The following is a 72,089-nucleotide window of genomic DNA, read 5'->3' on the forward strand; positions in this document are numbered from 1 at the left end:
TCGGGGGTTTTTCTTCCTTACTAATTGTCGAATCTGAACTCAAATAATCTTCATCCTTATCTATAGGGGATGACTTGTTCTTCTTCTTCTTTCTTTTCTACTTGGCAGTCTTTTCATTCTCTGGTTCTGCAGTAACCATCAAGGTCTTTTGCTCTTCTTGCTCCCTCATGAATCGCTCCATGAACAAACGGAACATATGATAACTTTCTGGCTCGATTGCTGGGAGGCCAAGTGTTTCTAGCTGGAGTTCAGAAGATGATGACTCATTCTGAGGAGCCTGCTTAGCTTGTGATCTAGTTTCAACCATCTTGTTGGCTTTCAAGTATTCACCTTATGACACAAGAAAATAGAGTTATTGAACAAAAATAATGACAAAATGAAGGTTCATATCACATTAAAAGTTTCAAAGTTACACCAAAGAAAACACCAACAAAGATGATGATGACTGAAGACGACATAAGGAGTACAAAGTTTGACAATATAAACTTTTTAGGGAATGATGGATGGTAGTCGATTGGCATCCTATCACTCGGCATATTCCTTCTTTACCACTGGGTCTGCAAACCAAGTGTAAGATATCTGTACCTTTCATTCTTGTCGGGCTACTGCAAACACTACCACCCATTGAGGAGAACTGAGGTCGAATTCAGGAATTGCTCCAACTGGTGTATGCATGGAAACCATCTTTTCCTTTGAGAGAACTGTCTCATGCATCTATCAACACAATAATCAATTATGAAATAGAGGCCCAAGAGTGTAGTACGCCTATGAGGATGGTGAGTGTAATAAGGTGGGCCCTGACGACAGACACAATAGTCCCAAATGATCTCATTTCCATCTAACTGCTCAATCAAACGGTGGTGTTGTTCTAGAATTGTCAATGCTCCATCAGTGTTTCTGAATAGGCTGGCTTGGGGTCTCGCATGCTTTAGAAACCACAATTGCAAATTATATGTGCATCCTTCTATGAAGTCAATATCTCCAACGGTTTAATGGTGAGTCCTTGGTAAAGGAAGGCTAAGGTTGTCATTGCTACTGACAAGTGTCGGGTCCCACTATGCCCCCAAACCCAAAAAAATTGGGCAATACGAACATCTAGGAGGTCAGTTCCATTGGTGAAAAGGGTCACTCCTACTGTGCAAAACATCATGCAATGTTTAATTCTTCTTATGACTTTCTGAGGTAAAGTGGAAGGTTCAACAAAGGCTCCAAATTCTTCATACAAATTTTTCAGGTTGATGCTTTGGTTTTCATTGTTTTCTACTAAAGGCCAAGTTTTTCATCAAGTAAAGTCAGCAATGAGGTCATTCACATTGACCTTGGTTGGTTCATAAGGAATTGTTTTTCTAATAAATCATTTGGGTTACAAGTTAGGGTAGGAAGGTCTAATATTTCGGCAAATTCATCTAGTAATATTGTCATTTCTCCTCATAAAAACTAAAAAGAGGAGGTTCTTGGGTTCCAACGCTCGGTGATTGCATGTACCAAATTTCCATCAACTGACAGCATTCCTACAGCTGCCACTATCTCTAGCCCACATTCTTCAAAGTAAGGACACATTCGAGAGAATGTGGGATGCCAAAACCGATACCATTCAGGAGCCAAAGGTTTAGACTCAAGAGAGATGTAAGTGGACCGTTCGAGTCCTTCCCAAGGAGGATATGATCATAAGGGAATGTGACGTCACGTTGAAAAGAATACATCTTTAATTATGACTCTAAAGGATGAATATTGAATTAGTAAAAAGTTTGACTAGATTGACCAAGACAACCTGAGGTAGAGATATGCATGAGGTTGTAAAACATCACACAAGGTTTTATGCATATCCATATGTCGTCTGAAATAATTTTCGTAGAAAATGAATATGGGTACCTAATTGAGATAATTTTGTGTCACGATGGTCCAATGTCAAGTTATGCTTATATACCTTAGTCAAATGGCTTAGTACTAGCATAGATTCTACTTTAGGCAAGTAAGAGTAAGGTTCATCAACTTCTTCTTAATCGCTCATTGATATACCACAAATTACCACTCTTGGTACTAACGAGGGGGCTTTCCCGCCCAAGGTGTGTCTAGTTGTAAGGTTTAGTCTTGTACTACCACCTAAGACCAAGCCGACAACACGATGACCGGGACAAATAGATATAAGGAATTATGAAATATGAGAAATCATGCAAAGTCTCTAATACAATGTTGCCTAAGATGATGATTATAATAAATAGAAGAGCGAACATTGTCTTCAAACAACTCTTAAATTGAGAACGGTTATATTTGATCCTAGATCTAAGTGAACATGATTGATCCTTCTCAATTAGTCTTATATGCAAGAAATCAAATACAATCACCAAGAAATGTAATGAAACGCCAATGGGGTTAAAGGCTAAAGTAGGGACATGCTTTATCATTGGCAATAGAGGATATTCAAGTTATTGGAAAATGCATCAATTATAATCATAGACAAACGATGACGGGTCCCATCACGGTCGCAATCTATTTGCATCCCAAAATTTTCATTGGTTTTGGAGTGCTCCAAAAAATTGAGTTTTGTTTTGAAATAAGAAAGGAAAGGGACTCGCCCGTCAGTACAAGGATTGATCATTCCTGGTGCCTTCACCGGGAGTAATCAATCCAAAAGCTATGTTAATCATTGATGCATTTTATTTTAACTTAAATATCATTTTGATTCTATATGCAGTGTAGAAAATATTGAAAGTTTGATATTTCAAACTTTTGAGAATATTCTTGAAGAGTTGCTTGAAAATGTGAAATGTTTTGAGGAAAAAGTAGAATTAGTAAATATAATTTGAAAAACTTGTGAAATCATTTTGAAACAACTTTAGGGTTTTCTTAAGACTTTAAGTAGGTTTGAGATTTTGCTTTAATTCGGTTACCACTTAGTTATTACTTCATCTCATCTTGCTTAAGTTCTTTTGTATATGTGCTTATGATAATAAGTGAAATAAAGTGGGTGAGAATGCATAGTTGCATTTATCCTATATGATTGAAAGAATGTAAAACATTCCTACCACAACATTCATCTAAGGTCATTCCTACCACAACATACATATAAGATTTTGTTGCTATAATTATGGTATATAAGAATGAAAAGTTTTTGAAAAATGATAAAAATTGTAGACCATAAAACATGATTCTAATATTGGGTCATTACTTGGTTTGTGGTATTAATGAAGTTGGTAAATAGAAAGATCGTGAGAGGAGAATGTTAAAAGAATGTAAGTGATAAAACAATCTTATGAACAGAATGTGAGAGAGATAAAGAAAGACATGCATATATGTGTACATACCATCACATATACACATATATGAAAGTTTAAGAGAAAAAAATGTATTAATTTGAAGAGAAAAAGACATGTTTTAGAGGAAAAGAAAAATATATGTACGTATATATGGATATGTATAAGAAATTTTGTAAGTGGACATATTTGTCTTCAAAAGAGGAAATAGAGCACATATGCATACACATTCATGCATATATGAAAATTCATAAAATGGAAAGTGAAAGCACAGAGAGAGAAAGATGGGGGGATCATCATGTGTGCATGGATATATATGTATATACATACGTGCCTTCACAAGATTATAAATCAATAAATAACTTAAGATTACCAACTTCAAGTTTAATGTAGGCTGGATGGGAGTTTGGACCCATGCAAGAGTCTAAGCTAAGTCCCTAAGACCGTATTAAGAGGTTAGTTTTGAAAATGTTTTGAAAACTATGATTTATAAATAAACATAGAATGTTAATACTTAGTTGTTATAAAGGATATATTTATTTCACTGTTGGGTATAAAAGAAAACAAACAATATAACGAGGCACTCATTAGGGTTCCTCAATACAAACAACTTGAAAGGAGAGCATGATATAACTATGAAATGAAGGATCATCTCATCTTTCCATGCTTCTGGTGCACTTGAGCATAGCCTCTTGTCTCTAGGAAGAGTCTGAGTGCTATCTCTTTTGGCCATGTGGAGATAAAGATGAGAAGAAAATGAAGAAAGGAAGATAACACTACGTTCAATAAAAGAGAAAACATGATTCAATCATGAAATAAAAGATTATCTCATCTTTTCATGCTCCCAGTACACTTGAGCATAGCCTCTTGTCTCTAAAAAAGAGGTTGAAGGTTATCTCATTTGGCTATGAAGAGATGAAGATGAGAGGAGAAAATGAAAACAACAACAAGACTATATTCAAGAAAAAGAAATAGCAAGAACATATTAATGAAGAGAAAGAACAATAACAACAAGAATACTTGAAAGAACATTATTTAATCATAAAATCAAATATCATCTAATCTTCTCATGCTTCTGGTGCACTTGAGCATAGCTTATTGTCTCTAAAAATAGCTTATTGTCTCTAAAAAGATGTTGAGTGTTACTATGTTCAAGAAAAATAAATAACATAATAATAATAACATATTAATGAAGAGAAAGAATAACAACAACTTGAAAGAGAGAAATGAGAGATGATGATTACATACCTCTAATGAGAAATGACCTAAGAAAGATCAACACCTTCACTTGAAGATCCCCTTTAAGTGAAGCTCCAAGATGATGCTTCCAAGAGGGTTGTAGCTAGCTTTAAGTTGGAGAGAAAAATGGAGAGAGGAAAAAAGAGAGATAGAGAGCTCAAGAGAAACTTAAGTCTTGAAGTATGAATATACAGAGTTTCTCTCAAGGGTTAATCTTGCCCAAGAGGGGAGAAGTGGATGGTATTTATAGAGGATTTTGAAGCTAAAACCCAAATTTGAATTTTTTTTTTTAATTTCACCCTATTTTCATCCGAATTTCACATAAATTTGAATTATTTTGAAAAAAAAATGGTTTGAAAATGTGTGTGAATAGCTACTAGGCTTATAAATTTCTTTTTAAATGACTTGGGCATTTGTCCACTTAAAAGACTAAAATCTTCCTCTAAAAGGAAGTTTTTTTGTCAAAAGGAGGGACAAATGGGTCTTACTCACTAAAAATATCAAAATCGTCTTTTAAAAGAAGGTTCCTTATAAAAATGAAAGGCAAATGGGTCTTAACCACCAAAAAAACCAAAATCACCTTATAAAAGGAGGTTCTTTGTTAAAACGAATGGCAAATAGGTCTTGCCCACCAAAAAGACCAAAATCACCTTTTAAAATGAGGTTTTTTTTTATCAAAATGAAGGGCAAATGAGTCTTGTTCACCAAAAAGACCAAAATTGCTTTCTAAAGTGAGGTTTTTTTTGTCAAAATGAGGGGCAAATAGGTCTGAAATACTTGATTTGGATTTGAACTTGGATTTTGGATCAACGAGTTAGATTTTGGGCTTGAAAAAATTTGGGGTGATACAGTCCTATTACAGTACTTCAAGATTTGGAAGAATTTACAGCCTCAAAGGTTACGGCTGGTTTTAGCCGCAGCATTCCTATGGCCTCTCATAGCATGCACCTTGGTATAATGCATTCCATCTTGACAGTAGAAGGAATCTGCACCATTCAAGTAAATGGTGACTCTAGCTATCCATAATTACTATGACATCTAACAATGACGTTTATCTAATGCATATGGATGGTTGAGAGAAAAACATGAAAGAAAAAAAGATAGGAACTAATATTACATGAAGAAAACGTCCATCATCATTTTCTCCTTGTTTTTCTCTTAACCGTTCATCATGCTAAATTGGACAGTCCTGGTTAAATGGTTGGGTGATTCTAAAACAAATAGATGAATACCCATTACATTTTTCTCTTAACCTTCTATCATGTTAGATTGGATCGCCTTTGTTAGTCGGTTAGGTAACTCTAAAAAAATAGAATCACCATTCAATCTATATATGTATATATATCGCATTTATTCAGGCTACCAAATAATAATATAATATCACCCAGTCATTTTCTTTTTATTGTTTCATTCTCAACTAATAATTCATTTATTCATAGATAATTTAAATCTATCAATATTAGAACATTTGAAGCAAGTGTCACCAAATTGATCTTGGTGACTCTGCGTGTACCAACTTACATTGGGAAGTCGACATCTCTATTTCAAATTGATTATTCGGAACCCAACAAAGAATCAAGATTTTTAATATGCATAATCCTGCATATTTTCACTTTCCTTTCCCCCTTTGATGTAAGAAAACAAAAACTTTCAGCCATTTGTTGTCCATGGGCTTCTAGTTTGATTTTGCAATTGATTTTGCAATTTACGTTGGTTGATTGACAGTACGTCTGTCTCTTCACCTACCTGTTTGTTACCCTTTAACATTAAGCCTTGTTTGATTGAGTAGAGAGTAGATGAACGTCAGAGCCGAACTCAACTTCATTTAAAGGAAGGCTGAAGGTTCTTTAGTTGACTAAATAGAGAGAAAGTGAAGCCTCTTTAGTTTACTAGAGTTTCTGTGAATAGTTGGAAACATGTCAATGCATTACCAGTCCAAATTAACTTATGGGGCCCTTATTGTACGCTTCTTTTTCTTTATGGTAGAGAAAGAGTCAAATCAAAATTTTCTTTTGGGAGATGAATTATGTTGTAATTTAGTCTATCAAGATTGTTGGCTGATCAGGAATGAGAAAAATCAAGTTTTTTCAGAGTTGTTCACTGTTGTTGGCTAGAGTTTATGTGATTAGTTGGACAGACAAACAGGGCAACGCGTTCATTGTCCACACTAAAGTTGATATGGGCGCTTATTGCGTGCTTCTCTCGTCCCCAAAATCTCTCTCTCTATCTCTCTCTCCCCGAAGAATTATTTTTCATCTGATTTATCAAGACTGTTGGCTGATGAGGAATCTAAATCAAGATACCAACGTGGCTAAGATTTTTTGGTGAACAGCTACTTGAGAAAATATGGAGAGAGTTGATTTCATGGGAATTAGCAATGGTGGTGAAGAATATCTGTTGTCATAGGAGACTAGAACGCTCTTAGATGGCCCCGTGACAAAACGGGTAAGCACAAGATCGAATGCCGAAACTTGCTATGGTCGATCTTGCTAGATTCTCAAGTGAAGATGAGTTATTTGTTGTTGATGATCCGACCATTCTTAAGCGAAGATGAATTATTAGTTGTTGATGATAGAGTTTCCAAATGACGTAAAGTTTTCAAATGATGCAAATCTGGTGGTCACATCTAGTGATACGCTTCTATTCATGAGCCTAAAATCGTGAAGCCTAAAATCGTGCTACCAAATGAGAAAGTAAAGCATCAACTTTGCAATGCATCACCAATAGGTAATGAAACATGTAACTGATCTCTCAAACGATAAGAAAGAGTTTACAGAGACCGTGGACATAGGTTTTAACAAATCAACCACGTTCAGATTTATTTCTTGTGTTGTCTTCCTTTTATTTAACAAATAAGAGAAGCAGCAACAAGAAGTTCGGATACATGATTCCACAACTTAGCAATCAGGCATGCTTTTCATGTTGAGTTTTTACGTCATCAGTAACTGGATTATGATGCCGGCATGAGCTGCCGGAAGGAGGGCCTTGGCTTGAACAGTACTTGGAGTCCATTCTTCATGTAAAGAGTGGTAGTCAATTTGGGCTTCACCGGATGGTCCTTGACGACGCAAACAGAGTACCTCAACAGAAGGGAAGCAGCCACCATTTTCATCTGGTTGTATGCAAATTTCTTCCCCAAGCACAGTCTTGGGCCTGCGTTGAACACAGCATACTTGAACTGGCTTTCACTCACGAACTGCCCTTCTTTGATCCATCTCTCCGGTTTGAACTCCCCACAATCCTTTCCCCATATTGATTCCATCCTGCCCATTGAGTATATGGAATAGAAAATCCTTGCACTTTTCTTTATTCTGTTACCGTCTGGGAACACATCATCTGCCAGTGCCTCCTTGAATTCTATGGGAACAGAAGGATACAGTCTCAGAGACTCTGACAGTGCGGCATGCAAGTACTCCATCCTCTTCAGTTCATTTGGTGTGAAAACTATATTGTCATTGGTGCCCATCTGGCCGAGATTGAGTTCATCTCTTTGCTTTAGAACACTGTGTATCTCATCAAGAATCCTCGTTTCTACGTTTGGGTTTTTGTGGAGGAGCCAAAAGAACCATGCCAATGCGACGGAACTGGTGTCACGGCCGGCTAGAATGAAGCTTATACAGAAATCTTTCAAGAATTTGTCTGTATAGAGAGGATTATGGACCTCCATGAGAACTGATAGGAGGTCAGAGCGGTGGCTTAGACCGCCGAGTTTCTTCGACTCGATTCGTCGCGCCAACACCGTCTTCTCCGCGAATTCGTGGACTTCCTTAACTGCTTCTGCGAGCTGCTTCTCTGAGCCGATCTGAAAATACCTCATTGCCTTCCAAACAAGGGGCGGAACTGTGAACCTGAAATTCATGATTACCAAGATAGTTAAGAAACTACTCTGAGAATTAGCAGCAAGGATCCATATAAAATTGAACTGTCTGCTTTGAAATGGAGTTGCAAGGTCTACGGAGCAATACAAGAAGTGATCAAGAACAAGTGTTTTGAACAAATAAAATTTTACCATTTAAAATTTTAAGAAATTCTACCCCTATAAAGTTCTGAAAATTGTTGTTGGGCCCAGAGAATAATTTCTAGGTTTACCCCGACCTCTCGTTCACTTTCTTTATTAAAACATTATTATATGAAAACCTTTTATAAACATCGTTACTACTGCATTGATCGGCACTGTAAATTCGATTAGAAATACCGACTGTAGAGTTGAATTAGCGTAAGTTAATTAAGTATTTCATCAATAAAATGGTCCTAAACCTCCCCTCACGCATGCATGGGCACGCATACACACATATGCAAAATGGCAACAGTGTGACCTGAAAGAGGTGTTCTCAGTGGCGCGCTCGAAGGCACGAGCAAAAGGAACCTCAGGGAGGTCGACGGCAAGGCATCTGGTGTCGACGCCTAACGCGGCGATGCATATGTTATCAAACGTGAAGCGCAGGAACACGTCCTGCAGGTCCACGCTCCGGCCGTCCCTGCTGAGCTTCTCCGCCAACTTGATGAGCTTCTTGTGCGTCAGTTCCTCGATTGTCTTGGCCGAGTACTCCACGAACCTCGCCGAATGCATCTCTCCGCTCGCCGCCCTCCTCTGCACCTTCCACATCTCGTCGTCGGCGTTAAAGATGCCGTCGCCGAGCAGCTCGGAGAACCTCTCCCTGTAGTACTTCCCCTTGGGGTAGTTCTTGAAGTTGGTCTTCAGCATGTATTCTACGTTGGCAGTGTCGGCAGTGACAAGACCGAATGCACCAGTCTTCCATATGCCAGTGTAGGGGAAGGTTCCACCGGCTTGAACGAGGACCCTAGTGACGTATTCAAACACTTCATGCAAGTGAAGGATGAGGGCAGGGTAGCTACCCAGCACAGGCCAGTGCATGACGCCCTTGGACGTCAGCCTGTTCTTGACAGTGCTAAAAATAAAGAGGCCAACCAGAGAGATGGCAATGTCTGACAGAGCTATACTCTTCAGGGCCTCCATTGAGACTTCCATCCATGGAGCTTCTCCCATTGCCAGCAAGCAGTTTGTGAGCAGATGCTTTTGCTTTCGCTTGGTGGTGCTTGCACTCAAAAATCTGCAGACTCTGCCGATAAATAGAGAGGAAGTGAAAGAGATCGAGCACACCTGTTTTGTTGACTAGAGTTTATGTGATTAGTTGGAAACAGGTCAATGCCGATAAATTATTGGGCCCTTACTGTACACTCCGCCTCTTTCTTTGAGTGATGCTACAGACAGAGTCAAAACAAAATTTTCTTTATGGGAGATGAATTATTTTGTAATTTGATCCATCTGATCAGCAATCGAAATAAAGACTAAAAAATGGCTACCTTTTGCGCTCTTATAGGACGCCCCCACCAGCTGATCATTGGCAGTTGGCTGGCGCCGACCCAAAAAGAAAACAAGATAGGGGTTAAGATATTTTGGAAATTATCTAAAAAAAATATTTGTTTTAGTTTTTTAATTTTTTTAGGTTTTTTTTTGTTCCTACAAAAGGTTTTTTTAATTAATCAATGGGCATTTTTATTGTCATATTGGCGCACGAAAATTTCTTAAAAGTTTACTATTATTGATTTGCTTGTGTCTGTGTGGAGAACCCTTCAGCAAGGGTGCTTTGTGCTTTTTCTTGATGATCAATAACTTGATTTTTTAAACTACCGACAAATTTTTCAAAACTTTTTGATTTATCACTGTATGGCTCTCCATTATGGAGAGCAATAGCAATTAGTGACCTCTTTCCTGAAACTATAGATCAGTGGTCCTACATTTTGTCATATATTGTGAGCTGACAACTCACTAGGATATATACGGTCTTTTAGAAAAGTTGACCACTAAGGTTTTGCCACCTTGGTCAGGCCAAAAATGCTATGTTTGGTTGCCTTACAACTTAGATCTGATGTGTAACAACTCGAAAGTTTAGTCACTAATCTAAGATTTTGAAGAATCTTGAAAAACTTATGAAAATGAGTTATTAAGTAGTTGGATGTCATAGTTGCTAACCTTTTTGGAGTTATAATCGAAGTTGCTAGGGGCAAGTTGAGATCTTTCAAACCAAGTCATGACATGATATGATTTTAAGATCTAAAATATGGGGTTTTTGTATCAAGGGTTTTTTCATCATATGCTTGAAAGGAAAAGGGGTGAAAGTGGTGGTATGAATGAAAACATAGGGAAGGAAGAGATAAAACAATCGGAAAGAGGAACCACACGATATTTTATGTGGTTCGACCACCATGATAGCAACACCAATTGCCCTGTTGAATGCCTTCTACTAAGAGTGGAATCGAGTTCTGTACGTTGCCCCCATGTGTGTAACAAGCATATGCTGGATGTAAACCCTACTACTAATATGCACATATATTTTCATGCTCAAACATTGCATATGCATGTATGTCAGCTAACAAATAGGTATGAAATAACAAAATAAGTATGCGATAATATTTATGAGATAACAAAAAATTTATTAAATAATGAGATAAAGACGGATGTATGAGATAAAGTTAAACATAAATATGTGAGATAATATTTATGGGATAATAAAATACTTGGATGTATAAGATAACGTTAAACATAAATATGTGAGATAATATTTATGGGATAATAAAATACTTATGAAATAATGAAATTATAGACGAATATATGAGATAATGCCAAACATAAGTATCAGGTAATGTTTATGAGAAAATAAAATATTTACGAGATAATGTTATGGGAAACAAAAAAATGAAAACGTTTTTTTTATTGTAAAGGAATATATTGGTTATAACGATATGAATATACAAACTAACAATTATTGAACCCCCAAGTTTTTTTTTTGTGGTTTTCTTTTTTTTGTCTTTATAAGAAGCTTTTTTTGTATTAATCATGAATATTTTTTGTTATTATTAAAATGGTGCATGAAATTTCACACAAGGACTGTATATATAACCAGCTTCCGTCATGATCCCAATAAAAGTGGCGCTAAGAAACACATGTTGTGCATTAAAAACTGTGCACCATGCACCGCACGTAACCAAGTATGGTTCTGATGGCCGGAGCTGTTTAGTGGGTCATATATATCGCTGGTGATCAGACACGATGGACCCGCAAACCATAGATGTCGATCTTAATTTCTTCCGTCTGCCTACGTGTTTCTTTCAAATCAGTATAGGCAGGTCTTACACCAAATTAAGTGTATGTGGCTCATTAAACGTCATGTCCGGACAGTGTAAACAAAGCTTATTTGCGTTTAAAAGTCGAAAATTGAATTGAATTAGCCAAACTGCAGATTCGGTTTAATCGGATAATTCAGCAATTCACCTTTAAATCAGTTATAAATCGTTACAAATTATCATTATATGCATTTAGAGAATATATATATATATATATATATATATCTATATATATATATATATATATATATAATTCCTTTAAACATATTTGCCGATCAATTGATGAATCGAAGCAATTTCCCGGCATCGATTTTTGGTAGGTATGTGTGCGAATTGCCAACATATTACCTACACTTGCTTCTACTTTCGATGTAAATAGATCCAACTCAACTTCCATAGAAACCCAATATTCATAATCACTCATCTTGGGTCTGGGTTAAATTAAATAAAAATTTACATATAAATGTTTAAAAAATTTATGTGTCCTGTCAAAATTTTAAAACCATTATTCAATCTCCTCATGAAAAATTTCCAACTTCACCCTTATATAGGCCCTGGAGACAGAGATAGTAGCCTCAGGCCCTCACTTGGAACCCAAAAATATATAATTATTAAAAAACTAGTAGTTTGGAACAAGAGGTCATGGGATGTCTTTCCTCAAGTTTCAAAGGAGGGTATATCGATCCCGACGTTGTAGTACATTTGTCTTATGCATTATTATTTACCATTTCAAACACTCTCTAAAATTTAGAGTTTAAAGTTTTAAAAAGTAAAAACCGCCCTGAGAAAAGGAGCTTTTTCTTTTCGCCAATTTATCCTTCACCTACCAACAGATCGTTAGAATAGTGGCTGCATTATTGATATTAAGCCATGCCTCGTCCCAATAATCAGAGATGCAAATAAATGGGTCAAAGTGGTAGCTTACAATGTCTACCAAATAACATAAAGCTCTAGAGCAGAATTCTATGGTACTAATCTGTACCACCTTGATCAAAATAGCAAGGGGCTGATCACGCCAAAAATGAATTTGTCAAAGTGCAATTCCAGGAAAAGTTTGAACTTGGTTGCCTTAAGTGGAGAATCAATTAAACCCGTGAAAAGCAAAACCTAAAGATATAAACAAGGTCCTCTTCTTTGTTGGAAAACCACTAAAAAAAAAAAAAGGAAGAAAACGAAACTTTACTGACAGGCAGAACCCATCAGTATAGAGTACAAAGCCGTCAATATAAGGATCACTGACGGATATAGCATTCCATAAGTGTGGAGACTGTCAGTGACACTCTTACTGACGCTAAAAAAAAACGACGTTAGTACGACTCAAATACAAGAACGGGAAGAAGCCGCCGGTAAAATTTTTCGATCTGTACTTACGGCTTGACTGTTAGTAAATTCAAAACATTTATCGACGGACAATAGCTGTCACTGTATTTCTTATACTGACGTCAGCATACCCATCTGTAAACAGTGCAATTTTGCAGACTGCATTGTACCGTCAGTAATATTGACGAAAATTAAAACGTAATTGTGTGAAAAAAGGTATCGCACCTACTAATCTGTATGTGAGAGAATTCATAAATACGGTCACATAATAGCGTGTGCATGTAGACCACCTACCTATATGAACTCACATAAACTAGATGTCTTGAAAGAGGCGCATACGGCATGAAAGTGAATTTGGAATTAATATCACAGCCACATCTCTCACTTAAACCGTTCAATGAGTGTGCAGAGATTGGTCCTTCTCTCCATTAGTTGTTACATACGGTCCATTGATGATGTAGAGGCGGAGTGCTCATTAATTTTCATGAGACACCAATATGTACTGAATTATAAATATATAAATGAGCATTTTTTGTTGACATGTGTGGGCAATTGCCCATACATACGGTGCCGAGACCTGCCTCTGCCCCTGGATGACGTTTTTACTATTGAAAACCTTTTAGAGGACCAACTTTATTTTACTTCCACTACATCGGTTCTTATATATGGGCAGGAAAGCTTTTCCTGCTTGAGAACTCAGCATATTGAAGCAAAATAAACCCTTCATGTTTCGCCTGGGTTTGAACTCGTGACATCCTATCATTTGCACTAATCAAATGAATTCAATAAGTTGCTACCAAACATACGATTTGATTCTCATGATAACATCACTCCTTGCGCGAGCTAAAGTAGTAAGTAAATATATAATGTACCATTTGCTATGTGCATACATACCTGTTGTGTTAAAACTGTGTTAAGTAACTGAAGTTAATGTTTTACGATGTCAGGTAATTACATAGAAAGACTGATGTAGCCGTGTTTCTCAGGAACATTTTGGCGATCGACCATACTGCTTCAAATTCAGTGATTGAACTTATGTTTAGTTTGGAGTACGCAGGACAAACTATATGAATATGACCAAATGTGTTCAACCATATAGCAGTTGACTCACTTGACATGTTTTCTTATATATAAACAATAAAATTAATGGCTTTAGTTAAACGAAATCGAACAATGACTTTTACAAAATTTTTGAACCTTAGTATCACATGATTTATGTGGCTATTTTTCTTACAACTAAAAAAAAATGCGTAGGAGCTTGATTTATCGACTATAGGGCTTGGGAAAAAGTAGCCTTTTAAAGGGGCCAAACCGTCAGTTGCGTTTACTCTTGACAGTTTCTGTCAGAATAATATTGGTCAAACGTTATTGACCTCATGAACCGTTCCGCACGTATTGCCAAACATTTCTGAAATGGTGAAAAGACCTGTTACACAGCAGGGATGAAACCAGAAATTTTTTTCATGGAGTACTAAGTATATAGGTAACAAATTTTCATGGGCCTACTCTATATAATTAAGCGGATCCAAGTTCACCTAAGTTTCAACACAAAATTAAAGTTTGAAAGAGTGAGCTCCATGGGGCGCATACGCGTGTCTCCGCCCATGTCACACATGCATGAGAGGTCACATGTGTTATATACATTAATTGACTCTAAGGAATTAGGAGACAGATATGGTTTTAATTGAGTGTAGGGTTTTGTGATATATATATATATATAGAACCAGATCTGTCTCCTAATTCCTTAGAGTCAATTGATGTCTACTTATTCGTTCAATCTCACCTCATGCATTTGTTGTCAGACAATTGAAGTCTATCAATAGAATGGAAGCAAGTCACCAAATTGGTCATATATAAAATTATGTGTTATTGTATCAACTTGCACCAAATTGGCCGTGTGTATATATATATATATATATATGAAATTAAAATCGTGTCTAAGTCAGCCCACAAAACCCTACACTCAATTAAAACCATATCTGTCTCCCAATTCCTTAGTCAATTAATGTCTATTTATTGGTTCAATCTCACCTCATGCATTTGTTGCTAGAAAATTGAAGTCTGTCAATAGAATGGAAGCAATAGTCACCAAATTGGTCATCTATAAAATTATATGTTATTGTATCAACTTGCACCAAATTGGTCATATATAAAATTATGTGTTATTGTATCAACCTGCATTTGGGAGACGACCGCAAGATTTTGTCCGCATAATGTAAGATGTCAAAACTTTCTAGTGATGAAAAATTATATCCATGAACTTCTTGTTTGTTCATTAATATTGCAACTTATGGTGGTCATTGACATACTGTCGTTGGTCTCTCTTCATCTAGCCCTTTAATAGTGTATTGTATTTTCTGTGGGGAGAAAGAGACATAGACTTGGCAACACGTCTTGTTTGATTGAATAGAGAAAGTAGCTGGGCTTCAGAGCAAACTCAGCTTCATTCAATGCAAGCAGTTGTGGAGCCAGGCAACTGTGGTTAACTGCTTGCACCAGCCCATAGAATTTGTTTTATTTATGTATAAAGACTTTTTTGTTTTTTTGTAAGCATATCAATGCTTCTTAAAATTTAAAATTTAAAGTAACAGTACCCCATAATGAGAAATTTCTAGCTCCACCAGTGAGTGCAAGACTAATAAAGGTTCTCACTTGGCCATTCAATGGGCAGGACATATTATTGCATCCGCTGTTTGATATTTTAGAATTCCATCCACAAGAAGAAGGCATAAATGCACTTCCTCATCTCTTACCGTTTGTTACATTGCTGCCTGGATCAATCTTTGGTGCCGGAACTCAATCCAGGTCATGACACGCTGTCCAAGAGCACAAGTCAGATTAGTCATCAGCACATAGAAATTCAATTCCGCCTACCACACCTTATCTGATTCTGAGCAAGGGCAGAGCCAGTAAATTTTCATTGGCGCTGTTGGAAAGTTGGGGATTTATTACTCGAAAAAAAAAAAAAAACTTTTATAGAGAAGGAAAAGTTGGGAACTATGCACCAAGATCACTAATTAATATACACAACAATAAGAAGTCCTATTGGCATGCCAATCAGTCCAACAATGAGATTATTGGCAACGACCTTTACTCCAGTGGACAGCTAAGCCTGGCCTTTGCCATTTACAGCGTTGGCATTGAGTATCTACCAGGACGAGAACCGTTGCCAAATAGTCTTTTAAGATTGCTTCTCTCTATCATGAACTATGGGCAGTTACAGGCGGAACCAGTAAAATTTTATATAACGAGGATGAGATGACATCGGCCTTAACGTACAATCTCATCGCCTCATGCATTTTCCTTATCTTCATCGATTTATATAATCAGGGTGGTTTCCCCAAGTAAAATGGAAAAATAAAAAAACATAATGATGATGGACATAGACACTAAAACCCAGTATTGAATGAATTGAGTTAGCATCTTGTTCCGAAGGGCATATCTCAAACAGGCCCTCTTGGGGTGCATTGGAGGCATGTTTCCAGTTCGTCCCCATAGGGGGTTATGCTCCTATACTGTAAGGGGGTGGGTCTCACATGCAAGTTGAAGCATACGAAAATTGCGCTGACATAGCTCTCGACCCTGTGGGTATGGAAAAAAAGGAGGGCTCGGGATCGGGCTCCGCCTGGGCGGTATGATAACACTCTTGCTCACCCGGAATCGTGTTGCATCTTGAGTTCTAGGTTCACCTGCGATAAGCTACACCCAGTTATGTTCCCTAATAGAGGGAATGGTTATTCTCTCCAACTTCCATCCATGTGATATAGTTCTTGGTGGTGAAGGAATGTGAATGTAAGCACGATCAACACTGACAAAAACAAGATTTTCATCATTAAGTTGGTACTGTTTTGTCAAGAGTGGTAGTTGAATGTAGTTTTCAGTCTCTGTGTCCAGCGTCATTCCCTGATCAAGCCCTTGTATACCAGCAACATTGGAGCTTCTATCGAGGTAAGTTGTCTGCCCCACTTCCATAATCTACGCCTAGACATGTAGTTTTAATACGAATTGGATTGTCAGTTCTAATTTATTTGGTGGGGTAGGAAATCTTGCTTTCTTGACTCACATTTGCATGATTGAACTGACTACAATAAAGACGTGATAAAAAGCTTCAGAATCAAACAAAAGACACAAGATCTATGATAATGTCCATTTTTGGATTGACCAATGAGGGATTATGCATCTTACCCCGGTCCAAATTCAGTTGTCCCGATTCCCAGATCCGGTTAGTTGAGAATGAGGTTTGGATGTCACGTTCTAGATACTGGATGCAAGTCCAGTTAATTTTGGATCAGGCAGGTATCTAGTTTGTAAACTCAGGACCTGTTAAGGATCTGATCCAGTTTAATTGAATATGACTTATAAGGTTATGGTCTTACAAATCAAGATTTTTAAAGATGGACCAACGCAATATATAGTGTACCAGTTCCTTTCTTTAATTTGGAACAGATTTATTTCTTCAGAAAATGTTTCACTCTTCCTTGAAACGGGTTCATCTCATTTTTAGACCAGCCCTTGGTTTCTTTGTCCAGTTCAAAAAAGTTTAGGACTGGTTCTCCGAAATTTCTAACTGGCTCATAAAGGTTTCGAACCAATTCAAGAGGTTTCAAACTAGTTCATATAGTTGTGGAAGCCGATTCATATGTAGTTGTTAGTGATTCAAGGGGTTCTAAATAAGTTCAGTCCCTTTTAGACCGGTTCAAAAGGTTTTATAACTGGTTCACCCCATTTTCAGGACGATTCATTCTTTATGTGACTCGCTTGAAGGCTTAGAACAGTTGTTAAAGTTGTTTAAGTCCAACTAAGGGCATGGTTACCAATTGATGGGAACTTTGGATTAGCCCCGTCAAGCTCAGTGTCATTTCAGAGCATTTTTTGGGCAACAGAAAGATATTTCAGCCTTCATAGTCTTTTCACTTTGTTGATGTTGCAACAAAACTTATGACCAGAAGTTAGGATGGAGCCAGAAACTTCCGGCCAAGGGTCACTAGTAATAAGTTTTTAAATTTTTATGGGGTATCCATATGTAAATACAAAAAAAAAAAATTGTATGAAGGTATCAATATGGAGATAAGCACTTTTTGTGGTTCTGTGTTGGCAATTGCCCACACATGCCTCCGCCCCTGATCCTACTTTCTATGTTACCAGTTCTAGAAGAAATGCAAAAAATATCACTTCAAAATCCTTCACTGGTCAGAGTGTCTGCCTCAAACTAAGCAGACAAAACTAGCATCATACCAACTTGAAAGGTGAAATTTGGCAGCCGAAGAAGCTAATCCATACCCTTTCTTTACTTGCACAAGTACTCAGATAAGCCCTTACTTTCACGGCTATTTCATGCTATCAGGTGATTCCATATTTTTTGATGACCACAAGGGCTTCCGAGACACGAACTCCTAACATATTAAGACTTTTAGCTAGATTAGATCTGCATGACACTGCTTCAAAGGAGCAGAACAGATCAGCATTTTCCCCAAAGCAAGAAGCAAGGGCATGTACACTACAGGTCATTGTTTTGACGACAGAGGTCATTAGTGACTAAATGATAGCTACGGCCATGGATACTACTGTAACAGCCTCAAGGTGATATGATGAGAACAGTGACAAACGCAACGACTCATTTTCTGCAATTTATTAGATTTTGTTTTCCAACTTCAGTTTTTTTAGACATTTGAGTCACTTCATCATGCCAGTCAGGTCATGTACACGGTTTCTTCCATTTATTTATGGTATACTAATTTTTCAGAGAAGAGTTGAAGATGCATTTACCTTTTTTATATTATGATGAAGGACATCCGCACAATTCTCGATCCCTTTGCCTAATGCATCACTTTAACGAGTCAACAATTTATTACCGCATTTCAATAAGGCACCGAGGAATAACTAAAACAAGCCTCTCGTTTATGCCTCTATACTCTGTAGCTTTTAATATCTTATAATCGCAGTCCCTCCAAATTTTTTCGTCTATTGGAAATCCTGACCAATTTGAAATCTGATCTCAAGCTGCCAAGACCTTTCTGTGGCCAAGCGTTGCCTCCATCTCAAGAGCAGAGGCGAAAGTCCTTAAATTTGAGCAGTATGACTTTAGTATCTTCCTACGGAATCTGGCTTTTACAAGGATGTTTTACGCCCTAGTTCCGGCCAAACTCAGATGATGCAGAAACTTGGCCAAATTTACCGGCGTATCCCAACACATTCCACCTGTGAAACCAACTAATAGTAGAGAAGCCAAACTTTGTCAAAGCAACAAAGTCGTCGGAGCACCTACACTAATAAGAATATACAGAAAAACGTCATCTTCTGTAAAGATGTAAGATCTGTTAAAATATATGAATGCAAAAGTTAGTGTTAGAACAGATCTATTGGACTGTACAAACAGACAAACACGATTGACGTGGTAAAACTACAATTAACATATACATGTGAAAGATGGCAAACGGTTACGAGCTGACTAAGCATCATGAAATATCTACATTTTGCTGGCGACTGATACTGCACGTGCATAATAGTATAATCTCCAAAGTGTAACATGATCCTGTTTAACGGCCAACAAGAACAGTGAGAAAATTACCTTAGAGGATGAACTCAACACGAACAGAAATTACCTCGCCATCTAGTTCAATGTGGATCTTCTCATTACATTTACTGGCTGACGGATTTCTTTTGCCTAAGATTTCAACTACACGGTCAAGAGCTTCCGCTGGCAGCTCTTCAATGAGCCCCCTAAGTTTTACCTTCTCAACATGTGTCATTGACCTGTTAGGCCCATTCGAGACATCAACTTATGGTTTTTATAACATAGTCCATAGGTGGTTCACAATCTATTAAATTCATGGATCTGAATGGCACGAGAGAATACTTTCAAGCCAGAAAAATGCATTAGCACTTGTCAACAACACAAAATTTTAAATGGTAGTAAAGTGATTGAAGCAACAAACGTAAAATATAGTATAAGCACAATGTATTATAATACATCCAAAACAAGTCTAATCCTTGTTCCATGAATGGTTGCATATACCAAGATGAAAGAACATGGTAGCCCACCCAAGTTCAGCTCTGTTGCATATTATAAACTGCATTGTCAACTGGAAAGAACAGTCCCTTTCTCAAGATTAAAATGGGTTGGTAGGATCCAACAGCTGACCCAGAACCAGATCCATTTAGTCAGAGCTGGTATGGCAAAACAGTTGAGATTATAATCAGATTATAATCAGATTATAATCAGACTTTATAGTTCAGATTATAATCTTACCCCTGTAGGATCCTGATTCAATTTCAAAATTGTCCAAATTTGAACCTAAACCATTACATTCCTACCCCTCTTCAAGACCTGGTTATAGTCAGTTATTTTCAAAACTCTACAGGAACCTGCTCACTTGATGTAATAGGAAAATATATGAGTTGATTCCTATTAAATGGAGCAATTACAGCTCATCCATCTAGAACCAATGAAAGTGGGCAACTCCACCAATTGGACTCAATATACTTGAACTTTATAGATTAAATTTTTAGCATTTATTTGGAAAATCCGTCTCAAATGTCAAATTTGCAGTATTTTTACATTTTTCATAACAATAAAAATCAATATGGACAATGAACTCTTTATGTATATTCTCAAATGTGAACCCTTAGCTTTCTATGTTCTAATATATCAATGTTAACTATCAACAAGACACGACTTATTAAATAAACCATAGACCAAATGCATAATATCTGGTTCACAATGCACATACACACTAAAGAGGTTGCCAAACAATATCCCTATCCAGACAGGATATAATTATAACATGGGTGCTGCACTCTCCCTATCTCTCTAATGATACATGTACATAAGTTGTTGTAAGCATCTTATGATACATAGCGTAACTATGGGCAAAATCATTATGGTACACCCTTTTTTATAACGAGGGTACTCGAGACCCATTTTCTTGATTGGATTTTAAAAAGTCATCTTACTTCATTTCTTCACACTCTTAGGTGTTGAGCGAAGGGGAAAACTTGTTGCTTTAAGAGAGAAAACATCAATATGAAGGAAGATTTGTGCATGATAGATCCATTTGTGGTTGAAGAAAAGAGGTTTCCTGTTTCTTTTACAAAACTTATAAAATCTCTCATTTTCACCATAGATTTCTATTGTTTTCAGAAGATACTATAAATGCCTATTTTTTGTGAAGATTGCCATATGTTTTCTATTGTTCGAAGATATGACTTTAAAAAATCCCGCATGACAATGGTGCACAAGTGTGAGGAAAATTATCCATTGAAATTCATTTGCAAGTATTGTAATTAATTGACAAACAATGAGTAGATGATTTTGATTATTTTCATTTGTTACTTGCATTCATCAATTTCATCTTGTGATGTATTAGAAGTAAAACTTTTTTAATGTGTTATTACTTATGACCTTATAATTATGTTAAATTGATGGATGTTCGTTCCTATAAGACTATATTTATGTCTGACATTATTCTTTATGGAAAAACATATTTTCTTGATTTTTATGAGTTTTCCTATTTTTCTCTATTTTTTATTTATTTTAACTGTTTAACATTAAAAAAATAAATTTACGAGACATTTATGATACGCTATGATGTGGCATATCTATTGGCCCAACCAATACAAGTTATGTTACACACTTTACAACATTATATATATATATATATATATGAATGTCCCTTTTTTAATAGCAAATAAAGAAACATAATTCAGAAATATTGCATAGCAAAAGCAGCAATAAGCTGCCAATGAGACTAAGCAAATGAGGTTGTGAGCTTGTGCATGCATCTGTCTCTCGCTGTATGTGTGTGAGGAAGGGTCCAAGAATGGATTGGTTTTTGTAACCCTGAGGAATGGGTCTAATAATGGGATTGGTCCTTCTCTGTCTCTCACCTATTTTTCCTCTCTACCTCTTTCTTTTTAGTTGGTCCTTTTCAAAACAATCCTCTCCACCTTATGGTCGGTAGACCCCAAGGAGAGAGAGACTTGAAAACCCAGTTCCTCTTTTGGACCGGTTTTACTCATTTTCCATATCTATATATAGACAACCATGCCCCACCCACACCCAAATTTCTTCAAAAATGACAGTGACAGCATGCACCAACATCACATAAATTGTAACTCATATTAATGGATGTGAATATTTGCCATTGCTCTGAAATTACTTAAAACATGTAAGAAGAAAAAAAAAGGTTCTCTACCTGCTTTTAGATACCAAAACATCAAGGAACTCATCAAGCTGCAGCTCCATATGTTTCAGCTGAAAGAACAAGAACAAATGTCATCAAACCACCAACTTATCAAGAAATTCAACGTCCAATATCAGAGACTGCATCCAGGAACATATCATTGGATAACTTGGTAATACAGCTGAAGCTTTCAAGTCTTTAAGGAAATGCAGATACTCAAACATGTATGAAACATGTGCATAGATGTAGAACATGTGTATTCATGCCAAGGATGTCAACCCATCAGTTGATAATGCCATAAGAGACATGTACATACTCCATCTCTGTGTATATGCCCTCATACGTGCTATGCATGTGCTTCTGCATGTGTTCATATAAGTATGTGCACATATGCATACTTGTATGCATGCCAAAATACTGTACCAAAGAATGAATGCAGTAGTCCATCGTCAAGTAGATTTTAACATATATACACGTTGTTAGCTTGGCATGGCCTTTTCACCAAAGAACTCAGATTTCAAGAAAATTTCCATTTTAGTTAGACTTGGTGCAATTGCATGTTTTCTGGATTTAGAGAATCTTCTCTATCTTCTACCGATAGGTACAGATGTTGCATTTTTTTCAGAAACACATTTTTTCTGGAAGAAATCTGAAACAAATTCAACGACTTATTGTTGCATTCTGTACACATTTATTCTGTTTTCTCTTTTCGATGTTAATATCATGGATTTTTATCATCATTAAACCATTATTTTTATCATTTAATCTAGTTTCTTTGTGTCCTTTGATTAGTTGCTCACTTTTTTTTTAACCCAACTTTTATGAATTTTCTTTTCATTTTCCAAAACATTGTCAACATCTTCCCGTGAAAAACTCTGAAAAATACTGAAGGAGAACCTCATTTTTAAATATAGCCACAAATGTCGTTCTCGAGTTTTTATTGGCAAGGTTTTTCTTGGATATTTTCGTTGCTTTTTTCAGAAAAAACGTCCCAAATTTTTTAAAAAATTAAAAAAAATCAAAATATTAGGTAAAAATAAAATAATCAGAAACTAATAAGAAGACATAAAGGATATCTTGTTAAAATGATAAACTGATAAATAAAACAGTGAAACAAAAGTTGAAGAAGATGAAAAAATAAATGAAAAGGAAAAAAATGAACACACAATAAATGCATTTTTAACATTTCTTTTAAACATCAAGTATTTTTCCCTTTTTTTCATTTTTTATTTTTCGTTAATATCACGATATTTGTGGCTATGTTTTTTAAAAAAAAAGAATCATATTTGTGGCTATGCTTCTAGCCTTCTATCTAGTCGTGAATGTAACATAGGAACCGTATCTAATTTGCATGATTCAATTACTTAATTCTTTAGGTAGCATTTAGGTAACACCTTGAAAAAATCATTTTTGTCAACACCTGATTTTGTAAAAACTATTATTTTAAAGAGTTTCTGAGAAAGTACTTTATATGTTTGGATGGGCATGATAAAACCAGGTTTTGAGTGAATAAGCTGCTGAAAACGCCTTTTCCAATGTGCCCAAACATGCCCAAAATGTTGTTCTGGAGGCAAAAAGGTGTTTTTCCTCTGTTGAAATAAGAATGTTTATGGAAAAACCAAGGAAAGTTCATTAGGATGATGCTTTGATGGTGGTTAAATATCTGAAATCGTCGCCTGGCAAAGGCCTTTTGTTCACAAAAGGCAAGACTCTGGAAGTGGAAGCCTATAGTGATGCTGACTATGCTGGCTCAATCGAGGACAGAAAATCTACCACAGGATTTTGTGTATTTGTGGGAGGCAACCTCATATCATGGAGAAGTAAAAAGCAAGGCGTGGTGTCAAGATCTAGTGCAGAATCTGAATACAGAGCTATGGCTCAAACTACAACAGAAATGACTTGGGCTAGATCCATGCTATCTAGCCTAAGTGTATCGATTCCACTTCCCATGAAGATGTATTGTGACAATCGTGCAGCCACATACATTGCTAATAATCCAGTTTTCCATGAGAGAACTTAACATATTGAGGTTGACTGTCATTTCATTCGGGATCTCGTTCAAGGAGGAACCATTGCCACTATTCATGTCTCTTCAGAAGACCAAGCTGCAGATGTCTTCACCAAAGCTCTCCCTATTGGTCATTTCTCTAAATGTTGTGACAAGCTGAGCATGTTTAATATGTATGCTCCAGCTTGAGGGGGAGTGTTGAAATAAGAATGTTTATGTTTCTAGGTGGCTCCTTGTAATATTAAAGAGTTATAAGACCTCTTTAATATTTTCTTTATTTTAGATTAATGTAATCTGTAAATCTTCTTTCTACCCTAATCTCTTTATAATAGAGATTAGGGTTAGAGAATAATCTAAGTTCTTTTCTTCTCAACTCTCACGTCTTCAACCCTCTCTCTCTCTCTCCACGTTTCAAGGCTGCAACATCCTCCAATACCATCATTTTTGGGCATGAATCCAGGCATGCCATTATTCAACTTAATAGTGGCATGATCTTCAGATGCTAAGGTCTCAAAACATTACTGAATTCCCTGAACAAACACAGACTAAACAGCAGAACAACCAAGTAGAGACAATATATTATGATTTATTGAGCCTTACAACTAAAAATCCAAAAAACATTTTTGTGAAGCACCTTTGCAGAGAATTTGACAGACTGGCTTTTGGTTGCTTCTTCAGACTGCAAACAACCATCTCAAGTCAATGACAGACAATGATGTTTATCTTGGGGACAAAAAAGAAACATAGTTTCAAGCTTTCATGACTAAAAAACAGATAAAGAACACATGCATGCCACCATATGCCAGTCGTAGGTCAAAGGACAATATCCTTCTAAAGATGTTTCACTTACATAGTCCACACAATCCATGGATGGAATACACAAATATGTCAACTAAATGAATGGATGAAAAAAACAAATGTGCAACATATGGAAGACAAAACACAAATTCAGAACATCATTGAAAATGATAAAACCACCTCCGATGAATGTAACTGATCCTGGATACAGGTTTATCTCATCCACTGTATCATATTGAAAACAATACCTAACAAAATAGAACATATGTTTAACACATAAAACATCACAAGTTCGTAAAAACTCATAGGATGCAATAAAGATAAGCGGCATCCATTTTGTAGAATTGTGCACAGATATGTTTGCTACACAACTACATCACAAGGCATGAACGAAGAGCATGTGTGGAATCGTGTGAACTTACATAGTGTTCGCACAAAATTCATACCAAGTAAGCATTAATAGGCGAAGATGACTATGAACCTGTGTCACATAGCAGGCGCACAGGCAAGAAGCAGTTTAAAAAAAAATCTCACACACTCCCACTCACATGCACATAGAAACATAAATCCACAGCCACAACTACAGGACACACAATGCATAGACCAACATAGCATGTAGAGATTCTAAAATATGAGCAAACTGATGTTATTTAGAGAAAAAACGTCATTGAGGTGAGGCAAAGCAAACTGTAAGGCTTGAAGTATTGTAGCATAAGCTTCAAAAGTTCACCAAATAAAATATATTGTATAATGGAAAACATGAAACTAAAAGTTCATAAATCCAATAAGCATATAACTTGATGTATGTACAAGCTGTATCAAAATCTACCCTGGAAAAACTCTCCGGGTAAAATATGGGTTTTACATTTGTAAATTTCTCAGTATAAAAATTTACCCCGTGAACATGCCACAGGATAAAATTGGGTTAACATCTTGAGGCAAATCTCTTGAGAAGCCTCTAGAGGTCTGTCGTACGTTGCCGACAAACTCTGTAATATAAAGCAATACAGACAAGGTCAACCAAACTTATGACAAACTAGAGTTGTCTGCAAACAGCACAAAAAAGGTTCTGCATATGTACATATCACATGCACACATTAATGCATAACAAACAGTTTGTTCTCATTGCATAGCAACTGGAAAAAGTTAAAAAGTAGACCACACATGCACACACATGCACTTGCATATGCATGCCCTCCAGCCCGTACACACACAAACACACATGTATATACAGTTTGACTTTGAATATCTGAATTCAAAAAAAAAAAAACCTCAATTCAATGAGAATCTTGTTGCATTATGGTGGGACAGGACAGACTTAATCCGTTTGTCGAGTATGCTGAACTCATAAAATTCTTTGATCGTCTGCCTCCAATATTTCATTAAAAAAATTAGATAACAAACACAAACTTAACAAACATAAACTCATAAGTACTTGTTTCAGATATTGAAGAACAATCAAATAGAGAGAGACAAAGAGAGAGCTGCCAGGTGAAAGTTTCTTTAAAATCTCTGGTGAGTGGTGGTAGTAGCTGCTGCCTGCTAAAAGTTAGGAAGCTCTGAAATCCAGGAGAAGAAGAAGACATCGGATACTAGGTTTTCTTTTCTCATTTTTTCTGCAATATTTTTAACATTAAAATCATTGGCCTCAACTTGTAACTTCATTTGCACTTGTGCACCACCTCCTCCTACCTGATGTGCACTGTGCACATTGCCTCAACGCACACGTTTTATGCCATAAAGTGTACATTTCATACTCTTCTGCCTCATCAGTAGCCCTTTAGTGCCTTTTATATGCTTTGAACAATAATCGTACACTTCACACTCTGAAGCAAGTAACACTGGCACGGAAATATTAGCATCAACATGCACCAGCACAAACTGTCTGATCCATGTGATCTGATGGCTCAGAAACAAACATACGTAGAGTAGCTTTTTGAAAAATACAATGGTCGTTAAATTGTTAAGCAGGCAGCCATCTAGACATGTGCCCATATATGAGCCATCTCATCAAATATTGATCAGACAGCTCATAGTGCTTACATTTCACAAATAAATGAAACGTTAATTAACATTCTATAGAAAAGTTGAGAATTGAAAGGCTTAACAAGAAAGGGACAACACAAAAACCGAAATAACAATAAATGCCTTATAATCTCTAAAAAAGACAAAAAACTGAACTTGGTCAAATTTAATTGAGTCCAAAGACTAGTAGTCTAGTCAACAGAAGGTATATGGTTCATTAATTGCATCTCACAGGGCTTTGACTATTTCTGAGCCATGTCCATATCCTGAAACATCAGTATGCTTGTAGGTGCCTTTTAGACATGTCCTTTAGCAACAATTTGTGTCAAAACTTCAGTGTGGACAGTTAAAGTTTGCAAAAGAACAAGAAAAAAAGTAATGCAGCGTAGAAATGGATACTGTGTGGCAGCAGTACTCAAGAACAAACAATTTGCCAAGGCCATATAGGAAATAAATTTAATAGGAGTACAATTGCCAGAGATAGCACAAAAATGGTTATCATTGGAGGATTTTATACCTCTAACAATTGCCACCAGATCAGACAGGTTGACCAAGCACAATTAACCAAAAGGCAGTACATAAACAAAAAGGTTAACAGTGACTCATATTTTTTGTCTCAAGTGAATAACACTAAAGATCAGTTCAGATTGCTTAAACATTAGTTTAAGAATACCAACATAACCATTAGCTTTCACAATTATGTCATCATAACAAAACAGAAAATTTTAGGATGTATCCATCTACGGACCTGTTGGGGTGATTGTTGACCAGATGTCTTGACTGATATGTTATCAGCCAGTGGCATAGCCCTGCCCTTTTTATAAGCAGGTTCATTATCATTATCCACTAAAGGCAAAGGGGATGCTGGTGCATTATCGTCCGATTCTGGGCTGGTCGATATCAACTCAACGAAATTCTCCACTATCTGCTTCAGATAAAAATCCACCACAGTGAATAATTTGTCATGGAATATGCCAAGTCTTAAATGTACAAGGTCGGAAATAAAGGCTGTCAAAGTTTCCAATCAGTGCCATATGCGTACACATTGTACACAAACAGACATAAGCTCATGCACAATATGCATCCACGCATCTCATGAGATACATTCATTCTATTACAAAAAGTAGTCCAATTTAGAATTGTCTTTTGTATACCATTCACAGATAAATAAAATGCAAATTTACAAAACGTTTAGGTATTTTCAAAGTGATAGTTTGGATAAAGCAAAGAAGCAAGTGAGAAGTTGTGATAGTAGCAGGGTAAAAGTAGTGATGATGGCAGCAGCAACAGCAGCAGCACAGTGGTCGTGATCCTATGGCGGCAATGATGGCATGAGCGATCAAGTTCAAGTTCTGGCCATGATGGTCATGGCAGCAGTAGTAAGGAAGTGGTGGTGGCAACTAGCAAGGAAGTGATAAGCTGGTAAAACTTAGAGAACATAAAAAACCAGTTTAGATATTCATAAATATTATAAAACCTCGCAATCAGGGGGAAATACGAAGCTTGTGAAAATTGTACGCTAAACTTGTCACCAAAATGTTTGAAACATCGCACAAGTTATAATACAGTTAAAATTCTTCAGAAATTATATAACAAACCATAGCCACAAATATCGTTCTCATGTTTTTATCGGCGAGGATTTTCTAGGCTATTTATCGGCAAAGTTGTTTTCTTGGGAAAATCTCGGAGTTTCTTAAAAAGATAAAAAAAAATCAAAATGTTAGGTAAAAATACAAGAAAAGAAAAACTAATAAGTATTGTATTGCACTTAGGAGGTCATGTTAAATACCTAAAACAAGAGAAATAAAACAATGAAATAAAAATTGAAAAAATAGAAACAGAAAATGAAGTACAAAATCACGAAAAAAAAAGCGTTAATATCGCAATAAGTCCATTTTTAAAGATTTTTTCAATATATCACGATATTTTCCCATTTTTATCATTTTCCTTATTTATTTCGTTAATAACACAATATTTTCGAAAATATCGACATATTTGTGGCTATGCAACAAACTCCGAAACTTCTCAATTCAAGCGCAGAAATCACAAAATAAACAATTAGGAGAACAAAACATCAAATGTATGAAAACCAAGAAGAGTAAGCAACTGAAGACATCACAACTAACAAAAGCTATTCAATCATCCTAACGAATGAGAAGACAAATGAACTGGTCACATCTCTCTCTCTCTCTCTCTCTCTCTCTCTCTCTCTTATATATATATATATATATGGGCACATGTGATCATTGAACCATGCCCTCCCCTCTTTTTCCTCTCCTGTCCCCTCACGTCAACCACACTCGTTGGACTGTAGGTTTAGCATCCGAAATGGCAATGAACCAAGAGATAGGGGAATTATTAGGCCACATTGGTTGCTCACCATTTTCAAGTTGGTCAGTATTTGATTTTGCACGTCTCATTCCCCAATATGAGATATGTGGATATAGAAGCCTTAAGATTGACAAAAGAGAGGAAGATTAGCATGAAACTAAAATTGAAGGCTCTCGTCGCCCACATTCGTCGAGGGGCAAATCGGTAATCAGAAGATAGTTTTTGTGTTTTTTCTTTTCATTTTTTCGTATTCTTCCGCGGCGAGCGGGAGGGCTTTGCTGCATGTTTCGACCGCGATGCGCATAAGTGAATTGTCTTCGCATCTCCTAGCGGGTGCGATCATTCCAGCAGTAACGCACCGGATCCCATCAGAACTCCAAAGTTAAGCGTGCTTGGGCGAGAGTATCATTGCCATTTCCTCTCCTGTCCCCTCACGTCAGCCACACTCCTTGGACTATAGGTTTAGCATCCGAAATGGCAATGAACCAAGAGATAGGGGAATTATTAGGCCACATTGGTTGCTCACCATTTTCAAGTTGGTCAGTATTTGATTTTGCACGTCTCATTCCCCAATATGAGATATGTGGATATAGAAGCCTTCAGATTGACAAAAGAGAGGAAGATTAGCATGAAACTAAAATTGAAGGCTCTCACTTCTCGGTTCTTCCATCATCCAACAGCATTTCATTGGATGAGTTTGTGTCATCATGACCTCATTGATCTTGTCAAACCAAAATATACCAAATGAAAGGAACTATTTCATACGAGTTATCAAACATTTCAAGATGATCAGATTCTTTAAAAATTAAGAGATCAACATATCAGCATACCCTTAGACTCTCTAGACAATAAAAAATAATTGACAAAGGCTAGCTGAACTTAACATTACATGAGAAAATGATTGATGTAGTTACCTCTTCCACTTCTTTGTTCAAGACAAAGACACATTCTTGAAGAACTGTCTTTAACATCTCCTTATCAAAATCAGACAAGTTTTCTCCCAATTCAGAAGACAACACATCAGAGTCATAATCAGCATCAGTTTCCACACTTTGATTAACATATCCTTCAACGTCACTGAATTCAACTGCACCAGGAGAAATTTCAGCACGTGGCTGGCAATGTCCAGAAGGAAGGAGAAGTGAGGGTTCATTCGGCACAAACAGATCCTGAATTCTTTGCTTGTAGTAGCCAATAAAATCTGGTCCTGCTTCGTTCATCTTTGTCCCAAGCTAGTAGATCATTCACCTCTGAAATATTTTAGGGAAGAGATAGTCCCACTGTGTTCAGGAATGGGAAAATAAGCACCACCTTTTAATTTATGCTTCTTGTACAACAAATGCATAAGCAATTCAAGTCCAATCAAATATGAAGTCTTGAAGTCTTGAAGATGTTAAGCCCAATACACGTTCACAAAATTCAGTTGTCACGAAACTTGGACATGACTACTACATATCGAAGGGATTAAATGCCACAACAGAAAGCTTCAGTAATTAGTGATGGATACACATTTTCAAGTATCCTTGACACTAACTCAACATGTAAACACTCTTATTCCTTTCATATTATATTATATCAGTAATTATATGGAAATTATTTTTCTCTTCCGTGGAAGTAGACTGTCACCGAACCACATAAACTTTTATATTTTAGTGTATGACTGCTTCAGTCGGCACTCTTTTTTGTGCCAATTATTGGTATACTGATTAAATTCTATTAAACAGAAGCACGGGTGTATTCAGTTTAATAGCAGCAGCTAAAATTTTCTATAGACACAGAAAGCGAAATAACATTGAATTATTCACAAAATGTGGCATCCCATCAAGAAATTTCCCATATGAAAGATGCATATTGAATTTCAAGATGAAACATTAACATGCACGTCAAAGCTGACATAATGAACTAATTTCTTCCTGATTGTGTAATTTAATTTGACACTATTCCACCTAGGGCACATAGACATGTATATCGAATCAGGTGGCGGCATGGATACAAGTCATATGCAGGACAACCTTCCAAAAACAATATATGAGCCATGCGAGAGTGTGTGTACCCCAACTCCAGGGGTTCATGTTGGCCAGTGGACAGCTTATCAAAGCCAATGGTTTGACTGGACGGCCATAATGGGTTGTCCACTTTTTCCTTTCGTCTTTTTTCCTTCTGGCCATTCCCTGTTCCCAACTCTCGCTCCCCCTCTCGCACTCCCCTTTGTCCCCTTCCTCCCTTGCCATGGCTTCCCCCTGCCCTTTGACTGCTGCGCCCACCCCTCGCCAGTGGCTGGCACCAGCTAGCAAAAGGCTGCATCCATGGGAGGGCAGAGGAAGCCCATGGCAAGGGAGAAAGAAGGGGGCAAACGGAAGTGGGAGAAGGCCACCGGGGGAGAGTGAATGGATAAGGGAAAAATGTGGACAGCCCATTAGAGTCCCCCGATCAAACCATTGGGATATCCTAATGGGCTGTCCAATGGCCAGTGTGAACCCTGGATTCATGGTCCACATTCTCTCTCTCTCTCTCTCTCTCTCTCTCTCTCTCTCTCTCTCTCTCTATATATATATATATATATATATATATATATATATATATATGTGTGTGTGTGTGTGTGTGTGTGTGTGTGTGTGCAGGATTTGTGGTTTTTTTCATCCGGGTTTGGACAAAGAAATCCTTCGGCCTCTCACAACACACCACCTGATGCATTGCATTGGACAGTGTACTTAATCCATTGTCACAAATATCGTCCTCTGCTTTTGAACGACGAGATTTTTCTCAGGTTTTTTCTTTCGGGGGGGATCTTGGAAAAAAGCTTGGAAAACTTTAAAAAATAAAAAAATAGGTATAAATGAAATAAATCAAAAACTAATAGGAACATAAATAAAACTATATAAAAGTGATAAAAGGAATGTTTTAATGATGATAAAAATGATGAAAAATATTTTAATTTAAGTTTAAATTTGAATCCATGATAATATTAATGCTAAAAAATAGAGAAATGACAAAATCAGGAAAAAATGACAAAAAATGCAATAATAACGCGATAAATATATTTTCCCATTTTTTTCAAAATATCATGATTTTTTTTTCATTTTTCTTATTTTTCATGTTAATATTGTGATATCTGTGACACTGATTTAATCATACCAGCCAAAATGCATCATATCAAGCGGCCGTGAATGGATGAAGCACTGGATGGCCAAAATACATACATACATACATATACATACACACATACATACATACATACACACACACACACACACACAAACACACACATATATATATAGATTAGATGTTAGATAGCTAACATTTAAAAATTCTTCACTAAAAGAACCCTAAATTGTAGCTAAAGTCAATCAATATAAACCATTGTCACACCATATAGTATATACCATTGCTAATGCCAATGTAGTAACTGTTTTTAGCAACAAATTTTACATCGAATCACCCATGTTTGTGTTTCAACATGCTTGCGTATATCCTTTTTGAAAAAAAAACCTGTTTTATACGTCAAAAATAGGTTAGCCAAAATAAACTTTTTTGAAAAAGATGTCATAACGAAAAACAAATGCAAAAAAAATGCACTTTTTTGTGCTTTTTGGGCATTTTCTCACATTCTTTATTTCTACATTTTTTTGAATTTTTTGCATATCATTTTTATGATTTATTTTTTAAAAAACTTTGCTGAGATTTTCCCAAGAATTTCAACTTTGCCATATTATACCCAAAAAAAAATCTTGCCGTTTAAAACCCATATACGATATTTGTAACAATGGTATTAAGGGTAGTTTAGTCAAGTGCACACTTAAAATGATCAATTTTGGCCTGGCTCGGCCTAGTGCACCAGACGCATGGTGTTTGAGATGAACCAGCACCACGTTGACATGGGTGTGGCAGTTGTTTATACACACCCATGTGGCACAAATCAGATAGTGTGGGTGGCCTGTTCATTCTCAAATCATAAACTTTTCCAATTGACAACCACTGCCCTACTGGGCATGAGGCCAGCAGTGGGACATGACGCTTAGCCAGTCTTTCCCAGTGATCAGCCACATCAATAATGAAGGTTACCCAAGAAGCACTAGCAAAAGCAAAGTGTTAGGGCTTTGCTTGTTGGGTCATTTTTGGTTGTAGTACCTACTCACTCAATTTAAGAAAGGACTTTAAAAAGTTTGCTTTCTTTCTTTCTTTCTTTCTTTCTTTCTTTCTTTCTTCTTCTTCCTCTTCTTCTTCTTCTTCTTCTTCTTCTTCTTCTTCTTCTTCTTACCACTTTTTGGCCAGGCTAACCCTCCGTAAGTGGCAGTCGCTTCTGTTTCTTGACTTGTTCACTTTTTGCTTGCCACAGGAATACTTTTATATTGTATATAACTTTTTAATGACAAGGGACTATTCAATATTGTATGTTTTGTAACTTTTAATGATAATTTGGAAGGAATTTTTTTTTTTCTTTGAGGAAACCTTTTAGTTTCCTTGCTACCATCATAATTAGTTTACTTCTCATGGTAGTGCACATGTTTTCTTTTGCTTAAAGACTATGTATTTTAAATTTTTTCCTATATGAACGAGAAAAAAGGAAAGACTTACTTTGTCTCCATAAAAAGAGGCCTCTTCATGGTTAAAAATATGCCCAAGGTTGTCCCTAGTCCCTAGGCTGGGCAGATCGCCTAGGCTGGTGGTTCTCAGGCCATGTGCCATTTGAAAATGCCTAGGCCAATGCCCAAAAAACCTAGGGTCACAAGTTTTTTCCTTTTTTCCATTGACAACTATTGTGTTTCCTTTTCCCTTCCTTTTCTTCTTTTTTACCTTTTTGTGTTCATCTTCCCTTTTGTGTTCTTGAGGTTGTATGCATATATGCAGGTCTCACTAATTTTGGCTTTCCCAGTAAAGCATGATCAGTGATAAAACATGCTTTTGCCAATGTACCAATCTGAATTTTTCTTCCAAAAATTTGGTTAAATAAAAATTTTACCTTGAAGAGAAAAGACATTCCAGTCTAAATCAAAATTGCTTTAGCAGTCTAAACACAAAAATACACCAGCACAAGATAAGTCAAATATAAGTGATTATAGAAATGACACAAATGGTAGTGATAACAATTATAGATTTTTGCAATGAAAATACTTAATGATCATAGTATCATACTAATACTGACCAGATACACTAGTGTCTATGGTGAGAAACTAAATTCAATGGAAGTGATGATGTTATAGTGCCAATGCTAGTAGAGATGATGGCTATTGTAAAACAACATAACTGATACATTAGTAATAGCAACAATGAATATGATAATCAATGAAGATGTATCATAATAGAGCATGATAATCAAGTTTTGCTAATGGCAATAGTCAAAATCTATGAAGATTGACATAGGCACGTTGTGACAAGGTTAACCACAAAAGAAGCAATCAAACAAGGCTGCTAATACTAACAAGCGTGCCAGGACCTCGTTGATCACAAACTGACAGAAAAAAAATTATCACCCAATGGTTCCTAAAAGGCTAAAACAGCTCATCATATCTCAACCAGAAAATCACATAATGATAACGTCTGCTTCCCAGTTTTATTATGAAGATGTATCACATTCCGTGAAGCACCCGAAAATTCTTGAGTAATTTCTTTTCTAAATTAATTAACATAAAAAAATATCAATACAAAATGAGCTAGTTGATGCTAGTGGAGCCAACGACAAAAAAGGAAAATGTAATGAAAGTGGAATTAACTGCAATCATAGTGTAACATCCCAACTTTAGGGAATGGCTAGGAAACAGTCATTAAGAATTTGTATTATATAGAATGACAGATGGTTATACATACCTTCATCCTACACCAGCTTGTGCCCTAGTTGGTAGTGCATGTTTGTTTGCATGAGCAACGTGGCCGTGGTATGGTTTTACTGCAACTTTGTCTCACTCTTTCTTTCAGTAAACAAATGCGAGTTATAAGTACAGTGTTTTCAACCTACTGGATCAAGCCAACAAGGGGACTAGTTTCTGCTTGAAAGTTGAAATTCAGCGTGACTCAGTTTTGATTTTGTCGAAACTCAGTTTGGCTTCGCTTTACCTGGTCTGAAACTCGTTTGACTGCGTGCAATCTGGTGATAGACTTTGTATTTTGTAACCAACAAAGTTCTGGTTACCAACTACTTAAATTTTTATGTGAATCTTCTAACCTATTTGAATTATTAAATTTGCATATTGCAAATGAACACTTAAAGCTGATTACTTCAGGTATGGTTATTGATTTATTTCAATTTTTAGAGCATTGGGCCCCTTACTTTAGTTTTAGATAATAGATACATACCTGTTGATATTTTTAAATTTTAACTATTAAGTAGTCTTAAATGTTGAATATGGCTACTGGTTTCATAATAAAGAAATGATGCAGATACTCTCTCTCTCTCTCTCTCTCTCTCTCTCTCTCTCTCTCTCTCTCTCTCAATCTCCACCACCACCGCGCCGCCGCTTCTCTTAATAAGAAATAAGGTGCACCTAAGCACAAAATACAGGATTACAATATGTGAAATAATAATTTGTGAATTTACTGCTTGTTTTATATATAGAGAGACACACATGGCCAGTACCCACACCCAAGTGTTCTTAAAATGTTCCACACAGTTGACTGCACTTGTCATGGCTGCTACCCTAATTTGGTAAGTTGGCAGTTGACAGAAAAAACACAAAAATAGGGGAACAAACAACAACGGGGGAAAAATCTAAAGAACCCTAAGAAGAGAATGGAAAAAACACTTACGTCACTGGCCGACATCTGTCGCCGATCGCCGCCGGCCAGCAAAGCTCTCCACTGCATCCATTGTTGGAGATATGTTGTATGAAGGTAAGGAAGAAGGAGAAAGAGGCGTCAAGCTATGTCACATGGGTGCGGGTATGGGTACGGCGATTTTGAAAATTATGAGTATGCAGGTACGGCAAATTTTTAAATTCTCAAAAATGATCAAATGAAAAAAAAAACATTAAAAATCTCAAAATTAAGGAAAAATGAGAGGAAGATATAGAATCTTATTGGAAAGAAAATATAAAAAAGGGGAAAAATAAAAAATTAGAGAAAAAATTAAGTTTGAAAATATAATTTTAAAAGTTTTACAATGTAGCCATACCCATACCAGTGTCACTGTACCCACGTACCTAACATGGGTACTTGGGCAAAACAGGCGTACCCGTGTCACACAGTTTGTACCCGTGTCACACAGTTTGTCATTGTTAGAGAGTTGGATAAATCTTTGTCTAGATTTTTGGCTTGCTCCACAAGTGAGCATGTTCTAGTAGTTATACTACACCTACAAGTTCATCTGTTTCCCGTTCTCTCTGATTTGAAATCAATCTCACACTGTGCCATCTGTTTTTTATATTTATGTTACTTTTTTTGCTGATTTCATATATATAATTATGTTTGAACTGCTGTGTTTTTCTGGCTTCATTTACATTAACCTGTTTTGCTGGTTTCATTTATATTTTGCTGGCTTCATTTATGTTCACATGTTACGACTTCACATGTTACGACTGGGTAGTTTGGATCAGTTTTGGGTGAGAACCAATCGAAACCACAAAAAAGACATTGTCTTAGTTTATTTATGTTTTTTTATGAGATTATATGCAGGAACTATGAAAGGAACATTGTCGTGATGATATCAATTTTGTTTTTTGGAATTAAAAATATATAATTATCATCGTTGTACCGCTGTACCCAGATTGGCGAAAATGTTGTATTCGTATCCGCTTCCCCGTACCCATACCCATACCTATGTGACATAGGTTGGCACAGAACCATGCCTGCACCTGCAGGCCGGCAGGCAGCAACCAGTGCCGGTGCAACGTAGCAAGCTCTTGGAGAGTCCACGTGACAAAGAACCACAAACATTTCCCCAACAAATCACCTATTTACAACTAATTTTCAGTTTGAAGACCTCCCAATGAGAACAACGTGTACCTTATACAGGCATTAGTAGGTCGGTAATCAGGTGTGTTGCCATCATCAGGAGTTCCATAATCTGAGGCTTTTTCTTCAGTAGAAAGAAACCTTTCCACCTGCACAAAATATTCAACTAGGTAAAAAGAATAGAAGTAACTGTATAATTTCGTCAAGGAAAACACAGACTGGAAACTTAAAACCATAACAAAGAAACCCTGAAAGGCCACTACAACTTCAGTGCATTTGCTCAACAAGGCAAGACGTGCACATCAACAAAGACTAAATATTGAGTTATTTGTGTTGATCTTTTGGAAAAGTGATCTTTTATTTCAACTTTTCATCATGTGATATTCAACCTATGCAATATAGATGACATCCTCTTGTCCATTGTAGTTATCATGAAAAAAGTAAATAATTGGTAATATAAACGACATGCATTACGATATTGTGAAAAACAAATATCCACTATTATTTCAGTACTCTTTCAACTAACAGGGGCATTGTCAAGTGTTCGTGAAGCTAGATTGTCTGGCTAGCAAGTAGGATTGCTCAAGAGGAAGGAGACACAACTGTTTAAACACTGAAGAACTTGTCACCATCTCAATAACCGGACGATTGTGACAAACAGAAAAAGGGGGAAAAATTCTTGAACAAGCCACCGAACTGATTTCGAAGACCTTAATGGGTTTGTAAAACGTGAACAACCAGCCCAAATCGGAAATCATAGAGGACGTTAGCAGATTTTCAGAACGTGGGCCAGAAATGTGAAGAATGGAACCCCTTTACGAGGCATTCATACATAACAACGAAAGCAAAGTTCAGGAGGTTTTGAGAAAAAAAAAAAAGAAACACGAAAGCAATGTTCAATCTTGAATCCAGGTCAACGAACAACTGAGAAAGCATTTACAGGATGACATCCAACATCAATCAAAACCCCGACTTGGTTGGACATCCATGGAACATCAAAACACTGAAGCCAATAAATCGTCGGTCGCCGGTAGAGCAGGGTAGGAAAAGAGCATCGATCATGGAAGGCTGTCGGATTTCACACGGTTGGGGTCCGGGGAGGAAGGACTTACCTTGACAACGCAGTCCCGGTGGCGGGATACGTCTGCCCGGGCGTGCAGTCGTGCAAGATGTTGGGGAAGGAATGAGGGAAATGAGAGAGAGAGTGTGTGTGTTACCCGTCATGTATTAAGAAGCTTAAAAAAAAAAAAAGTGAGGTGTTTAAAATTCATGTCAATATGTGGGTCGATTATGAAATTTTTTTTAATAATTTAAAAGCGTGTTTGAATGCACAGGAAAGAAAAAGAAATAAAAGAAAAGCAAATAAATTTTTAATATAATTTTAATTTCTCTTTATTTTTTTTGTCTTTTCCTTTTCTCTTTTATCCATTCATTTCCTTTTTTTTTCCTTTATCCAACAAATCAAATTTTTTTAGTTTGGCTCGACCGGTCACTCATCGTCGTTCCTCTTGACCTGACCCTGGGTCGGCCCGCAAATCGTCTTGGCCCAACCCTAGAAAAAATCTTAGCTCTGCCCTGTCTAAACATAACTCAAATGCCGTTTCTTTTTTTCGTTAAAAAGGCTCTTTTGATGCTTTGGAATCCTATTTTCAATTGAATGGGAAATTTGCATATTCTTTGTGGTAAATAGGTTTAGTTTATAGTTAGTGTAATTGATGTCATAATGAACTATCTACAGAACAAATTCGGTTTAATGTGTATTCTTTAATTGTAGAGCTTATTGGTTTAATAATTATGATGTGTGATGTTATAGTATATTTTGGTACTAATGACTCTATATATACTTATACTTAGTTGGTTAAAACGAATATTAGTTGATTATGACTATGCTTGTTATGGCAAGCATGTATACTTAGAATAGATGTTACTACTATGCTTGTTATGGCAAGCATGTATACTTAGAATAGATGTTACTACTATGCTTGTTATGGCAAGCATGTATACTTAGAATAGATGTTACTGTTACATTTCCATGCTAATGGACACAAACTTTTCTTTTAAGGCTTAAGTTTAATGACTGTCATATTTTGATGCAACAACTCTTTGCACATAACATACACACGTCACTGGAGAAAAAATGTGAACTTAGTGATCGTGGAGATATTTGGTTTCTTTAACAGTTGTGTTCCAAAGGCCAAAATATTTTCTTTTAACACAATAAGTCATGGAGTGGACGTTTGCTAGCTTCACTACAGAAAAAAACACATGTCATTAAATGTCAGTGAAACAAAGGCACGTGTCAGTAATTTTATTATTGATGTTTTGTGATACAGTTGGTGAAGAGTGTGCCATCACCGACACACTGGACCGGCGCATTGCCGTATTATATCATCGGCACGGTAAATATAATAGACCTCGACGTTGGTAAAAAAAAAATTACCGACAAACCACCCCGACGTTGGTAAAAACCAAACCAACGTCTGCCTCACACGACTCTACGAAAGAAAGGAGAATTGAAGATGGAAAGAACAATGATGGCAACGGTCAAAGAAGATGGAAAGAGGCTTAGTGACAACGGTAAGAGAATTGAAGATGGAAAGAGGACTCAACGTCTCCAATCAATACCAAGAGAAACGGCTGAAAACAAAATAGAAAGGAAATCTATTCACAACGGTTCAAATGGAACCATGATAAAAAGAAAAGCCTCTATGTATGATGTAGGATGATGAAATAGAAAAATGAAATGATCTTTCGTGGATGTAAGTCGAATTGACTGAACCACGTAAATCTGTCTTTCCTCTGCTCTTTCATTCTTTCTTTTATGGTATCAGAGCCAGGTTGGTGGCAGATATCTCCACTGAACATACTTGGTGATTGCTGGCAGTGTTGGATGCACAATCCTGGCAGGAGGTTTCCAGCGACAGACTCCTCTTCCAAAATTCATATCTCCTTACAGGCAGCATCAAAAATTTTGAAAATTTGTAGAGAGATTCCTCAAGAACATACGATTCCAACGAGCTATTGCTCGACCTCTGACGTTGCCAGAGCTGACAGCGCCGGCCGTTTTCGCAACAGGTTTCCGGCGGGTTCGTGCACAGTTATGCAAAGCAACAGGCTCCTCTTCCAAAATTCATATCTCCTTACAGGCAGCGTCAAAAATTCTGAAAATTGGTAGGGAGATTCCTCAGGAATAGACGATTCCAACGAGCTATTGCTCGACCCTTGACATCACCAGAGCTGACAGCGCCGGCCGTTTTCCCAACAGGTTTCCGGTGGGTTTTGTGCACAGTTCTGCAATTTCTTCAAGACAGACCTCTTTCAAAATTCATATCTCCTCACAGGCAGAGTCAAAAATTCTGAAAATTGGTAGGGAGATTCCTCAGGAGAAGACAATTCCAACAAGCTATTGCTCGACCCCTGACGTCGCCGGAGCTGACAGCGCCGGCCGATTTTGCAACAACTTTCCGGCGGGTTCGTGCATAGTTCTGTGAGTTCTTCAATAAAAGCTGATAGGCATGACGTCTTCTTCAGCACACACATCAGAAAATTCAGGATCTTCAGTCAATACAAGTTCTGGTATGATTTTCACTTCCCCACTCATGCAATATCCCAACAATTTACAACATTTCTTAAGCATCAAGCTTAATGCTGAAAACTACTTGATATGGGAATCTCAGTTTGTTCCCATTTTGATATCTTGTGATTTAATGGGGTTCATAGATGGTTCTAAACCGATGCCACCCATATACGTGGATGGAAGTAATACCATAATAAGCCAAGAATATGTTCAATGGCTTAGACAGGGGAGATATCTGCCACCAACCTGTTGTTAAGCTGGTTCAAATCATCCTTATCGGAAAACATTCACACTCAGATTGTAGGGCTGAAATCCTCTGCTGAAGTATGGAAATATCTCAAGCAGTCATACGCTGCTCATTCTAGGTCCATGATTATGCAACTAAAATCTCAGTTACAGGACCTCAAGAAAGGAATTTTAAGCATGGATGCATATATTCATAAAGCCAAAATGATAGCACATCAATTAGCTACAGCATCAAAACCAGTTGATGAAGATGATTTGGTCCTCTATATTCTTAAAGGTTTACCATCAAAGTATGCTGCCTTCAGAACTAGCATGGAAATTAGAAAGGAGGCTATAACGTTAAATGAGCTGCACGGTCTCCTCCTTATGCAAGAGGCAAACCAAAAGGAGAATGAAGTCCAAGTTGAATCTTTGACTCCAGCTGCTAACAATGTGATAAAGAACAATTATGGTAGGTATCAAAACTATAGAGGAAGAGGGAGAAATAATTATCAAAACAAGAACATGAATTTTCAAGGAAAAGAAAGATTGACTTGTCAAATATGTGAGAAAGTTGGGCATGTGGCTAAAAACTGCTATTCATATACCAATCTTCTCAAAGAAAAACGACCTAACTTTGGATCGAGTCCTCAAGCCTATCACTCTTCAATTGGAAATTCTCACAACCAGCAAGTGGGGGATGATAATTGGTATCCGGATTCGGGAGCGACCCACCACATCACCAACGACATCAACAATTTATCTATTCATACTGCATATCAAGGTGGAGACGCATTAAAGATTGGTGATGGATCAGGTTTGCATATTCTTAACGTTGGCTCTTCCATTATTTCTCCGAACTTGTGCTTAAATGGTATTCTTCATGTGCCAAAAATTACTAAAAACTTACTATCGGTTCGAAAATTTTGTAGGGATAATAATGTTTGTTTTGAATTCCATCCTGACTTATGTTTTGTTGAGGATCGAGTAACAGGGATGGTGCTCCGCCAAGGAACAACTAGTGGAGGTCTCTACAAAATAAAGCTTGACAGCAAAAATAAAGAAGCATTGAGCAGCAACAAGGAGCCTATTGATATATGGCACAAACGTCTTGGACATCCCGCTTTTTCATTAGTTAAAAGACTCTTAGTTAATTCTGATTTGCTTTATGATAGCATGTTTTCTATGTCTTTGTGTGAGGCTTGTCTTAAAGCCAAACATCATAAATTGCCTTTTAAAACCTCTACATATAAAGCGACTGTTCCTCTTGAAACTATTTATTCAGACGTTTGGGGTCCATCTCCAATTACAAGTTCAAATAATTTTAGATACCATGTGATTTTTGTGGATGGTTTCTCTAGATACACATGGTTATACTTACTGAAAAATAAATCTGATGTTTCCATCATATTTAAAGCATTCAAATCTCTGGTTGAAAATCTTACAGATTGCAAAATTAAATATCTTCATACAGATGGAGGCGGTGAATTTGTAGGATTAAAATCCTTTTTGATTGAGCATGGCATCGGTCACAGGATCACCTGTCCACACACTCCCGAACAAAATGGTATGTCTGAAAGACGTTACCGACACATAGTAGAAACAGGTCTTGCACTTATGGCTGATGCTAATGTTCCAAAAGAATTCTGGTCATATGCTTTTTCTAGTGCAGTCTATCTTATTAACCGCATGCCAACAAAAACTCTTGATTATCTATCACCCTTAGAAAAACTTTTTAAAAGAGCACCAGATTACAATTTCCTAAAAGTTTTTGGTTGTGAGTGTTTTCCTTATCTTCGTCCATATGCAAAACATAAACTTGACTATAGATCTGAACGAAGTGTCTTTTTGGGGTATGCCCCACAACAAAAAGGCTACTACTGTTTGAATTTGAAAAACAATAAATTTTTTGTGACACGACATGTTGTTTTCAATGAAAAAGAATTTCCATTCAAAACACAAAAATATAGAGAAAATTACAAGCCAGAAAACCAAGATGGCCATCCTATTCTCTTTGCTCTACCCGCTCCAAAACTCACTACCATCCAGACCTTAGAGCCACATCTTGTGACACATCAAGCTGATCCTAATATAGAGCAATGCCCTCATTTCGACGAGTTTGATGACAGTCAACAACTAAACAGTCAACAACTAGGTGGTCAAAGTGACAACCAAAGTCGTAGTCCAAATGGTGAACCAAGACACAACCAAGATGTACATCTTGCACCAAATCCCACTTGTAGAGCTGATCCAATTGAATATGGAATACCTGCTCCCTCTAGAACTCATACGATGGTTACTCGTTCACAACTAGGAATAGTCAAACCAAGCCCAAAACTTCAAGATTTTCAATCATATTCTTCTACCAAATACCCTTTAGCTTTAACATCTTTCTTGACTGAAGAAAGTGAACCACCTAGTCATATTGAAGTCTTGCAACGTGAGAAGTGGAAAGAAGCTATGGAAAATGAATACAATGCACTTGTCCGAAATCAAACTTGGACACTTGTTTCTCCCAAGGATGCCAAGCATGTTATTGGGTGTAAATGGGTTTTCAAGATAAAAAGGAAGGCGGATGGCTCTATAGAACGGTACAAAGCTAGGTTAGTAGCCAAGGGATATAGTCAAAAGGAAGGTATAGACTGCACTGAAACTTTTAGCCCTGTTGTCAAACCCACCACTATTAGGACTGTCTTGACCATTGCTCTTCAAAACAAATGGAAAATTAAGCAACTTAATGTACAAAACGCATTCCTCCATGGAACTCTTATTGAAGAAGTTTTTATGACTCAACCACCTGGTTTTGAAAATTGTCGTTTTCCAGAACATGTGTGCAAATTACATAAAGCTTTGTATGGTTTAAAACAAGCTCCAAGAGCTTGGTTTGCTAGACTGAGTACATTTCTTTACAAAATGGGATTTCAAGAAGCTCGTACTGATACATCCCTCTTCATTTTTAGAAAAGAAAATATCGTTGCATATGTTCTTGTATATGTTGATGACATCATTGTTACAGGAAATTCAGAAATTTATATTCGAAAGCTTATTCTGTCATTTAGTTCTGAATTTGCCATCAAAGACTTGGGAGATTTACATTATTTTTTGGGCATCGAAGTTAAATATACCACTCAAGGATTGATCCTTTCTCAACAAAAGTACATTGGAGATTTATTGAAACGAACAAATATGATCGGCGCCAAACCCATGTCAACACCTATGGCTACAAGTCCTATCTTAACTGTTTCATCTGGGACAAAATTCAATGATCATTTTTTGTATAGAAGTATTGTTGGAGGACTGCAATATGCAACCATGACAAGACCTGACATTGCTTTCGCTGTAAATAAAGTATGCCAATTTATGCATTCTCCAACCGACCTTCATTGGGCAGCTGTCAAACGCATACTCAGATATCTGAAGTTCACCATAGATCATGGCTTACTTCTTAAGAGATCATCCACTATGAATATTATGGCGTACAGTGATGCTGATTGGGCAGGATGCCCAGATGACAGACGATCGACTGGCGGATATGCAATTTTTATTGGAGAAAATCTAGTATCTTGGAGTGCTAAGAAACAAAATGTTGTATCAAGGTCTAGCACAGAGGCAGAATATAGATCTATTGCTAACACCACTGCGGAAATCACTTGGGTTCAACTACTCCTTCATGAACTTGGAATCTCTCAAGAATCAAAACCTGTTCTTTGGTGTGATAATGTTGGGGCAGCTTATCTTGCATCACATCCTGTATATCATAACAGATGCAAGCATATTGAAATTGATTTACACTTTGTTCGCGAAAAGTTAGCACGTGGAGAGATGATGATTCAATATGTGTCTACTAAAGACCAAATTGCTGATATTTTCACCAAGCCTTTAATGAAGCGTCCTCACCACTCAATTCTCCCTCAACTCAATCTAGTCAAGCTCACATCTTCTTCTAAGACGGTGAACTTGAGGGGGGATCTTAAGGAAAGACACGACTCTACCAAAGAAAGGAGAATTGAAGATGGAAAGAACAATGATGGCAACGGTCAAAGAATTGAAGATGGAAAGAGGCTTAGTGACAACGGTAAGAGAATTGAAGATGGAAAGAGGACTCAACGTCTCCAATCAATACCAAGAGAAACGGCTGAAAACAAAATAGAAAGGAAATCTATTCACAACGGTTCAAATGGAACCATGATAAAAAGAAAAGCCTCTATGTATGATGTAGGATGATGAAATAGAAAAATGAAATGATCTCTCGTGGATGTAAGTCGAATTGACTGAACCACGTAAATCTGTCTTTCCTCTGCTCTTTCATTCTTTCTTTTACTGCCCAACCTCAACCATCTCAAAAACCATTCAAACGACAACAAAATTAAATTAATATTTTGCAAATAAGTATATGCATACTTGGAAGGTTCAAATTTGATGCCAATATCCGGCCACAATGAGCTGGAATCTAAAAATTAGAGAAAAATCAAACGTGTTGTGATTGTGTGGATATTTTATGCAATTAATATATCAAATTGAAGGTACTAAAGTCAGCAAACATGATTACAAAATTTCACGGCTCAATACTACCAAAAAATAGTGAGATCTCACAAAAAAAAATTAGATATATACCATACAAGTATGTTATAACTTCAAACTATATAGAATAAGAAAAAATAGAAGAGAAGATTGGGCAACCAACCTTTTCAAGCTTCAAGCAGCCCAAAAACATGATGAAGAGAAAGAGCTCCCCAAAAAGTCATTGAAATATCACCGGTGGAATGAAGAGGGAAGAGAAAAAAAATGAAGGAAGAAGAAGAAATGAGCAAAAGGGTTTAGGTAGATGTAATAAGTTAGTAAAGCCTTTACCGACACATGTGACACATCTGTAAACACATTACTTAAAAATGTTAGTAATGTTAATGCAATAAACATTACTGATATGCGAGGCGCGTTGATGAGAAGGGAATTAGTGATGTCCGTAGTCAACGTGTCAATTAAAGTAGAGTTTCAGCGTTGCGACATGCCGGGATCGGTAATGTTTTAATGGAGATACGTTTCAACGATGCGGAGAATGTCACATATAGTAAAAATTAGATCGATGCATGTACGTTTTACCAATACACTCAGCTAGACGTCAATAATCTTCAACATCGAAAAGTTACGCGAGAACCATAACGCATTGGTAAAGGTTGAACTTTTTTCATTTTACCATGCTTAGCTTTGGACGTCATTACAAGTGCAACTTCAACAACACAATAACTCCACGTGCCATTTTAATCGACGTCCTCCTCTAGACCCGATATTTATCTTCGAACGCTGATGTTATATTTTTCATGTATCGGTGAAACCATTCTTTTTTGTTTTTTTTTTGTAGTGCTTAAGAAAAGGTGGTGTACACGATTTTTGGTATCTAGGGATCAAAATGGTTTGTGGCTTAGGGAGGTGCAACTGGCAAGGGAAAATAAAACTTGCTAGTTCATGTTTTGAAAGAATTAGCCTAGCCACTATAATTTTTTTTAAATATATAATTGTTTATTAAAAAATTTAGAAGTTTCCTTGAAACTTTTTGAAGTTTCTTTCAAAAGAAAATCTGAGATCTACCCTTGTGTCTGGAACCTGAGTTGACTCTTTGACTGGGACCTCAACCCGGTGAAAAAAAAATAAAAAAACCCAAAATTTTCAAAACTAGCTGAGTCATTTGGATTATGAAACCAGTCATCCACGTTATAACGAAGTCAGAGGTGGGTTTAACTCAGCCATCTATACGTATGATGATCTAAGAATGCCCATTATACAAAATAAATGACACCAAAAACACACATTAATTATATCAAATTTTCAGCGTACTACATATATATACAGATTAATTACATAATTGTGGTCAATATATTACTAAAATTAATTGTATTTTACATATGCGTACACATTATTATACATGTTATGGTAATATAACAATCATGTTCATGAATTTATTTATCTCAACGACCTTATCACGATATTTTGAATAGAGGTTGATATTCTAGTTTAGTTGACAAATGCCCTGATTGGCTCGCAGAATAATCAAAACAATGTGTCAAATATTTTAACTCATTCCGTTGAACTTACCGTGTCATGGTTTAATATATTTCGGTGTAAGAACACTGGGCTTTCTATGAACTTAATCAATAGATGGCGCAATTTGAACGTTTCAATTGACGTCAGTAAATAAACAATAGTCTGCATTAATTCTATGTGCCCAATCTATACTAATATATACTGATCTTCATCATTCAGACAATATAACAAAGTCTACGTCTCATAATAAATACCATGCATTGCCTTGGTTGTGCAAAATCTGAGAGAGAATATTACTGTATAAACAAAAAGGTTTCATACTACACTTCCTACTCATGAGATATTGATGTATTCATCCCAACCCTAATTGCTATATATTTCACATCAATGCTTGCCTCTAGGTAGATAAACAATCTCACTTGTTGATCTTTTGTAAGTTGACATTAAAAAAAAAAAATGTCTACTAATACTAGACGAAAGATGTTGCTCATCACCGAACTAATACTAATACTAGATGAAACAGATGTTCATCACTTTTTTTTTTCATTTTTTTCTTAAATCAACAAAAGATCAAAAGTTGAGATTGTTTCATATCCTGATCTCTCTTTATCTTTATACGAGCTGAAACCCTTCGGACATCTGTAGCTCATTCCATTACATCCACAAGATGCGTTAATATATCGAGCAGGTGAGGTTAAACATAAGTGCTGCCTGCTGTGAGATGTAGATGATTTTTTTCTCAACACCCAGACAAAAAATCTACAAATTGTATATTTATATATCGCCTTTAATTTTAGGAAGACAATACATTAAACGCGTTTGGGATTCAGTCAACCTAGTGGTATCGTACAGAGATTTTTCTGGTCAATGGCTGATGAACACATATGATACCACCATCTTTAATTCTATAAATAGTTGGGTACGACCTGCCAAGCATTGCAGCAATTACAACTCCACATAATTTCTTACCACCCACTGATCTCCCAGCCGCCATGGCCAGACCTCTTCCCTTAGTCGCCGCCTTCCTGGTCCTCATGATCATCACAACCAACCTCTCTTCCACCGCAAATGCAAATTCCGGCAGCCTCCTGACGGTGTACTGGGGACGCCAATGCTTCGACGGACCTTCTGAGACATACCGCCACTGCGGTTGCCACAACATCGAGCACAACCACCACCACCAGGTCCACCACCACCACCGCGGCGTAGTATCGTATGAGTATAAACATTTCCATGGAAGGCCGGCCGCTCTGTTCGAAGACCGAGATTGTGGTGGTAGTCCCTACCGACTACCTTGGCAAGAAGACAGAAAGTGCAGCGGCCATTTCCCTTGGAAGAGTGTCATGATTTGGTGTTGATTGATCGTCTGTGGGTTGCCTGCACTAATCAGCACCATGATCTTGAATATCTACTGCTATATATGATGACTACGACTGCATAATAATAGGGCTTGAATAAAACAGAGAGCTTGCCTCTTTCGTTTGTGTTGAAGTTCATGGATCTGCAGGGTCAGTCTGCTCTCTAATGGACTCAGTGAGCTTAATAATTAAATAATGTGCACTTTGGTGCCTTGTTCACATGTATTCCTCTAAATTGTTAATAAAAATAAGTGGTTGTTTGATTTCTAAATCAACAAGTTTCTTTTGGCGTTGCTGTTCATATCGTGTATTTAGTTACTTATAACTGTGTGCCATGTTGCCTAGATCTGATCTTATCTCTGTCTTTCAAGTCATATCCTTTTGAGAAGATCATTACAGTAGCACCCTACGACCAATTGGTTTCGTCTAAGCCATTTTTGTGCTCATTAAGCCTGCATGAATTTGACAACAACTTTAATTTGGCCCCTCTCATGAAAAATTTCTAGCCCATGCATTGTTTCGTGTAGATATTGCTTACGGTATCGACTCTTTAACATGAAACTATTAACCAATGAACTTCTCTTGTTAGCGATTCAATGTGAGGTCAAAACCAATGCTCTCGTAATACTTAAGAAAACTTAAGAAATTAACTAGTTGTTTACATTAATGTTGAATTTTTTTTCATGCATGGTGAACATTTTGTTGAAAATAATATTCGATAATGCACCTAAAGGATAAGCAATAAATTTGCGTTTAAATTACTTTAATAAGAAATATGCGTAGTCATAAGTTTTCAATTTTTAATGAAAAATTTGTCAACTTACCTAACTTTTTTGTTGATAAAATTAAATTAACGTTTCTTTTGAATATAGGTAAACATGAATAATTAATATTAGTATGTAAGCAATTAAAGGACTAAAATGAATCAACGTATAATTTTTTATAAAAAAAATAAAAACAAATAATTGGTAATATAAACGACATTTATTACGATATTGTGAAAAACAAATATCCACTATTATTCCAGCACTCGTTCAACTAACAGGGGCATTGTCAATTTGCAGTCTAGCTAGCAATTTGGATTAGTCAAGAGGATGGAGACACAACTGTTTGACGCTGATCAGTCAACATGAAAACTCAAGTCAAAAAAATAGTCGCAAACACTGACTAACTTTTCACCGTCTCAATAACCGGACGATTGTGACAAACTGAAAAAGAAAAAGAAAAAATCTTCAACAAGGCACAGAATTGATTTCGAAGACCTTAATGGGTTTGTAAAACGTGAACAACCCGCCCAAATCGGAAATCATAGAGGACGTTAGCAGATTTTCAGAACGTGCGCTAATCAGAAATGTGAAGAATTGAAACCCTTTAGGAGGCTCTAATACATAACATTGAAAGCAAGCAGGAGGTTTTGACCCAAAAAAAGAAGAAGCGAAAGCAATGTTCAATCATGAATCCATGTCAATGGCCAACTCAGAAAGCATTTACAGGATGACATCCAACATCAATCAAAACCCTGAATTGCTTGGACATCAATGGAACATCAAGAACACTGAAGCCAACAAATCATCTGTCACCGGCGGAACAGGGTAGGAAAAGAAAAGGGCATCGATCATGGAAGCCTGTCGGATTTCACACGGCTGGGAGGAAGAACTTACTGTAAGAGTCTGGTCGTTAGAATTAGAATAACTTGAGGAAGTGAGGAGAGTAGAAGGAAGACGGAAGACATGAGGGAAGAGCTGAGATAAAAAGACATCAATTCCAATCACAACGATGGGCTTTATACTCCTCTAGGAGAAGTGGAAGCCCTAAACACGGAATAGTGGCAGAACCACTTACAGGAATTCTCGCCACTAAAGTGGAACAACGCACTTCTTGGAACAACTTATAATTCAGCTTGAAGAAAACGTTTAACTAACTATGACCATGATGCCACAATAGACACGTCCAGTTAGGATCGTGACAATCGACCTCCCTCAAAACGATTCTTGTCCTCAAGAATTGTAGTTTGATTTAACTTTGATATCATTGGGATTTGAGCCTTAATGGCATTGTAATCCTCCCATGTTGCCTCATCATCATCATGCATGTTGGCCCACTTGATGAGCAATTGGACTACCGCCACATTGTTACGCTTCACCTAACGGCGATCCAATATCGCCTCTGGCTCCGATCGAATTAAACCATCCTAGTTAGTGATAGGTGGTGTAGTGATTGGTACCTGTCCTTTTCCAACTTGACGCTTAAGTAGCAACACATGAAAAACTGGGTGGATTGTGCAGGAAGGAGGTAATGCAATTTTGTCAGCCACCGATCCTACTTGAGTTATGACACAGAAAGGCCCATAATACTTGGCCGCAAGCTTGACATTGGAACGGACTGCCACTGAGCTTTGCCTGTAAGGTTGGAGCTTCAAGAACACCCAATCTCCAATGGCGAACTCTCTATCACTTTGTAGTTTGTCGGCAAGAACCTTCATGCGATTCTGGCCTTGAGCCAGAGATTTGGACAATAAGCACACCATTTGAGCATGTCGAGTGGTGTAATCGGCAACCACGGCCACCAAATGTTGTTCGTCTCGAATTCCCATAATGGGAGGTGGCGAGTAACCATAAACAACCTCGAACGGTGAGCTCTTGATGGCTGTATAGTATTCAGCAAGTGACAACCATATGCTCCATGTACCAGGTTGATTGAAACACATCACTCTTAGATAATGTTTGAGGCATTGATTGAGTCTCTCTGATTGTCCATCGAACTGAGGATGGTATGCTGAACTAAGGGCCAGCTGCGTGCCAAAAGTTTTGAAGAGCTCTCGCCACATATTGCAAGTGAAGACTTTGTCTCGGTCTGAGACTATTGTTTCGGGAAGTCCATGGTGTTTGAATACGTTGTCAAAGAGTGCTTGTGCCACTTGAATGGCCGTGAAAGGATGTGCCAGTGCAATAAAGTGGTCGTATTTAGGAAAACGGTCCACTAACACTAACATCACATCCTTGCATGCGACTTTGGCAATCCTTCAATGAAATCCAGTGCAATATCCTTCCAATTGCATGTTGGAATCGGTAGTGGCTGAAGTAGCGCGGGTTTTGCTACGTTTTCTGATTTGCATCTTTGACATGTGTCACACTTAGCAACATAGGTAGCGACTTCCTTCTTAAGACCAGACCAATAAAAATGCCTTTTGAATCTCTTGTAAGTTGCCAATCTGCCTGAGTGTCCTCCTACTGCCGCTTTGTGTAATTGTTGAATGATCTCGTGGTGAAGACCTTCAAAACCACCTATATAAAAAAGGCCCTTATGCCTCAGCAGACCTTGTTGCAGCTTGATTGGAGTTGCCTTGCACTCTCCTAGATAACTTGTCTCAATCGAAGCTTTCCAGGCTGGATTGACCGACGAAATAGCTAGCACCTCATCTGTAGTTGGATACTCGACCCTGGTTACCTCCGTGAAGCACGATAAAGCATCTGCCGCCTTGTTATCAAAGCCCCGTCGATACTTTATAGAGAAATTCAGCCTCATCAAGTGATAGACACCCTTCCATTGCAAATTTATATGAACTTCTGATCCAAGAGGAATAGTGAGCTGCGATGGTCGGTTTTAATCACGAAATGAGCCCTTTCCAAGTAATGTCACCAGCATGTCATAGCTGATAGGACAGCCATCAAATTTTTTCTTGTAGGTGGCCAAACCTGCATTATGAGGGCCTATTGCTTCGCTCATGTATGCGATCGGTCGTCCATTTTGAGTTAAGACAGCCTTGATGCCCCGCTTCGCGTCTCCAAAACAAATTCACAACTAAAGGTAGGGTATGCAAGGATGGGAGAAGTCGCTAGAAGCTGCTTTAGTTTCCCGAAAGCCTCATCTACTTCCGGAGCCCAGCGAAAGACATCATTTTTGAGGAGCTTGGTCAGGAGTTGCACCACCACGCCATAGTTTCGTATGAACTTTCGGTAGTAACTAGTTAAGCCGAAGAAGCCCCACAATTCTCTTACTATTTTGGGTGTAGGCCAGCTTATCATTGCCTTGACTTTCTTTGGGTCGGTATTGACTCTGTTGCCCGATATGACATGGCCAAGATAGTCTATTTGAGTCATGCCAAATTCGCATTTGGATAACTTGAGATAGAACGGTTCACGGCGTAGTAACTCCAACACCATCGAAAGATGCTCAGTGTGCAAGGCCAATTCTTTGCTATAGATCAATATGTCATAAAAAAAGATCAGAACAAATTGATGTAAAAATGGGGCCAAGACCTAATTCATTAATGAATGAAAGGTGGTGGGGGCATTAGTGAGACCAAAAGGTAGGACCCAGAACACATAATGGCCTTAGAGTGTCCGGAATGCCATCGTAGAAATCTCCTCCTCTTTCATACGAATTTGATGGTAACCAGCCTGCAAGTCGAGTTTGGAAAACACCCTTGTGCCATGTAGTTCATCAAGAAGGTCGTCAATGATGGGAATCATATATCTATCTTTGATTGTCCGATAATTGAGTTGCCGGTAATCCACACACATTTGCCAGCTACCATCATTCTTTTTAATGAGCAAAACGGGTGATGCAAATGGACTACGACTGTGACCGATAAACCCACACTGAGGAGCTATTGTATCTGAACCTCTATTTCCTTTTTCTGGTGGTACGGGTTGCGATAAGGGTGCACTACTAGTGGTGATGTCCCTGGAACTAGCGTTATACCATGGTCATGGGAACACTAAGGGGAGAGCTTGTTGGGCTTTTCGAACACGTTGGCAAAGGAGCAGAGCAAGAGATGCAGCCTTTTACGGAAATCAATTGGGAAGTCCGGCCCTCCACAGGTATCGATTTCAATTGAATTCGGCTTTTTATGTTGTGCAAGCTTGCTTCTTTCTTCCACTTTGAATAACTAATAAGCGACTTGCTCTACATGCTTGATGTTAATGCTTTTGGGGGGACACTCAGTGACCAGGAATCTCAGCTCCTCCAATTGTTTGGAGTCACCACGATGGCCTTTAAGAATCATCTCCTTTCCCTTCTTCTTGATGGTTGCCTGGGATTATATAAAATTGATGGTTATTGGGTTCACCTCCTGCATTCAGACAATGTGATAAGTACCAAGATCGAGAATGTGAAAATCACGTCGGAAGTGACTCCCACACATCTCCTAGCCCAAGTTAGGGCAAGTTTTTGAACAAACAACTTGGTTCATTAGCTAGGGCAATGGTCATCTCGGGACAGTCCAAGACGTCCAATTGGAGATCATCAACCAACTTGGAATTAATAAAAGTTGTAGTACTCCCTATATCTAACAAAATTAAGGCTGTCTTGTGGCAGATGTGTCCTTTCAATTTCAAGGTTCCGCTACCGGTCCTACCATTAATTTTGCATGCATTGAGAGTTCCACAAGCTGCTCATCATTGTTTGGGGTCGGGTTGTCTTCCACGACATCTCCATCGTCGGACCTCGCTTCATCCAAGACATGAGCTTCACTGGTCGGACGGGGTTTGCAAGAGTGCCTGCGAAACCACTGGGCCCCATAGCGTAGCACATGGGGTCTTTATTGGCTGGATGGGGTTCCTGTGGGGGTTGACAAAGGTCCTGATTGGCTCGCAGAATAATCAAAACAATGTGTCAAATATTTTAACTCATTCGGTTGAACTTACCGTGTCATGGCCTCATATGCAATATATTTCGGTGTAAGAACACTTGGCTTTCTATGAACTTAATCAATAGATGGCACCATTTGAAAGTTTTAATTGACGTCAGTAAATAAACAATAGTCCGCATTAATAGGAAAACCAAAAATTGTCAAAACTCGGAATGATCAAACCAGTCATCCACGTTATAACCAAGTGAGAGGTGGGTTTAACTCAGTCGTCTATACGTATGATGATCTAAGAATGCACATTATACCAGAAATACATATTAATTATATATGGTAATATAAGAATCTTGTCCATGGATCTATTTATCTCAACGATCTTATCACGATATTTTGAATAGAGGCTGATATTCAAGCTTAGCTGAGAAAGGCGCAGATTGGCCCGCAGAATAATAAAAAAATGTTTCAAATATTTTAGCTCATTCCGTTGAACTTACCGTGTCATGGCCTCACATCTTTAATATATTTCGGTGTAAGATCACTGGGCTTTCTATGAACTTAATCAATAGATGGCACCATCTGAACGTTTCAATTGACGACGTCAGTAAATAAAAAATAGTCTGCATTAATTCGATGGGCCCAATATATACTAATATATACTGATTTTCATCATTCAGAAAATATAACAAGGTCTACATCTTATAATAAATACCGTGCAATCCCTTGGTCGTGCAAAATCTGAGAGAGAATATTACTGTATAAACAAAAAGGTTTCATACTACTCTTCCTACTTATGAGATATTGATGTATGCATCCCAACCCTAATTGCTATATATTTCACATCAATGCTGGCCATGGCATATATACTTGTTTAATCGTGGAAGATCCTTTCAGTAATTGGATAAAATCTATTGTGGGAAGACAATACATTAAACGCGTTTCCTTCCGCCATCGAATAAACCTATGTACTGCCTGCAGTGAGATGTCGACGAATTTTTTCATCCAAACACAGACAAACAAATCTACAAATTATATATATATCTATATAAGATTTATCGCCTTTAATTGTGGGAAGACAATACATTAAACGCGTTTGGGATTCAGTCAACCTGGTGGTATCGACAGCTATTTTTTCTGGTCAATGGCTGATGAAAACAACGCCCAAATTAAATACGATAACATGGTTTGGAATCATTCAAAATCCTTCCCAACTTCCCAAGCTACAACGAAACAGTTTAATTCTATAAATACTTGGGTTCGACCTGCCAATCGTTGCAGCAATTACGACTCCCCATAATTTCTTACCACCCACTTAGCTCCCAGCCGCCATGGCCAGACCTCTTCCCTTAGTCGCCGCCTTCCTGGTCCTCATGATCATCACAACCGACCTCTCTTCCACCGCAAATGCAAATCCCGGTAGCCGCCTGACGGTGTACTGGGGACGCCAATGCTTCGACGGACCTTCTGAGACATACCGCCACTGTGGTTGCCACAACGTCGAGGACAACTACCGCCACCACCGCGTAGTATCGTATGAGTATGAACATTTCCATGGAAGGCCGGCCACTCTGTTCGAAGGCCCAGATTGTGGTGGTAGTCCCTACCGACTACCTTGGCAAGGAGACAGAAAGTGCAGCGGCCATTTCCCTTGGAAGAGTGTCATGATCTGGTGTTGATTGATCGTCTGTGGGTTGCGTGCACTAATAAGCACCATGATCTTGAATATCTACTGCTATATATCACTACAACTGCATAATAATAGGTCTTGAATAAAACAGAGAGCTTGCCTCTTTCCTTTGTGTTGAAGTTCATGGATCTGCAGGGTCAGTCTGCTCTCCAATGGACTCAGTGAGCTTAATAATTAAATAATGTGCACTTTGGTGCCTTGTTCACATGTATTCCTCTATATTGTTAATTAAAATAAGTGGTTGTTTGATTTCTAAATCAATAAGTTTCTTTCTTTTGGCGTTGCTGTTCATATCGTGTATTTAGTTATAACTGTGTGCCATGTTGCCTAAATCTGATCTTATTTTTATCTTTCAAGTCAGTATCCTTTTGAGAAGATCATTACAGGAGCACCCTACGATCAGTTGGTTTCATCTACCCGTTTCTGTAGAGTGCATGAATTTGCCAGCAACGTCGATCCGTGCAGATATGCTCCCAGTCCTGACCCTTTAACATGAAACTGTTAAACAATGCTCTTATAGTACTTAAGAAATTAACTAGATGTTTACATTAACGTTGAGAATCTTTTCATGCGTGGTGAACATTTTCTTGAAAATATTCGATAATTCACCTAAAGAATAAGCAATACATAAAACATATTTAACGTTTCCATATTACTAAAAGTACAATTAAAAACATCTGTAAGCTTATTTGCGTCAATGTCTACTGCGAGCTAGTGAATAAGTAATCACAGTTAATTTGCGTTTAAATTACTTGAATAAGAAATATGCGTAGTCATAACTTTTCAATATTTAATGGAAAATTTGTCAACTCAAGTAACTTTTTTGTTGATAAAATTAAATTAACGTTTCATTTGAATATAGGTAAACATGAATAATTAATATTAGTATGTAAGCAATTAAAGGACTAAAAAGATCAGTCAACATGAAAAAACAAGTAAAAAAAAAATAGTTGCAAACACAAACACTGAACAGCTTGTCACCGTCTCAATAACCGGACGATTGTGACAAACTGAAAAAGAAAAAGAAAAAATCTTGAACAAGGCACCGAACTGATTTCGAAGACTTTAATGGGTTTGTAAAACGTGAACAACCAGCCCAAAGCGGAAATCATAAAAAGGACGTTAGCAGATTATCAGAACGTGAGCCAGAAATGTGAAGAATTGAACCCCTTTAGGAGGCATTAATACATAACAACGAAAGCAACGTTGAGGAGGTTTTGAACAAATGTGGAACAACCCACTTCTTGGAACAACCTATAATCCAGCTTAAAGGAAACGTTAACTACTTATGACCATGATGCCACGATAAACACGTCCACTATAGAGTGTGTGTGTGTGCGCGTTACCCGTCGTGTTTGAGGGCCGTCATGCATTAAGAAGCTTAAGAAAAGAGAAATGAGGTGTTTAAAGTTCTTGTCAATATGTGGGTCGATTTTGAAATTCCCTTTCATATTGCAAGGGTTTGGAACGTATTTCCAGTTGAATAGGAAATTTGCATATTCTTTGTGGCTAATAGTTTTAGTTTATAATTACTGTAATTGATGCCATAATATATTATCTACAGATTTTTAACAAATCTGGTTTAATGTGTATTCTTTAATTGCGGAGCTTGTTGGTTTAATAATTATTATGTGAGATGTTATAGTAGATTTCGGTACTAATGACTCTCTATATACTTGGGTAGTTAAAATGCATATTGGTTGATTATGATTATGCTAGTTATGGCAAGTATGTATGCTTAGAATAGATGTTACTGTCACATTTCCATGTTAATCAACACAAACTTTTAGGGCTTAAGTATCATGACTGTCACATAACATACACACTTCACTGCAGAAAAAATGTGAACTTAGCGATTGTGGAGATATTCCATTTCTTTAAGCAATTGTCCTCAAAAGGCCAAAATATTTCTTTTAAACACAGTCAGTCATGGAAAAGATGTTGGCTAGATTCACTACAAAAAAAAAAAAAAAAAAACTTAGGCATTACCGACATACCACCTTCATTCAAATGACAACCAATCAAACTAATATTCTGCAGATAAATATATGTCTATTTGAAACAAACATGGTTCAAATTTGAAGCCGCAATCCGGCCACATTGAGCTGGAGTCTGGCGATGACAAAAATTAGGAAAAATTAAGGGCTTTGTTATTTTGTGAACATTTTATGCAATTAATATATCAAATTGAAAGTACTAAGGTCAACAAACATGCTTACAAAGTTTTACAGCCTAATGCTACTAGAAAATAGTGAGATCTAGCAAAAAGAAAAAATTGGATATACACCATACAAGTATTTTATAATTTTAAACTACATAAAATTAGAAAAAATGGGACAGAAGATTTGAGGAACCAACATTTTCAAGCTTCAAAAAGTCGGGAAACAGGATGAAGAGAAAGTGCTTGCCAAAAAACCAACAAAAATGGCTAGTGAAATGAAAAAGAAAGAGAAAAGAAATGAGGGAAGAAGAAGGAATAAGCAGAAGCGTTTGGGCATAGGTAATAAGTTGGTGTAGCCTTTATGAAATACGTAAAGGCATTATTTAAAAACATCAGTATTGAAGTGCGTGGTTGAGAAGGGCATCAATGACGTCTGTAACGTCTGTAGTCAACATGTCGGCGAGATGCCGGTATCAGTACTGTTTCAATGGAGGTACGTTTCATGGACGCAGAGAATGTCACGTCGGGAGAACCGTAATGCATTGGTAAACGTTAAACATTTTTCATTTTTACCAACGCCAGCTTTGGAGATCGTAATAAGTGCAACATCACTGGCACAGTAACTCCACGTGTCAGTGAAGGGTTTTTTAATCAACGTCCCCCTCTAGACGTGGGTGATATTTATCTCTTAACGCTGACGTGGGTAAAACCACTTTTGTTGCAGTGCTTAAGAGAAGGCGGACTTCCCGATTTTTGGTCTCTAGGGATCAAAATGGTTTGTGAGTTAGAGAGGTGCACCAGGCAAGGGAAAATAAAATTTGCTAGTTCATATTTTGAAAAAAATTAGTCTAGCCACTATAAAAATTTTAAACATATGTTATTTTTAATAAAAAATTAGAAGTAAGCTTGAAACTTTTTGAAGTTTATTTGAAAAAGAAAATCTCAGATCTACCCTTCTGTGTGGCACCTGAGTTGACCCTGTGACTGAGACCTCAACCTGGTCAAAAAATTAGGAAAACCAAAATTTCTCAAAACTGGAAATGATCAAACCAGTCATCCACGTTATAACCAAGTCAGAGGTGGGTTTAACTCATTCGACTATACGTATGATGATCTAAGAATGCACATTATACCAGAAATACATATCAATTATACAAATTTTCAGTAAGCTATATATATATATATATATATTAATTACATAATTTTGGTAAGTGTATTACTAAAATGAATTTCTATTTTATATATGCATACACATTATTATACTTGTTATGGTAATATATCAATCTTTTGATGAATCAAAAGCACTATTGTATACATATTTAACAGCTATCCTTAATCTTATACATGTTATGGTAATATAACAATCTTGTACATGGACGTATTTATCTCAACGATCTTATCACGATATTTTGAATAGAGGCTGATATTCTAGCTTAGTTGACAAAGGCCCTGATTGGCTCGCAGAATAATCAAAACAACGTGTCAAATATTTTAACTCATAACGTTGAACTTGCCGTGTCATGGCCTCACATGTTTTATATATTTCGGTGTAAGAACACTTGGCTTTCTATGAACTTAATCAATAGATGGCACCATTTGAACGTTTCAATTGACGTCAGTAAATAAACAATAGTCTGCATTAATTCGATGTGCCCAATATTTGCTAATATACACTGACTTTCATCATTCAGAGAATATAACAAAGTCTACGTCTCATAATTAATACAATGCAATCCCTTGGTTGTGCAAAATCTGAGAAAGAATATTACTGTATAGACAAAAAGGTTTGATACAACTCTTCCTACTTATGAGATATTGATGTATCCATCCCAACCCTAATGCTATATATTTCACATCAATGCTTGCCTTGACATATATAATTTGTTTAATCGTGGAAGATCCTTGCAGTAATTGGATAAAATCTATTGTTCGAACGAAAACAAGATCTTATGAAATTATATATCAGTCGATCTGATTCTATATCAAGATGCAAATATAGGAGAGAGATACTAAGTGCTAGATATGATATACTTGAATGCTAGGTAGATAGCAAACAATTTCAGTTGTTGATCTTTTGTAAGTTGACATTAAAAAAAAAAAAGAAAAAAAAAATGTTAACTAATACTAGATGAAAGATGATGCCCATCACCGACCTAATACTAATACTAGATGAAAACAATCATCAGCATTTTTTTTTTTTCATTTTTTTCTTTCAAGCATTCTTTTCTTTCAAACTCTACAAATAAGTTTATGTGTACTTGAATCAAACATGGTGCAAGTTTGACGACAAAATCCGGCCACAATGAGTTGAAATCCGACAATGACAAAAATTAGGGTTTTTGTGATTGTGTGGATATTGTATGCAATTAATATATCAAATTAAAGGTACTAAAGTCAACAAATATGCTTACAAAATTTCACGGCCTAATACTACTGAGATCTTGCCAAAAGAATTTGGATATATACCATACAAGTATGTTATAACTTCAAATTATATAGAATAAGAAAAAATGGGAGAGGAAATTAGGAACAAGCTTTTTCAAGCTTCAAGCAGTCCAATAATAAATTGAAGTAGAAGAGCTCGCCGGACTCACCGAAAAATCGCCAGTGGGAGGAAGAGGGAAGATAGAAGAAGAATGAAGGGGCAGAAGGGTTTGGGCAGAGGTAACAAGTCAATGAAGTAAATGCATTATCTAAAATTGTCGGTAAGGTTAATGTAGTAAACATTACCAATGTCTGAAGCAGGTCGGTGAAAAGTGGACTAGCGATTACCATAGTCAACACGTCGATTAAAGTAAAGTTTCAGTGACCAGAGATGCTTGCATTTGTAATGTTTCAATAAAGATACTTTTCAAAAACACATATAGGTAAAAATTAGATTGGTACATGTATTTTATATGCACTCAGTTGGACGTCGGTAATCGAGAACCATAACGCATCAGTAAAGGTTGAACCTTTTTTCATTTTTACCGACGCCCAGCCTAAGACATCGTTACTTTTGACCGAGGGAGGTGCAGCTGGCAAGGGAAAATAAAATTTGCTAGTTCATTTTGAAAAAAATTAGTCTGGCCACTATATAGTTTTTTAAAATATATTATTTTTATAAAAAAATTTGAAGTTTCCTTCAAATTTTTTTGAAGTTTCTTTAAAAAGAAAATCTCAGATCTACCCCTGTGTGTGGGACCTGAGTTGACCCTATGACTGGGCCCTCAACCTGGAAAAAAAATTAGGAAAACCAAAAATTCTCAAATCTCGAAATGATCAAACCAGTCATCCACGTATAACCAAGTCAGAGGTGGGTTTAACTCAGTCGTCTATACGTATGATGATCTAAGAATGCACATTATACCATAAATACATATTAATTATACAAATTTTCACTGTACTATATATATACATATATATATATATATATATGTGTGTGTGTGTGTGTGTGTATTAATTTCATAATTGTGGTAAATGTATTACTAAAATTAATTTGTATTTTATATATGCATACACATTATTATACATGTTATGGTAACATATCAATCTTTTGATGAATCAAAAGCACTATTCTATACATATTTAACAGCTATCCTTAATCTTATACATGTTATGGTAATATAACAATCTTGTACATGGATCTATTTTTCTCAACCATCTTATCACGATATTTTGAATAGATGCTGATATTCTAGCTTAGTTGACAAAGGCCCTGATTGGCTCGCAGAATAATCAAAACAATGTGTCAAATACTTTGACTCATTCCGTTGAACTTGCCGTGTCATGGCCTCACATGTTTAGTATATTTCGGTGTAAGAACACTTGGCTTTCTATGAACTCAATCAATAGATGGCACCATTTGAACGTTTCAATTGACGTCAGTAAATAAACAATAGTCTGCGTTAATTCGATGTGCGCAATATATGCTAATATATACTGATTTTCATCATTCAGAGAATATAACAAAGTCTACGTCTCATAGTTAATACCATGCAATCCCTTGGTTGTGCAAAATCTGAGAAAGAATATTACTGTAACTGTATAAACAAAAAGGTTTCATACTACTCTTCCTACTTATGAGATATTGATGTATTCATCCCAACCCTAATTGCTATATATTTCACATCAATGCTTGCTTGATATATATAATTTGTTTAATCGTGGAAGATCCTTTCAGTAATTGGATAAAATCTATTGTTCGAACGAAAACAAGATCTTGTGAAATAATATATGATATACTTGAATGCTAGGTAGATAAACAATCTCAGTTGTTGATTTTTTGTAAGTTGACATTAAAAAAAAATGTTAACTAATACTAGACGAAAGAAGATGCTCATCACCGAACTAATACTAATGCTAGATGAAAAGGATGCTCATCATTTTTTTTTCATTTTTTTCTTTTAGTCGTAAATGTGAAAAAGATCAAAAGTTGAGATTGTCTCTCATCCTGATCTCTCTTTATCTTTATACGAGTGAAATCCTTTAGTAATCTTTAGCTCCTTCTAATTACAGCCACTAGATACATTAATATAGATACGTTAATATATCTCTCTTTATCTTTAAACGAGTGAAATCCGTTAAACCTATGTACTGCCTGCTGTGAGATGTCGATGAATTTTTTCGTCCAAACCCAGACAAAAAGATCTACAAATTATATATATATATATATATATATATAATTTATCGCCTCTAATTTTAGGAAGACAATACATTAAACGCGTTTGGGATTCAGGCAACCTGGTGGTATCGACAGCGATTTTTCTGGTCAATGGCTGATGAAAACAACAGCCAAATTAAATGTGATACCATGGTTTGGAATCATTCTAAATCCTTCCCAACATCCCAAGCTACACATGATACCACCATCTTTAATTCTATAAATAGTTGGGTACGAACTGCCAAGCATTGCAGCAATTACAACTCCCCATAATTTCTTACCACCCACTTAGCTCCCCTGCCGCCATGGCCAGACCTCTTCCCTTTGTCGCCGCCTTCCTGGTCCTCATGATCATCACAACCAACCTCTCTTCCACCGCAAATGCAAATTCCGGCAGCCTCCTGACGGTGTACTGGGGACACCAATGCTTCGACGGACCTTCTGAGACATACCGCCACTGTGGTTGCCACAACATCGAGCACAACTACCGCCACCACCACCACCACCACCGTCACGTAGCATCGTATGAGTATAAACATTTCCATGGAAGGCCGGCCACTCTGTTCGAAGACCGAGATTGTGGTGGTAGTCCCTACCGACTACCTGGGCAAGAAGACAGAAAGTGCAGCGGCCATTTCCCATGGAAGAGTGTCATGATCTGGTGTTGATTGATCGTCTGTGGGTTGCCTGCACTAATCAGCACCATGATCTTGAATATCTACTGATATATATGACTACAACTGCATAATAATAGGTCTTGAATAAAACAGAGAGCTTGCCTCTTTCCTTTGTGTTGAAGTTCATGGGATCTGCAGGGTCAGTCTGCTCTCTAATGGACTCAGTGAGCTTAATAATTAAATAATGTGCACTTTGGTGCCTTGTTCACATGTATTCCTCTAAATTGTTAATTAAAATAAGTGATTGTTTGATTTCTAAATCAACAAGTTTCTTTTGGCGTTGCTGTTCATATCGTGTATTTACTTACTTATAACTGATATTATCTTTATCTTTCAAGTCAGTATCCTTTTGAGAAGATCAATACAGGAGCAACCGACGATCATTTGGTTTCGTCTAGCCATTTCTGTAGAGTGCATGAATTTGCCTGCAACGTCGTTCGGTGTAGATATTGCTCACGGTCTCGACCTTTTAACATGAAACTGTTAACCAATGCTCTTATAGTACTTAAGATAACTTTACAAATTAACTGGATGTTTACATTAACGTCGAATCTTTTTTCATGCATGGTGAACATTTTCTTGAAAATAATATTCGACAATGCACCTACAGAATAAGCAATAAATAAAATCATATTTAACGTTTCCATATTACTAAAAGTACAATTAAAAACATCTGGAAGCTTATTTCCGTCAATGTCAACTGCAATCTAGTGAATAATTAATCACAGTTAATTTACGTTTAAATTACTTGAACAAGAAATATGCGTAGTCATAAATTTTCAATATTTAATGGAAAATTTGTCAACTTAAGTAACTTTTTTGTCGATAAAATTAAATTAACGTTTCATTTGAATATAGGTAAACATGAATAATTAATATTAGTATGTAAGCAATTAAAGGACTAAAATGTAAGCAAGGAAGTTTTGACCCGAAAAAAAAAAACGAAAGCAATGTTCAATCATGAATCCATGTAAACAAAAGCATTTACAAGATGACATCCAACATCAATTCAAACCCCGAATTTCTTGGACGTCATTGGAACATCAAGAACACTGATCCAATAAATCATCCGTCGCCGGCCGAGCAGGGTTGGAAAAGGGCATCCATCATGGAAGGCTGTCAGATCTCACACGGCTGGGAGGAAGGACTTACTGTAAGAGTTTGGTCATTAGAATTACAATAACTTGAGGAAGAGAGGAGAGTAGGAGGAAGAGAGGAGAGTAGGAGGAAAACGGAAGACTTGAGGGAAGAGTTGGGATAAAAAGATATCAATTCCAGTCACAACGATGGGCTTTATACTCCTCTAGAAGAAGTGGAAGCCCTGAACACGGAATAGTGGCAGAACCACTTACAAGAATTCTCGCTACTAATGTGGACCAAGCCACTTCTTGGAACAACCTATAATTCAGCTTAAAGGAAACGTTAAGTAACTATGACCATGATGCCACAATAGACATGTCCAGTTAGGATCAGTTTGATTAAACTCTTATATGATTGGGAATTGAGCCTTAATTGCATTGTAATCCTCCCATGTTGCCTCATCATCATGTATATTGGCCCACTTGACCACCACATTGTTACGCTTCACTTCACCAAACGACGATCCAATATCGCCTTTGGCTCCGACCAAATTAAACCAACCTTGTCAGTGATAGGTGGTGTAGTGATTGTTACCTGCCCTTCTCCAACCCAATGCTTAAGTAGCGACACATGAAAAACTGGGTAGATTGAGCAGGAAGGAGGTAATGCAATTTTGTAAGCCATCGATCCTACTTGAGCTAGGACAAGGAAAGACCCATAATACTTGGCCGCAAGCTTGATGTTGGAATGGACTGCCACTGAGCTTTGCCTCTAAGGCTGGAGCTTCAAGAACACCCAATCTCCTAATGAGAACTCTCTCTCACTTTGTCGTTTGTTGGCTTGAACCTTCATGAGATTCTGGGCCTAAGCCGAGAAAGCCTCGCAATTCTCTTACTGTTTTGGGTGTACGCCAGCTGATCATTGCCTCGACTTTCTTTGGGTTGGTACTGACTCCGTCGCCCGATATGACTTGGCTAAGATAGTCTATTCGAGTCATGCCAAATTTGCATTTGGATAACTTGAGATACAACTGTTCATGGCGTAGTAACTCCAACACCATCGAAAGATGCTCGATGTGCAAGGCCAATTCTTTGTTGTAGATCAATATTTCGTAAAAAAGACCAGAACAAATTGATGTAAAAATAAGACCAAGACTTGATTCATTAATGATTGAAAGATAGCAGGGTCATTAGTGAGACCGAAAGGTAGGACCCGGAACTCATAATGGCCTTGGTGTCCGGAATGCCATCTTAGGAATGTCCTCCTCCTTCATAAGAATTTGATGGTACCCAACCCATAAGTCGAGTTTGGAAAACACCCTTGCACCATGTAGTTCATCAAGAAGGTCGTCGATGATGGGAATCAGATATCTATCTTTGATCATCCGACAGTCGAGTTGCCGGTAATCCACACACATTTGCCAGCTTCCATCCTTCTTTTTAACGAGCAAAACAAGTGAGGCGAATGGACTAGGGCTGTGACGGATAAACCCGCACTGAGGAGCTGTTGCACTTGAACCTCTATTACCTTTTCTTGGTGGTACGGGTAGTGATAAGGGTGCACTGCTACTGGTGATGTCTCTGAAACTAGCGTTATCCCATGGTCATGGGAACGCTGAGGGGGGAGCTTGTTGGGCTTTTCAAGCACGTCGGCAAAGGAACAGAGCAAGAGATGCAACCTTTTACGGAAGTCAATTGGGAAGTCTGACCCTTTGCAGGCATCAAATTCAATTGAATTCGCCTTTTAAGTTGCGCAAGTTTGCTTCTTTCTTCCACTTTGAATACCCAAGCCACTTGCTCTACATGCTGGTCGTTAATGCTTTTGGGAGGACAATCAGCTCCTCCAATTGTTTGGAGTCACCACGATGGCCTGTAAGAACTATCTCCTTTCCCTTCTTCTTAATGGTTGCCTGAGATTGTACAAAATTGAAGGTTATCGGGTTCACTTCTTGCATCCAGTCAGTGCCAAGGACAATGTCGTAAGTATCAAGATCGAGAGTGTGAATATCAGGTCGGAAGTAACTCCCACACATCTCCCAGCGCATTTAGGGTAGGTTTTGAAACAAACAACTTTGGTTCCATTGGCTAGGGCAATGGTCATCTCTGGACAGTCCAAGACATCCAATTGAAGATCATCAACCAACTTGGAATTAATAAAAGTTGTGGTACTTCCGGTATCTAACAAAATTAAGGCTGTCTTGTGGCAGATGTGTCCTCTCAATTTCAAGGTTCCGCTACTGGTACTACCATTAATTACGTGCATTGAGAGTTCCACAAGCTGCTCATCATTGTTTGGGGCCGGGTTGTCTTCCAGGACATCTCTATCGTTGGACCTTACTTCGTCAAAGATATGAGCTTCACTGGTTGAACGGGGATTGCAAGAGTGTCAACAAAACCACGGGGTGCCGCATCGGTATCACGTGGGGTCTTTCTTGACTGAATGTGGTTATCGTGGGGGTTTCGCTCCTCCAGAATTGCATTGGGCCTGTAGTGAGCTACGTAATTCTGGTTCTTGGCAATTGACTTTAAAGCGCCTTCGTGAAATTTGGCCTTTGCCATGGCCTCCCTAATCGTTACTGGTGCCTGAGCTCTGACGAGGGACTGAAGTGAGTCGGTTAGTCCACCAACAAAACGAGAAATGAAGTACTTATCTAAGAGGGTAACGTTTTCATGTAATATGTTCCCCTTGAGTTCCTCGAATCGCTTAATGTAATCAACGACAGGTTCTGTCTGTGTTAGGTGGTTGAATTATGTAATCACACTATCAGAATCTTGATATCCAAATTGCTCGCACAAACAATCCAAGAATTGAGCCCAGGTGAGGTCATGGTGTTGGAGTAGTTCATTGTAGAGCCATGTGTCTCCTTCTTCGTTGAGGTGGAATCGAGCCAAGTTCACCTTGCACGGTTCTTCTATGTCATTAATGTCAAAGTATTGCTCACACTTCCGAATCCAATAACGAGGATTAGAAGTGAATTTCGAAAAGTTGAGACCTAACGTGATTTTACCGAAAACATCGGACCGTAGGTGTGATGGTTGTTGGTACCGGGGTGGTTGAAGTTGACAATGCCGCTGTGATGGAAGACGTTGTTGTTGTTGTGGTGAGGCTATTAGGCGGTGAAACAAATAGCCCTCTATTATCGGGGTCTTTCCCAACCATAGGACGGGAAGCGATTGCTTCATGTAATTTGTTCAACCTCCAGTCAACGCATTGAAAATATCGATCCATTCGCTGCCAGATTCTTGAAGGCGTTGGTTGAATTTGTTGCGGAAGTCGACCATGGATGACTCTAGCCTTTGGACTTGTTCATCGAGTGCCTTGTTGTCTATGGCCTTGGTGGAGCATGTAGTCATCGTGCTGGCTCTGATGCCACTTGTAAGAGTCTGGCCTTAGAATGAGAATAACTTGAGGAAGAAAGGAGACGGAGACTTGAGGGAAGAGTTGGAATAAAAAATATCAATTCCAATCAAAACGATGAGCATTATACTCCTCTAGAAGAAGTGGAAGCCATAAACAAAGAATCGTGGCAGAACCACTTACAGGAATTCTCGCTACTAATGTGGAACAACCCACTTCTTGGAACAACTTATAATTCAGCTTAAAGGAAACGTTAACTTACAATGACCATGATGCCATGATAGTCTAGTTAGGATTGTGACACTTACCTTGACCACACAGTCGTGGTGGCAGGATACGTCTACTTGGGTGTGCAGTTGCGCAAAATGCTGGGGAAGGAATGAGGGAAGTGTGTGTGTGAGAGAGAGTGTGTGTCACATCCCAACCTTTTGACCCTCAAACAAATCTTTTTTTTTAAACATAAAGCATTGAGGTGTGACTACACAAGAATTCAAAAAGTAGGGAGCTATGTTATTCGAAACAATAGGGCAAACTTTTATTTACATAACAATTTCAATTTATACAAAATCACATCTATGTGTATGACAAAAATGCTCCAAACCACAACTTTGATGTCTAACAAAAAATAAGACATCAAAGAGACCAAACCATGACGAGCTGGCACTACCAAAGACCCAAAACCTCCCTAACAGGATGTGAGTGAAGCCATCTGATCAACCTGTTGCCCTGGGTCCGCCAAAACTTGAAAAAAAAAACAACTAAAGGCTTAGCCTTCGCAGAATGACAACAAGCCAGGAAAATCCCAAGCCCTCTTAGGTAGGGCTCAAATATGAGAATATACAATCATAAAACAAATCACCATCATGTCGTGTCAGGGCATAGTTACATCATTTGCCAAGAAGGCCTCTCACATAGACTATGACATGTAAAGGCCACTCAATGGCCAAGATAACACCATTTCGATTCACATGCACATCAATCACATACACTTCAATCATATACTTTCATTTTTATTAGCTTTAGTAAATTGACAGTTCCTGTGGGTGCAAACACAAACACGTGCACACCATGGGCAGCCCATAGCCGAGAGACAACCCCGTGGTGGCCCATAACAGTATGAATTCATTCATTCGCTGCAGCGGTATAACACTCATCCATGAATGTGTAAATTCCAATGAAAGATACTCAACCTTCCCTAGGACAACCAGGTTGGGAAGGCAGGAGCCCAACACTCCAAGCACATCACACAACAGTACCCTAGGGCCTTGCACCGCCTGTGCTCCGAACAAGCGAGACCAGTGGCGAAGGCGGGACAACTTCCAAACACATATCCACATCCCACTGGCCTCTCAACTCTTATTCTTTCATTATTATCATTACAATCACAAAATGACTGGCTATCTCATGAGGTTGGTACACTTCACGAGTACACCCACACCTCCAATTGCCTCCACACGAGAGCCACACATAACATTAACAGACTTAGCTAGCCGTCATAACAATATGGGTACAACTACCCTCAAATTCATTCATTTGCATCATTGCCTGCGGCAATGTACATGCAACAAATCACAACCTTCACAATCATAAACACTCACATCTTATCAAACACATCATTTATATCTTTCAAAACTTAGCCAAATCCAGGAGAGTAGTCTCGATCTGTGATGGCTCGTAGCTGTCCTATACAATTATCATTCTATGATGCTCTCTAATGCACAATCGGGGTCGATGAGAAACTCGACTCGATACCCCACCTTATCAGTCCTAAACAGTTATCAATTCTAGCATACACATGCAAATGTGCAACAATTTTCAAAATTAGTTTCTAATAGCTTTCCAAAACAAAACTTGTCACAAGACAAATCATTCACAATATGACTGGCTAGCTCATTAGGTTGGTTTACTTTACAAGTGCACCCACACCTCCAATTGCCTCCACACAATGGCTACACAAAACATTAACAGTCTTAGCTAACTGTCATAACAAAACATGTACAACTACCCTTCAATTCATTCAATTGCATAATTGCCCATGGCAATGCATATGCAACAAATCACAACATTCACAATCACACCCGTCTGTCACATCTTTTAAAACTTAGTCAAACCACGAAGAGTAGTCTCGATCCGTGATTGGCTCATAGCTGTCGTAGGCAATTATCATTCTAGGATGCTTTCTAATACACGTTTGGGGTCGAAGAGACACTCGACTCAATACCCCACCTCATCTGTCCTATGTAGTTATCAATTCTAGCATGCACATACAATTGCGTAGTCATTTAACAAAAAACAAAACTAATCACATACATTCAATTTTATGCATACATTCATTCAAACACATTACAGTTAAGGGTGAGCATCGGGCCGAACTGCCGGTGGGCCCTGGCTCGGCCCGGTTGGTCCCGGGCCTGGGCCAAGATTTTTCGGGCTCGATAGGCCGGCCCGGGTCGGCCCGTTTATGTTTAAAATATATATATTTTTTAATTTTTTTTGTTTTAATATTATATATTTATTATTAATAAATATATTTTATATTTAAAAAATTATTTTATAAACGGGCCGGGCCCGAGTCGAGACCCGGGCAATCGGGCCCGGCCCTGCCCGATGCCCACCCTTAATTACAGTCATTCAATCACATCACATTCCGAGGATCCAACGATCCTGGAACACACGTTCACAAATTGGCCCCAGGCAGAGATTTGCCTAGAATGCCGTCATACTTGTCGCGCGTCCACTAAACACCTCGAACTACAACCCACATTGTTCAAGGCCTACTTGACGTGCCCAGTGTATCTCTAAACATAATCAAATGGTAAGTTCTCTACTTGTTTCGCTTACAATATATACAAGTAGAAAATGTAACTAGTGAGGCATGTCATCGCCTCAAGAGGGTGTCAACGGGTAGTGTCAACCTATAAACCCTCCAATAGGCCTCCTCCCAACTTCTTGACGTTGTCACCAAACGTCAAAACTCAATGCTCCAATCAATCCATCACTAACACATTTCTCATTAGTTTTTTTTAGTTGAGGCGTCGTCCCCGCAATTAAGATTTTCAACATACAACCCATATGTACATCAATAGAAGCCTATTTGTCAAGCTTACTAAAACGGTTCTAAACCTTCACCACAACATCACAATCTCTACCATGCTTCCCTATTGCTTAAAAAATCAACACATCATGCTAGAAAAACACTTATACCCATAGATCCTCGTCCATCTCAAAACGGGTATAAATTTCCCCAAAATAACGACATCTCTAGCATGTCTTCTAAATCATCAATTTTTAATTTTAGCATGCTCAAACAATAATTATACGTATTCCAACAAAAAATTTACAACAATCTAAGCTCGATTAGGCCTTTCTCACCCCAATCTTAGAATTCAAACTGTCGTAGTGCTCCCGGCAGCCACTTCAAGAGTTTGATTGAGCTCCAACGTCAACGATTGATCGCTGCCTCCACCACCAATGCTTTCACTTCACTGGTATGAGGGGAAAATGATGTGTTCCCAAGTGAAATCCAAACCAACAGCCCCAAAATAATCACAAACAACAAGAAAAACTGGCGGGAAAAGGAAGAGTGTGCAGAGGGAGAGGGCACGATTGAAGGGCTGCCGATAGAGGGGAGATTGAGGGAGAGGGTTCAGACAAAAGGGGAAAACGGGCAGTGACGGTGAGAGTGAGTGAGAAGGGAGAAGGAGACGAGAGGGTAGTAGAGGAGAGGGACCGTGCGAGAGAGGGTTGGCGGAAAAGGGGAAAGAGAGTGGCGAGAAAGAGAAGGAGTAAAAAAAAAGTGCGGGCAGAGGACAAGAGAAAATGAGAGTGGCGGAGGAGGAAAATAGCAAGAGAGAGAGAGAGTTTACCAAAGCGCCGCCACCGTCGCCGCTGCTCAAACCTCTGCCTTCTTCTTTTCTGTGTTGCGGTAGTAGCCAAGGGAGAGACGAAGAGGGGAAATGAGGGAGAAGAAGGAAAGACGAGGGAGAAGAAGGCGGTGTCGGGCTTCCTCTTGCGAGTGGTGATCGGGTCCAGGTCTGGACCCGATCCAGATGGATCTGCCCAAAAACGAAAAGTGTTACAGAGTGAGTGAGTGAGTGAGAGCGTGTGTGTGTGTTCGTGTGTGTGTGTGTGTTACCTGTCGTGTTTGAGGGCCGTCGTGTATTAAGAAGCTTAAGAAAAGAGAAGTGAGGTGTTTAAAATTCTTATCTATATGTGAGACGTTTTTGAAATTCCCTTTAATAATTTAAGGGTTTGGAACGGTCGTCACTTTCAGGGTTATTGCCATGGTATGAGGGAATGCCATTTCTTTCTTCCGTTAAAAGCTACTTTTGGTGCTTAGGGACCGTATTACCAGTTGAATAGGAAATTTGCATATTCTTTGTGGCGAACAGATTTAGTTTATAATTAGTGTAATTGATGCCATAATATATTATCTACAGATTTTTAATATATTTGGTTTAATGTATATTCTTATTTGTAGAACTTATTGGTTTAATAATTATTATGTGTGGT

At 37.6% G+C, this 72,089-nt stretch overlaps 3 protein-coding genes across 7 annotated transcripts; 1 reads left to right on the forward strand and 2 right to left on the reverse strand.

The window, feature by feature from the left end:
* Positions 1–7,221: 7,221 nt before the first annotated feature.
* LOC116249930 (cytochrome P450 86B1-like) lies at positions 7,222–9,529 on the reverse strand. The gene is made up of 2 exons (XM_031623243.2): positions 8,810–9,529; positions 7,222–8,341 (listed from the first exon to the last, which is right to left on the reverse strand). The coding sequence occupies exons 1-2, from the start codon at positions 9,499–9,501 to the stop codon at positions 7,444–7,446; spliced, it is 1,590 nt and encodes a 529-aa protein (XP_031479103.1). The 5' UTR covers positions 9,502–9,529; the 3' UTR covers positions 7,222–7,443.
* Positions 9,530–19,252: 9,723 nt separating this feature from the next.
* On the reverse strand, positions 19,253–38,397 carry LOC116250196 (uncharacterized). 5 transcript variants are annotated; one of them, XM_031623680.2, is made up of 9 exons: positions 38,300–38,397; positions 37,239–37,336; positions 35,109–35,209; positions 30,218–30,583; positions 27,721–27,897; positions 24,784–24,828; positions 22,154–22,212; positions 19,562–19,712; positions 19,253–19,491 (listed from the first exon to the last, which is right to left on the reverse strand). In XM_031623680.2, exons 4-9 carry the CDS (start codon positions 30,521–30,523, stop codon positions 19,426–19,428), a joined length of 804 nt encoding a protein of 267 aa, XP_031479540.1. In that variant the 5' UTR covers positions 30,524–30,583; positions 35,109–35,209; positions 37,239–37,336; positions 38,300–38,397; the 3' UTR covers positions 19,253–19,425. The 5 variants fall into 5 exon arrangements, with proteins under 5 accessions (XP_031479540.1, XP_031479541.1, XP_031479542.1 ...); XM_031623681.2 differs by lacking the exon at positions 35,109–35,209 and adding an exon at positions 36,045–36,095; XM_031623682.2 differs by lacking the exon at positions 35,109–35,209 and having other exon boundaries at positions 30,218–30,553.
* A 24,371-nt stretch (positions 38,398–62,768) lies between these two features.
* On the forward strand, positions 62,769–63,131 carry LOC116249936 (uncharacterized). Its single transcript, XM_031623250.1, has one exon. The coding sequence runs from the start codon at positions 62,769–62,771 to the stop codon at positions 63,129–63,131; it is 363 nt and encodes a 120-aa protein (XP_031479110.1).
* The last annotated feature ends 8,958 nt before the right edge of the window (positions 63,132–72,089 follow it).

Source organism: Nymphaea colorata, chromosome 3, assembly GCF_008831285.2.
Source record: "Nymphaea colorata isolate Beijing-Zhang1983 chromosome 3, ASM883128v2, whole genome shotgun sequence".
In the NCBI taxonomy this organism is placed as follows: domain Eukaryota; kingdom Viridiplantae; phylum Streptophyta; class Magnoliopsida; order Nymphaeales; family Nymphaeaceae; genus Nymphaea; species Nymphaea colorata.

Coding starts and splice junctions, on each gene's coding strand:
- LOC116249930 (XM_031623243.2), bottom strand. CDS start 9,501: ATGGGAGAAGCTCCATGGATGGAAGTCTCAATGGAGGCCCTGAAGAGT. Junction 8,342..8,809: donor ACTGAGAACACCTCTTTCAG/GTCACACTGTTG, acceptor CATGAATTTCAG/GTTCACAGTTCCGCCCCTTG.
- LOC116250196 (XM_031623682.2), bottom strand. CDS start 30,523: ATGAACGAAGCAGGACCAGATTTTATTGGCTACTACAAGCAAAGAATT. Junction 19,713..22,153: donor GTTTTGGTATCTAAAAGCAG/GTAGAGAACCTT, acceptor TGGGCCTAACAG/GTCAATGACACATGTTGAGA. Junction 19,492..19,561: donor ACATTGAACTAGATGGCGAG/GTAATTTCTGTT, acceptor GCCGTTAAACAG/GATCATGTTACACTTTGGAG.
- LOC116249936 (XM_031623250.1), top strand. CDS start 62,769: ATGGCCAGACCTCTTCCCTTTGTCGCCGCCTTCCTGGTCCTCATGATC.